At 42.4% G+C, this 72,089-nt stretch overlaps 1 protein-coding gene across 1 annotated transcript; it reads left to right on the top strand.

The window, feature by feature from the left end:
* Window positions 1-23,300: 23,300 nt before the first annotated feature.
* On the top strand, window positions 23,301-58,003 carry LOC117750337 (collagen alpha-1(XVIII) chain-like). The gene is given in 43 exon segments (XM_034561499.1): window positions 23,301-23,658; window positions 31,577-32,118; window positions 34,311-34,394; window positions 36,511-36,582; window positions 39,714-39,792; window positions 40,917-40,931; window positions 40,934-40,969; window positions 41,732-41,862; window positions 42,937-42,963; window positions 43,219-43,425; window positions 43,612-43,638; window positions 44,858-44,920; window positions 45,015-45,086; window positions 45,171-45,221; window positions 45,326-45,457; window positions 45,560-45,622; window positions 45,777-45,821; window positions 46,456-46,587; window positions 46,860-46,931; window positions 47,481-47,507; window positions 48,854-48,952; window positions 49,784-49,819; window positions 50,107-50,196; window positions 50,301-50,333; window positions 50,537-50,572; window positions 51,282-51,341; window positions 51,443-51,520; window positions 51,696-51,731; window positions 51,870-51,923; window positions 52,054-52,119; window positions 52,940-53,005; window positions 53,304-53,334; window positions 53,696-53,749; window positions 53,829-53,863; window positions 53,950-54,081; window positions 54,237-54,396; window positions 54,570-54,634; window positions 54,802-54,930; window positions 55,342-55,374; window positions 55,482-55,802; window positions 56,892-57,089; window positions 57,392-57,504; window positions 57,719-58,003. Coding segments are annotated over 43 exon segments (4,356 nt in total). The 5' UTR covers window positions 23,301-23,318; the 3' UTR covers window positions 57,933-58,003.
* Window positions 58,004-72,089: the final 14,086 nt, after the last annotated feature.

The following is a 72,089-nucleotide window of genomic DNA, read 5'->3' as shown; positions in this document are numbered from 1 at the left end:
TAATGTTGAGGAACTATAAACCTTTGATTTTCTTTGTTGAAAAACTGCATCAAGGTTGTTACATGGTCAGTCAATAAAGTGTCCTGTGTGACTGGGAGGAGAATCTTAAGAATGCTGATAGCCTGGGAAGTTTGTCAGTGGACAGTCTGCTCACCAAAGAGGTGGGCCTCTATTTTATTAGATATGAGCATGTCTTGGAATGTGACCACAATGCACCTCATAGAGCCAACAAACGACAGCAAGTTGTAGTGTTCTCAAGTTCCCAGCGTGTCGAAAATACACATTTATAGCAGTTTCATCGTTGTTTTTAAGATATAGGTCAATTCTTGACTCACAAAGTAAGATATTATTCTGAGGAGGATAAACATCTAACCACCATTTGACTTTGTCCACGTCGCTATAGGTACACTTCTCCACCAGGGTTTTTTCTTGGGCTGGAAGGAAACGATACTGCCTGAAGCAGAAAAGCATTGGCATAAAGCAGGTGCATTTATTGATATCAAACATTTTCTGCAGCTGCACAATAAAAGGCCACAAGCAAATAGGGCTGGATACTGGCAGCCTGGTCCCTAAGTTACATCAGATAAATACTATTGCACTGTCGAGCACTTCTCAGAATGTATTAATTATTCCAACAAGAGAGCCTTAAAATCGCGCGAAGTGCACATTATAGTCTTAATTACACACATCTTGCTTATAAAACTGGGAACCAAGGATCAGGTGAAGAGCGGAGAGTGTGCATACACGGTGAGTATTCATGTCACAGTTTACAGGACTGTCACGTCATAAAAACACAATTTCCTCAAGGTAGACATTTGGTTACCTCTGGATTTTAAGAATAAATTAATATTTGTATTGAGCCCCACAAGCAAATAAATTGGAGAAAGGATTCTACTGTGAAACAGAATCCTCTTGTAATGTGCCGGCATGATGTAAACTCGTTTCCACTGTGTAAGTTGTGCTTAGGGGCATCGGTGAGTCAGAGCAATGCTGCACAGTCTGGGGAAACCTGGCTTGGGTTTCTTTGATTTTAATTTGAGGTTAACAAGCTGTGAATCATCATTTTGGATGCTTCTCGGTTGCTTGATAACACTCATTATCATCTGGGAGAGAAACCTCCAACAATCATTAAACCAGCTGAAGAAATGTCTCACTAATGTCAGACTTTGGCTGGGATCCCTAACCTGCCTCAGGTATCAATTTCCACTTTCAAAAAAATACAAATAATTCTGTTCCTGGAAAACCGTTGTTACTGTTCAGACGTTTTCTTTTGTTAAATGAACACGCTTTCTAAAACTCAAAAGGGTATTATGTATTTTATATAATTACATTGTATTGTCTTTTCTAAAACCTGTATCACCAGAATCATTTTTTCCATCACTTCCTCTTAGGATGTTCTTAGTAGTTTTTCCGTTTCAGTGAAATGGGTTACGGAGATGCTGTGAAAATGGGTCAAGTGGGGAAGATTAGGGCTCAAGGACTCAATGTGGGAACCCTGGTCTGTGGTTTGGATCCATGTTTCCTGGTTCATTTTATAGTCGCTTTTTGGTTACACTGTGTAGTTTTTCCTTGTATTTCCTTTCCCTTTGTATAGGAAAAGAATATTTCTCCATTCACTTCCTATAATTCCGACTGTAGAAAAGCTTTCTGCAGCTCTTTGTTTAAAGATTGTTGTTTTAGCTGCTGAAATCTGGCATGCACTGACGTCAGATGATCAAGACTTTAAGAAAAGCATGTTTTTACTGACTGCATTCTGGCAGTTACAACTGAGTAATAGAAGCAGTGTATTATTTAAGGTGTGACCTTTAGGCACTCATTTTGTTCCGAAAAAAACAATTAGAATATTTTGAAATATGTCCGTGTGATGAAAGGTTTGGAAAGGGTGTTTTAAGCGTTGGCTTATTTATATGGTTTGCTCTCAACAGTCTTTTTATTGTTGAGAAAAAAATTTAAAAAATTATTTTTGGAAAAATAACAACCCTTATCTTGAAAAGATATATCATCCGTTATCATGGAAGAAAGTAAAGTCAATGGCAGCCCTGAGACCTGCTAACAATGGACTGTGGTCAAAAGGCTGCTCGCCGATCCTAATTGTGACTCATGATATGAAATCGACCTAGATCCGATTCTAATGTTTTGGGCCGAGCACCAGGAACAACAGGAAGTGATGCCGAGTCAGTTTAGAGTCAAACGTCCCACCTCAGTTATTTTTACAAGCTTCAAATTGTTCCCAGTTCTTCTGCTTTGCTGAGGTCTGCAACTGTATGTTTTCTAACGTCTCCCTTGAGCTGCAAGATGAATCAATGTCATTTCTTTACTTAGTGCTTGAGAGTAAAGACCAATTAAAGTTGACATATTGTGCAACAGACCACAAAGGGAGCATCAACGAAGCATTCAGGCACAGTTTCCTCAGTATCTCCTGTGAAGTTGCAGAATGTGATGAGGAGGGCCCTGCTGTAACACTGGGTTGATGGATGTTTTTATGAATTTTCTTAACCCCAACACCCCGACAGTATGCTCACTCTGAGTGCAGGTCAAACCTCTCTAAAACCCCCCAAGTCCTCAGGCTCCTGCCCGTGTGTGTCTCGGGCCAGGACAGAAATAAAGTGGTGAGGTGGTCCACGTGGGACTCGGTTTAAGATGTTGGGACACTTTCCAAAAGTTAAGAGTCTTCAATGGAAATGCACAATGGGGGTGAAAAGTACACTGGCAACAAATGACTCCTTGATACGCTCGGTGGAGAGCTGAGCCCATGGCAGACGGCTTCTCTCAGGATGCAGGACGCGGTGGACGGAAGTGTGTGTGGAACAAATTCAGTGTTGCGGTGTGCGGTGTTTGAACGGTGCCAAGACAAAGAGCCAATCGGGGCGTGTTGGCTCACATGAGGTCTGCGTTGGCCTCCACTTCCTGCTCCTTACCTTTCATACGCCTTTTTTTCTTCTTCAGGTATTTGGACACATTCCGGCCGCGCATACCGTCGCTCAGCCCATAGAGCGAGGCGGTGCTATTGGGTTACTGCGGCGTTACCTAATAGGTCTGATCTGGGCTCAAAAGCAGAGCACAGTCATAAGATCGGCTCTCTTATTACTTGTAGAAATCTGCACCTCTTACCTTTTTTGCAGGTTGAAATCGCAGCGGCGAGGATAGTTTTCTCCCCCCTTGAAACCAGAAAGCTGTATAAACCCCAAAAGATCAAAGGTTGGTCCAGTGAAGGCGTGGGCCTTCATAGAACCGAGTAGAAGCATTATTAAATGCTCGTGAACACTCATCACATACTAACAAGCCGTGACGGATAGTTTCCTGGACCTTTATGATGAAGGTGGGAGCATACTTCTGCTTTTCTTGCAGAAGGACGAGGCTGGAAATGTGAAAAGTAGTTACTTATTTTCACCAAGCACTTGGTAGTAAATATTAGGCTTGAAACAAACAAGATTTAAGGAAACAGTAAGAAGAGAAGTACATCTCAACCTGCTGCTTCATGAAGCTTCTTAGGAAAGTGGTTCATCTCTTGTGTGTGTGGCTTCATGACGTTCAGCCTCCGACTGTCCTTCCTGTAACAATTTGTAGCTTCCTTCGGCATACTTTTTGTAGTTTGTGTTGTATTTGTTCTCCAGTTGAATGGTGCATTGTTTGTCAGAGAGAAGAAAATGAGGCCACACACACACACACACACACTTGCACCTCCTCCTCCGCTGTTGCGTCAAGCTGAGCGCGTGTGTGGCTCCAAATTGTGGTGTGTGTATGTGTGCGTGTGTATATGTGTGTGTGTGTGCGTGTGTGTGTGTGTGTGTGCGTGTGCGTGTGCATGTGTGTGTGTGTTGGTGAGGTTAAGGATTTCCTCGCGCCGATAATGGTTCCTTACCCCTCCCTCCCCCTTCCCTCCCCCCACCTCCCAAGGCCTGACTTCATTTTATCTCCGCTCCCCCTCAGTGAGTCCAAATGGCCATATGCTCAGTGGCCAAAGTGGAAAGCGAGGGCCCGGCATGCTTTCTCCGTCTCACTCACACACAGCGGAGTCGCCTTGGTGAATCGTCACAGCTTGAGGGGAATGCCTCAGAGCAGACAATGGCCGTGTATTCTTACTTACTTCTCCCACCACCCAACCCGAAACACCCTCAGGACTGTGAGATCCAGTCCGTGGCCTTAGTGACACCGATCTGAGCGAGTAAGTAGGCCGACATTGTGCAGCTCTGTAACCGGCGAGGACGGCTGAATGCTGCTGACTCTGGTTCAGAAGAACCGTTTGAAGTTTCAATCTGAATTGGGAGGAAATGTGGCGCCAAAGAAAAGCAGACACAAAAGCTACAATATTGACGAAGTTAATGCCAGGCGTTATGACAGTAATGGTAATCACAACTCTTTCCTTTTGGCAGCCGGTTGGACTGAGAGCAAACTGAAACGTGATGGGAATAATTGAGAGAGGAGAGAAAAAAAATACAAATAAAGGAGCACAATTTAAATAAGGACAAAGAAGATCGGGATAGGTGGAGGTTTAAAGTGTTTGAGGCGACTTTTGTTCTCATAATCTTCTGACGGACCCATTATTATCAGATATTAGGAAACAAGATGGCTCGCACCACTGATAAATGCCAGTGTGACAGGCATTTCTCAGAAATGCCAGGCGACAGGTTGACATATTTTGAACATAATAACAATAACGAGGATTCTAACGATCGCGTGGAGCAGGCCAATACCTATGGGGAGCTGATGGGGTTGCGTTATATAGTTTTTTTTTTGGAGAAGTGAACTGAAAACGTGTCTGGAGAATTACTTTCACATATATTTAAAGTGTAATTTAAAGGTAGCGCCGGAGCCCGTCCGACCCTTTCGATCGGCTGCACACATTATCATTCTGCTATAAGGGGCTTGTTTGTATTTCTTTAAACCAATCACAATTGTCTCGGGCAGGTGCTACGCCTAGGACTCAAAAAAATAATAGAGTGCCCGATGGCTGAAGGGGAAGGAGAACGGCTGACTTCCACCCCGAGTCCTATGAAGGGTCTGTCAGACTTCAAATGACTTCAAACTGAATGACAACTACCAAAGAAAAGAAGATAAAGTTGCAGAATAGGATGACAGCATTGGAGACATTGACAGTTACACTGCGTGTACAACACACCGTTTATGTGCCATGTAAAGGGTCAGTTCAGAGCAGACCTCTTTGAAAGGGAAGAAGCTTTTCTTATCCGTAGCAGTGGTGGTAGTGTTCTTGCTGTGGTGGCCCACTGCTGATGGTGTGTGTGTGTGTGTGTGTGTGTGTGTGTGAGAGCAGTGGAATGTGTAAGTTGTTCAGCTCTCTACTTGTGGGTCTGGGTTTGCCCACTCAGCTCGGTCAAATCTTTGATGTCTTGGGATGAAAGGACGCGGCCTTCCCATCTTGTCTTTTTGGTCTCCAAGGACAGCCTCTGAACATTTAAGTGTCCTCCACACCCAATGTGTTTCTCCCAGGGACCAGGTGATACAAGTGAACATGCAAAAGGGACAGAAAGAGGGTCAAGTGAGAGAGAGCAGGTATTCGAACGGCCGGACTTGTCTACCCCGCCCAGTCTGTGAAAGGCAGCACTGTGTCTAGATGACGCGGCCCTTTAGGACTCTTCTTGTTTTCATAACTGCTGCCTTCTAAGTGTTTGGTGACGTTTGTCAGTTTCACTGTTTGCTTAGTTGTCTTTAAGGTATTAAAAAAAAAAAAAAGAAGAGAATGGCAAGGTATAAAACATGAATGTTGTTTAGGTTTCGGAAAGAAATGTGTCTTGAGTACAAAGGCAGCAAATGCTTGGTCAGAGTCTTTGATTATTTCCTCTTTTCAGGGTACACATCTCTGAATGGGCTTATAGGTCAACTTCTTATGTTTTATTTTCAAAATAAAACATAAGAAGTTGACGCGGCAGGTCGCAACTTGTTGAGTGTCTTCATCCACGTAAACGGCGTAGATCTCCGTTGACCCCATCTTCAGGGTAGAGAAAAAAATGATTGGACAGGTGAAAGGGAACTGAAACAAAGCCAGCATTTTTTATATTTCTCTTTAAATCATACAACAAGGGTTCTCTAGGGATGCTCTGCCAGGTCCAGAATGAAGTCAGCTTCACTTCTTGTGGAAGTGCGTCAGGAACTCTTTGCTCTCCATCTGGTCCTTAGTGAAATAAACACATGCTCCAGATGGATTCTGGTTATGGTAATCGTCTTCAGCCAGTTGAGGCCAGATGAGGACATTTCACAGTTTGGTCATCAAAAAAAAAAAAACATGTTTGTCATTACCTGAGGGGATAAAGCTAGCATAATCAGTAGCTTCTTTTAAATCACTTCTTAAAACCCATTTTTTTAGAACTGCTTTTAAGTGATGTCGTCCTTTTATGCAGTTCTTTGTTTCCCCTATTTTAGTTTGTCTGTTCTGCTTTATTTTGTATTTGTAATTTTCTATTCCTCTATTGTTTTCATTGCCTATATGGTCTATATATTGTCTCCTTTGCCTCATGTATTTTCTGAAATGTTTACTTGTATTGATGTTATTTTTTTACCTTGCTTCTATGTAGAGCACTTTGTAAACTCTGTTTTTAAAGGTGCTATATGAATAAATGTATTATTATTATTATTATTATTATTATTAATTGACCCAGTATGAACGTGAAAACACCCATGAAGGTCAACATCAGCACAAATCCAAAATCATACAAATTTGATAATTTCAGGAAGTATCCAAATTATATTTGAAGTGAGACTGTACACATATCACTTCCTTATGTCCATGCAATGTTAAAACACATTGCATGATGGCGGCCCTCTGTAATACAGTTGCAATGTTGTGTCTCTCTCTACTCCTACACTGTCAGCTGCATTGTGTTCTCCTTAATGAAAGTGTAACAGATGTGAAGTAAATCACGCCGTGGTTTGAAAACCTCTCCCGTCTTTTCCGTCTCCGCAAATCCCTCAGAGATCCCGTCGACATGTTTTATCAATCACTGACACTTGATGCGGCGACTCCCCCGCTCGCAGGTTCGCGCTGCAGAATAAAGATTCATTATTTGCAGCAGTTTTTCCTTCCTAAAAGGAAATGGGAGGCGTTCGCAGTGACTAATGTTGCCCCCTGATATCCCAAAGCTCACGACCTGGGGGGAGGGGGGGGGGGGGGGGGGGTCGTTAAAGAAATAAGAAAAATCTACTTTTATTTATTGCCAGGCAACCTGGCGTGCGCGTGGCTTGGCGAGGTTTTGAGGGACGTGATGCATCACTGCCGATGTGCCCCCTGTCAAAGAAACGATTGCGCAGATCTTCTGGCCAACAATGGAACTGAGTCTTGTTTCCAGGAAGCTGTAGGTGGTAGAAGAACTCCGCCCCCTCTGACTGACCACACAAAACCACAGCCCCGGGGCGATACCTTTGGTGCGCCTGCCTGCCGTTCCTCTTTCACATGCAGTATTTTGGGTTTGCAAAGCCTGAACCAACATGATTGGAATGCTTTTTCTTTTTTTTCTCTCTCTCTCTCTTTTGTCACTTTTTTTTTTTTTCTAGAGAGGCTCTTTTGTTCTAATGGGATAATTTAAGAAGGAATGTTTTCACTTTGAGGGTGAGGGGTCTGTTTAAGGCCCAAGTGAAGATTGAGAAGATGGTCATTGCAGAAAGACCTTTTGTTGGTCAGAGTCGGCCTGTTTGATTTAATCCCTGTTGCTTTATTGCTTTTTTCTTTCTTTCATTAAAATCTTAGAATTGGGCCATTACGTGGCGTTGACACAGCATCTAAACACTGCTGTTCTTTCTTTCTCACGCATCTTGGTATCATACTGTTAAAGGCACACTCCACTAATTCCACACATAAAGGTCAGGCTATTTGTCATTGTGGGTAGCACACATTAGTCTGTAATAATATAATAATATAAATATAATACATATAATAACCCCAAAAAATAATAACCCAATGTATTCTTTTCCTGTCATAACAGTAAGTCCAGACCTGGCAATGGTGGCTTTGTTTTGTCTGCTGCCTTGACTAGGGGACGATGTTGCACATTAGTTGAAAGAATAAAACACAGATGGCAACAGAAGTAAGGAACAAGTTCTGTCTTGATTTGCCATGTGTGTTCAACGTGTTACTTGAATATGAACCAAAATGTTCAGCGTGCAGTTCCCTGATATCTATATTTTACACCCGGTCTAAAGAAATTGAGCTGGAGAGCGGCTCTCGGGAATAAATATCAATGAATCACATTAGTTTTGGGCTGTTTGGACTTTAGTGGGAGTAAATAGATTACAAAAAAAGATTCTTTAATCGTACCACACGCGCACAATATCTTCCGTTATCGTGATGGTAAAATCAAGTCAGCAGGTACCAGTGCTCACAGATCTAACAGCGTTAACCTGTAGCTGCCTGGCTCTGTCACCAAAGAACGGAATAGAATCACAGAATAGTTTTTCTTAAACGTTGCTTTTGGTTGTTGTTCTCGCCTTAAAGTTGCCCAACGTCGAAGTATAAATAATATGTTAGCATTTCCCGGCAGTTGGCTGTTGTCCTCGTCTGTAACCCTGATTGTTTGCAGCATGCTGGTAATGAGTCAGCAGTATTCTGTTTTGTTTTTTATTACCACTTCCTTTGCATGCTTGTATTGTCTTGTCTCGCACAAGGGCTTTCATCTGCAAACAGTCGCTGTGCTTACAGTGGATAATGAAGATGAAGTCCCACTGAGCATGCAAAGCCTCAGAATTTCCTCTTTTTTAATCCCGGTTCTTCCTCCACAACTCGCCGTTTAGATCCGCTGAACTAGTCCCTTCGATATCCCTCTTTATGGAAAGTAGGTGTTTCATATGTTTGCAGCGCATATGAATATGTATGGTGAATGCTTTGTGCACCTCGGGGCTCGCTGTTGAACCTTTGGCCATTGCACGTGTTTCTGAAAGTGTTTTACCCAACGAGTGAGTGAGTAGCATTACATTTGAAGGGTTTTAGAAATATGTTCAAAACAGCGCTTGTTAAACCAAAGCGTTTTTATCGCTGAGAAAAAGGGGTTGCACAGTGAGTACTTTTTCATGGTAAATACTGCATAGCAATACTGTTTTGGTTTGAGTGTCAAACATTCACCCTCTGGACTTGAAAAAGATGGCAGTGAAATGTTCAAATCCTTCATTGAGAGTCATCCACTAAAAGTCATGACAGTAAGTGGGTTCTCTCTGTGACGGCCAGGTCATCCATTTCAAACCTCCCCTGGAACACAAGCTACTTCTCTGCTGTCTCAGTACAGACTTCTTTTTCTGTTGCTGAAATATGGCTTGAATTGACTAAACTCTTAATCATTACACCTGGCCGGGTAAAGGTCATTGGCAGGGGTGTGTTGTTTTGCACACATTCATATATCTGCTTTATTTTAATGCTTATTCGTGATTTGATTGATGAATGGAGTCATTTCAAATGGAGAACAGCTGATCGTGATGGCACCAGACTTTTTACTTTGTGATCATTTCATACAGTTGTACAATTTTGTGATACGCCACTGTTCCAGTTAACCCTTTTTTAACCCAATTATTATATTTAATGGATGGATTTGAATGCATCTATTCCAATGGATGGAAAATCAGAACTCAAAAACTTAACAAAACAATAAAACTATATCTAATTTTAAATGAATATTGTCCTTTTATCAACAAAAACAAACAAACATCCAGAGTAAAAGCTGTACATCTTTTCACATGATATTTTAATATGCATACAACATGTGAACATCACATGTTTACATTACACACATGATGTACATTCACAATATGACATTTTTTTCGCTTCCTCCTGGATTCTATGAGGCTATAGGATGAAATGTGGGACATGGTCTTGAGCTTTGGGGTATGACACCTGCACACTGGCGCTAGAGCTGCATGTTGGAGGGTTACAGCAGGCTAAGTAAATAAATAAAGTGACTTTTATTAATATTCATTATAATTTCAGTTTTTACCGTGCATGTTTTCCTACCCCAATGATGTAACGTCATATTTCCTTTTTTAAGCAACCTTTCTTGGCTCATGGCCATGCTTCCTGAAAAAGTGGGTGTGGCTCTACTGCGGCACACTTTAGATGATGCGGAACACTGTGATTGGTTTCTAGACACCCAATCAAAGTAGTTTGTTTGTGCATTACTAGAGAAGTAATGTCCGTTGGAATGGTTCGGGGATCTGAACGGGTTGGTTCAGCAGTATTTCAGTGATAAGCATTTCCCTGTCTATAAAAATATTTGTCATCATTTTTTTTGTGTAGAAAAATGCTTAATTAACTATAGTTACAATATAACTTTTATTTACACAAATATATATGTTGTATTCTACTATAACACCGTATACTCACACAACATAACCTATAATATAGGTTGCACATTCCTTTCCCTGTTTCTTCTCAAACACACTTATTTGGGATTTAAGTGAGCAGGTATGTGAAGCTGCCTTGCACTTAAACCAAACGTGTTTCACTTATTCTATATTCATATATATATATAAAATATTGTTTCTGAATAGAGCAATTGAGGGCACTTAATGCTTGGTTGGCTGAGTAAAGCTTCTGGAAATGACCCCCATTCATTGGCACGGCCGCAGAAGAATGCTCCCCTAACGGCCACGGTCCCAGGACCTTTTGATGTTTAAACACATGCTTCACTCATTTTGGGATTAAGAGGCTGAGGAAATGGCCTGGTTGACATTGCTGGAATTACCCAATGATTTGAAAAGTCCAAGGCTTAATTCTTGCCTCTTTAGCATCAACTGGACCTCACTGGCAGACCTAAGGAACACACACAATCTGTACCTAAGAGTGTCCAAACCACACTCTTTTTGGCTTTTAATCTTAATCTCTTTTTGCTAGAATTACCGTCTGGAAAGCCTCTTCCAGGATAAAATAATTATTTTGTGATTCCAAATCTTGTTGAAGTTGTTCTGATTGAACAATGCGCTGTCATCTTGGTGAACATGGCATGAATGTTTGCAAATCCTTCTCTCATGAAAAGGCCAGTCCCCCGGTGTTCTTGACTGGTAAAAAAGAGCCTCAGAAAATCAAAAAAAAGAGTGACCGGAGAGCGACTGGATTTCCCCTCCATCTGTTTGCAAGTGGGAGACATTTCCGATTCACCTCGGCTTGTCCTGACTCATGCCGTGACTCAAGTTTTACTCATGAGTCAGCGAGTGGAAATAAACCCTGTCTGAGACGCCGATAAATCATCTGTAATGAATCTAAAACGCTGTGTTTTGATAGTTCTGTAGTGTCTGTGACATACAGAGTGAGATTTAATTGTATTAGGAGCTTTACATATCACCCTCTGGGCAGTGGCAGGTGTCACAGTTTGGCAGCGTGTGTGTGTGTGTGTGTGTGTGTTATACATACGCCTTCTCAGATTATCACCTAAATTCAGGATACCCTTCCTCAAAGGCTGCACAATACAGGCCGAGTTTAGTTGATTCTTTGGGTTTGTCTCGGTGTTGCTTCCATTCCCCTGAGATAACACAATATTCACAGAAATTCTCATAACCTGCACTCGTTGTGCCGGATCTCATCTGGGAAAGGATAACACTAAAAATAACACAAATAAATATGTGCATGAAAGACTTCTCAGGGGATAAATAAAGTGCGCTGTATATATTAGCAAAGACATGCCAGAGTAACAGACGCATTTTGAGAGAAAACACAAAAGGTCAAAGGATTATTTGAAGGACGTCGGCTCTGTTTTCCGTTTCCCGGCAGTATCTGGATAATTTGTCACTTTCTTTTCCTGCCCATCCGGTTATGGATCCTAATCCCCAAAGTCAACACTCCTAATGCCGGACTTCCGATCTCCACGTTGTTTCATCCTTGTGGCAAGAGAATGACGCCGTTGTCATCGCCAGCTGGCCCCAAAGGCAGCACCGTATAGCCGATCAGGCCGCGGCCATCGGGAATCCTCTTTGATTGGTGATGAGCTGGTGATGCAAAACCTGACTTTTTTAAAAAAGTTTTCAGTTTTTTTGTTTCGTTGACTTTCTTAAACATGGCCTTGGTTGGATACTGACATTTTTTTTTACGAGGTGAGAAAGAAAGAAAAGAGGTTCAATATTTGGCCCCAAATTGGACGACCTTGGCCTCTTTCATGCGTGTCAGATGTCTGAAGAAGGAATAGTTCAGACATGCCGTGCACTGTCCTGCTATAGGCATTCACAGAGGAACAGCTGGTATGTGTAATTCCTTTACTAACCTCTCCACCTCCAGACTCCCCCCAACTGGTGGTTACCAATGGTAAAATGAGAAATGAACTATTTTTCTCTTTAATTTCTCCAGCGGACTGTGGTGTTGGTGGTGCTCTCCCAACAGAAACACCAACAGGCTGGATCTGATCCGCCTGAGCGTAGGCGGCATTCATGTAGCCTCTGTACAGGGTGATTTGATGGAGGGTTTATAGATTGTCAAAGAGACATTCAATACATGAAGTTAAAATCCTAAAATTGAACTAAACTGCAGCCAAGGGGTTGAGCTACTCACTCACGATGCTTCCAGACGTTTATCATTAGCGAGTCTTCCTTAAGGACATCTTCATGCCAGTTCACCAACGGAGATGACACCGTGGTGCATTTATTCCCTCAATCCAGATCGTCCCCCAAAACACCCCAATCCTCTGACCTGTAGCCACCTGGTGACCAGGAAACTATCTCTCAAAGAGGGGGAAAGCCCCGTTGAAATGACTGCAATCGGTAACAAATCGTCCCCAATGTTTGAAGAAAATAAGAAAAACTCAACTTAAATGTTCTGGTTTGAATACCGCTACTTGGTTCATCAGACTCGGGTAGTCCGTAGTAAATATGTAGCTAACCAACTCTGTGACCCTCTGACCCTGCCTATATTAGACAAGCCTCTCCCAAACCCTGGATTCCAGGTTTGGGAGAGTCCCTCTCCTTTCTTTTCAGTTCTTGAGAGCAGGTAAATGATTTGTCAGAGTGGGATGACCCTTTACCTCAAGTCCACCCAAAGCTCCGCTGGGCTGGCGTTTTGAAAAAAGAAAAAAAAAGATTTACTATTAGATGCTCATGATAAGGAAATGAACAAAAACAATATATATATTCTAGGTTCGTTAAGAATAAGTACAAATAAGTATGTCATATGGTGGCCAGCGGTTGATGGGAGGTCTCAGTTGAGTTGTGCTCTTTGATAGATTCATGTTTTCTCAGCATGATCTTTTGTTCCTTTGGGTCCAGACAGACGTTTGGAAATGACTTTATTCACTTAAACAAGCAAGTTTTGACTTGTCAGTGACTATCCTTCTGGTTTGTGAAACTAATCACTAAAAATAAAACACAAGTTCTCCATGAAAATGTCTTTCAGCACTTTAATTCAGCCAGCTATTGGAGTATGGTGTATTAATTTAGTGGAGAAGTACAGTGTTGTAAATACATACTGTAGTAAATAAACATGCTTTCAGTGGAAGTTCAGAGTCGGCCACATCATTCTATTTATATTGTTTAACTAATCAAAAAAAGGATATTGGCATTAATAATGAAGTTTAAATGGGCATTTATAAAAAAAATATAAAACAAAAAAACAAACAGTTTTTTAAAAACTGGTTGAGCAAACATCTGTGTGCAACATGTCACACAGGAGTGTTGGTGTAACACAATATTTAGGCTCCGTTTCCTATGATGACCTGAATGTGGACTTGGATGAGAGACAGGCAGGGCGGACACAAAGGATAACTGATGTGTGTGTGTGTGTGTGTGTGTGTGTGTGTGTGTGTGTGTGTGTGTGTGTGTGTGTGTGTGTGTGTGTGTGTGTGTGTGTGTGTGTGTGTGTGTCTGTGTGCTGATGACAGTCGTGACCTAAGTGCTTTGGTCTGTAATGAGGCCCTTTGAACCCCATCGTGAACCCCAGCATGTTCCCCACAGTTATTGGGTCTCCCTCTGCTGATGGAAACGGGGAACAGCGCGGGTGCTTTCACGCGTCTTTGAAGTACGAGGAGATTATGCAGATCTTCTGTCTATTCGCCTGAGTGAATGAGAGGTTCGCTTACTTTTGGCAGTGGTGGTAATTCTTTTAATCCATGCAAGTCGTCTCATGCTCGCTATTAAACGTCAAAGAACCGGCACCTTTTGAGGGCCGTAATCTTCGGGGTTGAGCAGTGCCGTCATTCACTGGGAAGGGGGTTCTGTCTTTGGGCCGGGACGTCAACAGTGCAGGTGTGTTGGGAGCTTTCGCCGGAGGCTCGGCTCCCACAAGTAATTGTCGCCTTCAGTGAGCATCACATTAAACAGTGTGCGACACAGTCATGGTTCACTCTTACCTTCCGACCACCCACAATCGTGCACGAGCAAGCAATCTTTATTTTTATTTTTATGCAGCAGCACCTTGACCACGTGCCTTATCTGCCCTGAGGCAGGCCTTATGGACGGTGTGTTTGATTTTCCGCAGGTGTGTTTTTGTTAGGGGGGGGGGGGGGCAGCTGCCTAGTGAGGTTTGCTTTTTTTTTTCCGTCATCATTTGGTGTGATCTGCGTCAGCAAGGATGTGGGACAGCGCGTCAAAGCTTCCGCTGATCTCAGCGATTGCTGTGACCTTTCTTCTGTCTGTCAACGTCTGTCTTCGTCTTCACGGCACAACGCACGCACACCTGAGAGTGAACTGTTTGTCCTGGGCCGCTCCATGGGATGAACAAAATAAAAAATAAAGATAAATAACTGCTTTCATTCTATTGCGGTTGCATTTGTTTAAATGTAGTGTGGTATCAATCAGTTCATAACAGACGGCTGAGGCGAGGCTGTGTGGTCAGCGCGGTACGTCTCTGCAACTCGTTGTGGCTCATTGTGCACAGTAGAGGGAGCTATTTCCCCACAGCTACACCCCCAGCTACATGACGTGGAGCGATACTGAATGCCGGCACAATCAGATTTTTCCGAACCTGCAACTTGGTATTTGGGATGCAGCTGTGGTCCTCTGCTCAGTGTGTGCCGGTCTGCGGTTAGGATTGTGTAACCCGAGGGCTCTGCAGAGCAGTTTGGAACACACTTCCAACCCCTAAAACCTTTTAATGCACGGCAATAATAGCCTATGCTGGTTTGCATGTAAACTCTCAAAACACTTCTTTAAAGCAGACGCAAGAATGTCACAGTGTTACAAAAAGTAGGCTTTCTGAGCCAACTCATATTGACATGTAAACATCTATTAGAGTAACGCTCTCCGCAGCTTCCGCTCGTCTCCTCTTTGACGTTTAGTTTGAGGCCGAGGAATAAATACGGTGCCTCTGTCATTAGCTGAAGACAACACCTCCGAGGCATCGCGGGGCAATTACAGTTAAGACATTTCCGGATGCTCTGACTTCACAGTGCACTAATTAGTGGAGTCATTGCAGGTAGAAGAAAGTAGTCCTTTTAGAGCGGGGATTTTTTTTATTTTTAAGGGTGACGGCAAGACTGTTGAGTTTCAATCCTCAGGTGATTTCCTCCTCCTTTATTAAAGTCTGTGTCATGTTCCATGTTATCGTCTCCCAAGATAATTCCGTTACTCTGTGTTGTATTCAGGTTGATAATAAAGCCGAATGAAACTGACATGTCCTGGTAACTGCCTTAATACAATACGACGAGTTGTTTATTGACATAAATTGATATAAAAAAAAGCCTCCTTCCCGCTGGTGCTCATTCCCAAAACAAACGTGTTTCATGTTGGACTAAATCTCAAGCCAAAGAATGAACAAAGGAACCGATCCGTCATTGGTCCCCAGGGAATTTCGTGGTGTTCCAGACTAAGTGGAGAACGCCGTTCAGGGTGCAATTCATGTGCGTAACAGCAGCGTATAGCTTTGATCTGCCCCGTTGGATAAGTGATAGCGATTACTGAGACAATCACATTTCTTCAATGCATTAAAGACGGTAAAACATGCGATCCTCCCTTCTCTCCCACATACAGTACCTCTTCCCTATATAGTAACTGTTGTTTAGGCCCCCGCGGGCTACTTACTCTGCTGTTTTTATGGAATTTGTCTTATTCGGAGAGACAGCCAAGCTGTTTTTTCTTCTGCTTGCCTGAGCAGGACTGTGAGGAACCCCGCAGGGCTCTGTCTGCCGGGCCGTCTCTTTCCACAGGATACTGGATCGCTCAGTGGAGACGGTTGAAAGATGCAGCTCTGCTTAGGGGGTTTTTTTGGAGGTGGGGGAGTTTTTTCCGAAGAGGACAGAGGGTGTCGTTTGCTGTACGGATCGTAAAGGCCCCTGAAGCAAAGTTGTGATATTACTAGGCTGTGTAAATGATATTGACTTGACTTGACAGCTCAGTGCTTTCTGCTTTAGGTTTTGGTGAGGGTTAGTGCTGGAGACTTTTGTAAGACGTGTTCTATCACTTCATTTTCTTTTCAAAGGGAATACCTTGAATACTACCTAATACTTAGTAACTGTTTAATTCAGGCCTTGATCAATACTTGTTACAGTTGACGTCGATCTCCAAACACAAAAGGAGGACTAATGGAGCTTTCTGGACCGCTAATGGCATTGTTGAAACGCATGCTGTGGGTTTCTTGATCCGTTTCAATGAGTCCGCTGCCTTGGGGTCGGATGGCTGCGGCCACTTTGAACGAATACGAAGTGACAGGTGATTCACTCATATTAATCTGAAACCCCCCACATAGTCCAAGCAGCGCTGTAGAATCAACAGAGTGCCATTCAACGACGAGGCCTCTCGGGGTGCAAGAAAGAAAGTGCACCTTCATGCACAGCTTTTTTTATTGATTGTGTTACTTCTCCTGGTTGTTTGGTGTCATGATTAGATGGATCAGCAAGGCCCGCTGATTGTCTCCATGATGCTTTAGCAAATAGAACAACAAGTGCCTAATTTACCAGTGTTGTACTTTTGAATTCAAACGGATCGTTACAGATTACTTTTGTTAAACCTTTACAGTGGACTACTTGATTCATACTTCTTCTTTTCGTGCCCGCACCAATGCAGCCCTTTGTGGAGGTCGCCCTAGTCTCTCCTAAAGTCTCTCGCCAATCTCTCTTCCACAAGACGATGCATTTAAGAAACTCCAACAGTTTGGGTTTACAATAGCTGTCAAGTCTGAATGGGAGGCATTTACACCACAGGCAAGGCTTCTCACTCACAACCTGCTCCCGCAGGCCACTCCAGGATGGCGATAAGTCTCTATTTGTGGGAAACGGGACCCCTTTCCCACCTAATCTGATAGCTGTGACCTTCTGACCTCCACTCTTGTTAGCCAACCCCCCACCTCTCATTCTCTGTGTCTCACACAGTCAGTGACACACATTCACTGGTTGGAGATCTCAGAGATGTGAGAGGAGACGCCATTTAAATTGGGGTCTTTCAGTCGCACAAATGCAGTTTTTCCTCCATTCTCAGGATCAGTATATTAGCCGTGTATTACACCACTTCCCAAGAGACTGGGAAAACTAGGCCTTGGTACCACAATTTGCTGACTGCCTTTTAAAAAAGGGATAAGATAAGTGAATGCACTCGTTTTTTAAGATTCCCAACAGGCTTTAAATTTAGCTGGAGAGCCACTGAATAGTGGCTTTACTGTACGCTGAATCCCCACTCTGTTGCGACCTGTTGCTCCGGGATACCGGGTCAGATGAGAGAAGTTGTCTTCTTTTGCTAGCGGGAGAATAAATGCGTGCGTGTAGAGAGAATGGATGCAAATGTAGAAGATAATCTAGATGATGGCATTGCAGACATTTCCTCATATATTTTTATTTCTGCAGTCGACTCAAGTTGAGATATGTTTACACTGCTGCTCAGCTGTGACATGCTGTGTGGCTGCAGCTTAAGCAGGGGAGTCCTGTGTGTCTGTGTGTGTGTGTGTGTGTGTGTGTGTGTGTGTGTGTGTGTGTGTGTGTGTGTGTGTGTGTGTGTGTTTCAGCCATATGTTCACTATAGTTTGTGTCTGTGTCTCACTGTTTTTATTGCTGCTCAGCTGTGACATGCTGTGCGACTGCAGTCCAAGTTTGTATGTGTGTGTGTGTGTGTGTGTGTGTGTGTTTCAACCATATGTGGGCTGACTGGTCCGTGCATGTCTGTGCAGACGTCCTGATTTGTCATTTAAAACTCCCAGAGCCGAGTGCTTCGGGGCCTAATGCTTGTATAACGGCGACTACACTATGACTCACAGCGAGAGGTCGCCGACCCCCACTCGCTGAAATAACATCAGTGAAGGTGAAGGGAGGGCGTCCCAAAAGGCTCTTTAGCTGCTCCGAGGGCTACGGGTTTCCTTCCAGCAGAACCTTTAATGCCTGTAAAGCCTTCAGATTAAGGTGCAACACTTAAAGGTGCATATCTTTAACATTTCTGTAACGCATCCTTTCTCTCTTTTCCAGCGGACATATGCTTTCTTATGCTTTCTTATTTTGGCGACAGATAATTGGACGCCTTTGGCCCCTCGTGGATTAAGTTCAGCTGGTTTTTGTTGGTGTCGTAATTAGCCGTAATTAGCAATTCATCCTCCCATTGATGGTCTCAGACTCATTCCTGGTCTTGGGTTGTCTGTGTATTGTGAGCACGGACACTGAATTTCAGTTCTTCCCCTGCTCAAACATCTCTGGATTTCACACACATTTACAAGGAATACCATGTGTCAACATGTGTGATAAAGGCTTTCCTTTACTTAAAGGAGGAGTAATATACAGTAGTCATAGGAAAATACATTCTGCCACCACACAAAAACTAAGGAGAATTATGTTACTGATTGCCAAATGCACTGAGACGTTCTTTTTTCTTTTTAGGGTCCGAGTGACTGACGAAGTCAGTCCGAGAGCACCCTATTGAGTTTGATAGGGTTCTTATTATTCTTATTCCGCTTTTTATTTTTGAACATTGGGCGCATTTTGGGGGTATTTGCAAGCGACGAAAACCGCTCAAATTTGGCAAGCTTGTCAGTCTTGGTGAAAATAGCCATCCGATCAAGGAGTTTAAAGTTTTTAGTGCTCTAGCGCCCCCTCAAACTTTGGCCGGCGACGCCCCTCACGCAGAATGTCTGATTGACTTGAAATTGTTCACACATGTCTATATCCACCTGCTCTACAAAAAAGCCTTCCAGACCCCTAAGGTCCGTCTACTTAGATTTTCCGCCATTTTTAATTTTGTGAAAAACAAAAAATTGACATTGTTAACTACATGCTTGGTCCAAATCAACAAAACCTGATATCAATCAAATCATTGAAGCCAGATGACCTAGAATATGTCAACCGTTTTTTTATATCTCATTGTGGTAAGGATCTATGGCCCAATGAACATCTTAGGGGCGTGTCTTGTTTTTCAATGCTCATAGTGTCAACACTATTGGGACTAATCACTTCAAAACATGTTTCCTAAGTGCACATGGCATGCCTTAACTTGCAAAAAAAATCTTGTGCGATTTGAAGACTAGGGGGCGCTACAATAATTCGCCGAAGTTGGCAATTTCTCTCGTTTTTTCTCTCGTTTTTGCCACTTTTTGCCGTTATACATTTAACGTTATCGCCCACAAAAAAAATTCGATCGACTTCAATCTTCTTTCCAGGATGATCGGAAGGTCTTGGGCATGATTATTCTGCAAAAAAAAACGTTGCTTTCACCCACTCTCACTTGTCGTTAAAATAATTCCAATAAAATCCCACTTTCTGTTTTTTGTTATGCTGGAGACTGTGGCTTTAACTAAACCAATCTTTCCAAAAATAATCATGCATGATGCCAGTCAAGCCCTGAAAACATTTCCAAGAAGAAACATTCGAAATTGTCATTGGAACACCTACTAAAAAAATAAAATGACAAGTTTTAGACACTAATATTTTCTAGCTATACGAGTTCCGATCAAATTTTTTCAGCTAACTGGTGGGATAAGTGGGATAAACACGTTGAGTGTGGGAGTCGTGTGTTCGAATCCAGGATGTGACACATAGTGCATGTATTTGTTCACATTCTCAAAGTGCCACCTACTTGCTCAACTGGACTTGCTCTAATCTGCCCCAAACTCGTCATGCTTGTTACAAGTCACGGCCTGAGGATATCGACAAGTCTAATTTCAGTTGTAGTCAGAGCGCCACCTGCTGGCTCAACTAGACTTGCTCGAATCTGCCCCAAACTCGTCGTGCTTGTTACAAGTCGCGGCCTGAGGATATCACCTACTGGCGAAAGAATATCGGGGTTATGCGACAAACGGTAAAATGCACGACCGGCGGCCCCGCGTTCTCGGCCGACCGGGTCGCCGTCCCTCCGCCGCCCCCGACAGGCGCGGGGTAGTGAGGACCCGTTCATTGCTGCTCGCAGCTTTAATTTCTTTTTTCTTTGCATTTATTTGGGTGAACTAACCCTTTACATTACGGGAGATCCCTGCTGAGATTATGGCCCTCTGTCAGCAGGCTGCAGTGACCAGAATGTGATCTTAAAGGGAGGTTTTGAAACTCTTCAAACTGATATTGGTCACAAATACATACATACTACATTTTTAACAAATGCTTTTTTTTTTTACACTTCCTTTCATTGACAACAATTGCCAACTCAATTCTTTAAACAAAATAACCCATATGTATTCAGATAAAGGTTTTTCCATCAGCTAAATACAATAGTGTCGTTCCTTTGTTCCGTCTCTTACTATCTTCGACATACAACACATACAACATTCTTACTGTAATTACCTGTTCCAATCACCAATGCCTCTCTTGAAGACCGGACACAGCCTGTACTCTATACTGGCAGCAGTACACATTAAAGGGATGTTGAAAGAAGAGACTTTTGACAAAGTTCAAGGTATGTTGTGATATCTGCAGATTACCTGTACTGAAAAAAACTGTCACTTCTAAAGCGCTAAAGTACTACCTCCATTAAGTGCAATTTTACCTTTTTCAGGTTTTCTAGTTCGAAGGTGCCAGGGGTACATGTTTGGCCACCCAAGCCTTATGGCAAGTTTCCCATATTTAAAATGTGTATGAACATTTGCAAACTCTGAACCATCTTTTGTCTCTCAGTGTCAAACAGAAACATCTTCAGGCTACTCCAAACACTGATTGGCGTCTCATTCTCTTTCAGACAGTTTGTTTCTTTCCGTCGGGATTCTGTGAGGCTTTGTGATTCGGCATCTTGTGTAGTAAAAAGAGCAGAAAGGGACGAGATAAAAGAGCTAATCATGCTGCTGGGACTCCCCACAGGAGAGGGAGAGTGTTACCACTGCCGTCTTTAAGTTACATTGATCTGGTTTGAGCCTTGTGGAAAGTCTTGCCGAAGAAAGTGTCTGCTATTTGTTTTTTTGTTCCTCCGGATTTATACAATAAGACAATGCACCATTGGGTAGAGCTGATGTTTGAGGCTACTCATTACCTATCACAGAGTTTATGGCTCTAGGGTTTATTAACCAAGCCCCGACTAGATCCATTGTGTTTACTTTGGTTTACAGGCTGACTAAAGATTACTTTGATCACTGAGTTTGTCCGACCACAGAAGTGGATGAGAATATATCTGCAGTCCACTTTTAATGTTTCCTGAAACACTTCGTGATTGTCCCCTTTCTTGGATGCCGTTGCATAAAAGTCACTCAATTTTTTTCTCAAGCAACTGCTACAATTAAAATGTCTATTGTTGACAGTTTTAGAGTGAACTATTGCTTGGTTGGAGTGTTAACAACTTTTTGCCTTTGGGGGTCAACTCATCTACATTTACTGCAACTAACCTCTTAGGATTCTGCCACTAAAATGAGGATAACAAGTATTGACCTTTAATTCCTGAAGTAATATACATATATATATATATATATATATATATATATATATATATATATATACATATTTATGTGGTTGCAAGTAGACTTTTTTACTTTCATTTTTGTTCTTTTAAGAAACAAATGTTATTGAAGATAAAAGTCTGCACCAACTATCACAAGTTCCTTAGTCATGTTTGCCCAAAAGGAAGCTGCTTTTCATATGACTACACACAATATTTTTCTTTCATTGAAATTTTCACCAGGGGAAAAAGTGCAAAATAGCTCGCCCTTGTGATACATAAGTGAGGTATACTGGGTTATTTTCTTTTTTGCGAGTCAATGTTCCCCTTCTTACTTTCCAATGTCTCTGGTGTTGCCCCTCCCCCTTTTTTAGACTAAACAAAGCTAATATTGCAGACAGGGGTCAGGTGGCTCATCGGTGACCCCAGGCCATGGTGGAGAGCTACAGGATAAAGTTGTCAAGACATTTATGCATCTCAACTAAAGCTTCTGGAACCTTTCTTGGGATGTTTGCATGCTGTGCACATATGACCCATGTTCCTTTCTATCAGCAACGGTGTTTACGTGCAAAACATGCCTGCCTTTATTTTAAAACCCAGTACTATTAGAGAGACACTTGCACAGACCGCCTGCTCCTTTTATCACTGATCTCCCATTAGCAGATGTTGAGGGTCTCTGTCAACTGATCACATAGGCAGTGTGAGAAACCAGTCTGGACAAGAAAGTAAGGCCTGGATTAACGTGTAACCACAGAACACTGAAAACAGGGGTCTTACTTGTATTGGACAATAAATGGCAGCATGTAGAGCAGGGGCAATGTAGACAGGGAAGAGTAAGAAGAAGACAAAGTAATGTCATGCGTTTGAAATGGAAAGAGGTTGTAGGAACTTCAACTGGATTGAATTTACATTTAGTGTTTTTTAATTGTGTTTCCCATTATCCCATAGCATAATACAATTGCTGTAATAACAGATTGTTGTTAGATTACATTTAAACATGTTTACATGTCACAACAACAACTTTGCTGCATATTTGGTTGCATGATTACAATGGAAGGGGACTCGTTTAATCCATAGCTGGGAATTCAGCACAGCTCCTTACATTTCAAACCTTCACCACAAAATTGCATTCAAATCCTTTGGTTGAAATCATCAAATCACATGAGCACAACTTGCTCTCACTGTATAGCTTCACAGAGTTTGCAGTTTTTAAAAACTATAATCTGTAGTTTTCCCATTATCATGTTTTAACAAAGAGAACGAGTCAAGGGGAACAAATTACCCTTCTCCGTAAAACACTGAAAGCATCAGTATTGTACACTGAAAGGCAGAGCTGCCGTAATTCTAAGGTATCAGTCAGCAGGAGAGATCGCTTTTCACTGCTGTGACAAAGGGAGAAGGAGGAGGAAGGAGGAGTTAGGAGAGGAAATATTGTCAGGGCAGCCAATACGGATGGAACCTCCTCCTGCTCTCCCCCTTTATTCTTTTGAATGGGACACTCCTCTTCACTTTTGCTCTCTGCCTAGTGGAGTGTGTGTGGAGACAGCGCTAAAAAGTGTGTGTAGTGTAGTGGCAGTGTGGACATGACACAGTTCAGTCTGGGAGCCTGATCAAGTTGGTGGACGTTGTCAAGACTTGATATTGTGCCTAAAATGAGGACCCATGTTGAAGTTTTGTTTTTGTTGACCCTGTGGGTGGTCTCCTCTGATGCCTGGTTCTGGGACTGGACTGGCACTACAACTTTTCCCCCAACAGTGGACCATGAGGGGTCTGGCAGCCCAGCAGGTAGTGGAGAACCACCATCAGACAATATTGCAAGTGTTGGAGCGGAGATCATTGACGAGGTACATGGGATCCAAACCATTGTGCAGACTTGGGATGAGAGCACTGAGGGACATCGACTGACCCCTATAATACCTACAACACAACCGGAGAATGACAGTGAATCAGAAAAGGGAACAGCAGGGATTTCATCACGAATACGCAAACCTGGTAATGGCACATCTTCTCTAAAGGGTAGGGGTTCTGGAGGATCTGATCATTTGGGGTTTGCAGGAGACGTTTCAGGACTTGGGTCGGGGCTTGAGTCTGAATTGACATCAGGCACTGGGTCAGGTCTTTGGTCTGGCTCTGGATTCATATCTGAATCTGGATCTGCAACCGGATCTGAAACTAGCTGGGGAGCTCGCTTTGAAACACCAGGGTTTTCTGAGGAAAACCATCAAGTAGAAATGCCCACTGATCATATGGGGTTAGGTAGTGGAAGCAGTGCAGTGTCCCAAACAAATGGGATGGAATTGCAGAATAGTGCCTGGGTAACTAATCACAGCGCAGATGAGGGCCATAATCTCGGTAGCACAAAATTAGAGCAACATCTTGATTTTTCTGTCAAAACCAGCAATAATACAAGAGTAAATAGAAAACTTAACAGTAGCTCTAGTTGGAATGCTAATGACTTTAATTTGACAAAGGATTCTCATGAAATATCTACCGTCGGAGATTTAATAACCCCAATAGTAGGCAACAACTCTGTAGAGACTACCCAGGTACCTAAGGACAACCAACTAGTGGACGTTAGTCAGTTACCATCTGGTGAATTCACAGCGAACCAGCAAACTTTATATAACCAAGTGTTACAGACTAGACAAGATTCATTTGCTAGCCAGGCACTTTCTACAACCCAAACACCAACTACTAGCCCACAAATATTTATTACCCAACCACAAACAGCTAGCAGGAAACCAGATACTACCTCAATACCAGTAGCTGCCCAATTTCAAGTCCCCAGTCCAGCATCAGAAACTAGCAAGAAAGTGATGAATAGCCAAATTGACTTAGAAGCTACTCAATCATCTGTAAATGAGCAAGAGCCTAGCCAAGCAACCGTAATTAGACCGACAACTGTAAGTGGGTGGGCACCAGCTGAAAGCCACACAGAAGTAGCTAAATCAGCACTTAGCGTAAAATCCCCTCAATGCTTGCTGCTTGATACTGCTCTCCCTTTCTGCTCCTCCATGGTTGGGGAAAGGTTTGTTGTGCCCAATTACCTCAACCAGAGCAGTGTGGAGGAAGTCCAGGTACTCCTAAATGAATGGGCATGGCTGTTGAAGTCACCTTGCCACCATAGTTTGGAGTGGTTTTTCTGCCTTCTCTTGGTACCAAAGTGCAGCTCTCTGGTCCCTCTGCCGGTGTTGCCTTGCCGGAGTTTCTGCAAAGTCTTGCGCGACAGTTGCTGGCCACTCCTGGATGAGGGACGCCTCCCTGTGGAGTGCCATATTCTACCAGACGAGGACGATGATGGGTATCAGTGCTTGTCAGTTAGTAACCAGAAAGGTAACCACTGGTTCAAATGAATCCTAGTTGTGGGATTCATTTTGAACCAGTTTTCAGTATCCCTACTCCCCAGTATGTCTGGTGTTTCCTCCCACTCCCCAATAACCGATACCCACCCAAAATATGTACAGTTATCCCGTCAGCACAGTCAAAGACATTAACAATATCTTGATTCCCATGCATAGCAAAACAATTCAGAAGAAACAAATAAGCATGCCTCAAGTTTGTTTGTCCTGATGTTAAAAGGTAAAAGGTTCTGGCTAAAGCCTAACAAGCATGGTGCCAGCCCTCCTTACACTGTTGCATGTATGTGTTTCCCTTGTCCTTTGGATCGCATGTGACTACTACTTGAAGGTCATTATAACACACACACACACACACACACACACACACACACAGTACAGTGGGTTTATGGGTCGTTACCATTTTGCTCAGAGGGAGTTGACATGGTTTTCTAAGTTTTGTATTCTACAATGCAATCATAGCATACCTATGCCACAAAAATTAAATGTGAATTGAAAGAATCCTTTTCAAATATAACGACATAGTTACTAAATACAGATTATACTAAATTCAGAAAACACAATGATGAAAAAAAAATCATATATATATATATATATATATATATATACATACTTTTCCATGCATAATTATTCTTAGTACTAATCAAATAGCTTTTTTCTGCCATAGGCAAGTTTTTTTTTTGTATTTATCCTTAATACATCTGAAGATTGCATAAAGCAGAGGCATGTCTTCTGTAGACAACTTGTGCATGAATCACTGCAGATAATTGTGGCATGTAGAATTGCATGTCTTCTTTGACAACGAGTTACTTGCAGGCAGCTTGATCTGCATTTGTCTTTCCAGAAATGGACAGATTAGGTTGTCATGCATGGTAAGCAGTCATGCTAACATCAACAGTTTTCAGTGGGACGTCAACTTTTTACAACTGTGCTAGGTAAAACTATTTATCACAGCTGGAAAGTTGCTTGACTCAGTTAAAACATTTTAACAGGTGAATTGAATTTGATTTATTAAATATCACAAACACCAGAACAGCGACTTTGTCGTTTGAAATGTGAGAGCTGGGAGGTTATATCAATGTCAGTTAGGTTCATATGAATTCTAGCAAACTAGTAGATTAAGCTAATCAATCAAATAATCGAGTAAGATTAAACATGTTTCTCTAAGTTTAAATTCTTAAACATTTTTAAAGCCTAATTCCTTTTACTGGGCTACAGCCCTGTCCTCCACATCCACTTCATATCACCGGGAGTTCAAGACTTTGTCTTTTTACAGCTTCACTATCTTTCTGACAGCTTGCTTCATTGACAGACATAAGTGGACAAGATATCCCTGGTTCCAGGACTAAGTGGTGCTTCTCAGCCCAAATAGATTTGGATTTGTTCGTTATTTAAATTGTTATGTGCACGGCTTTTCTACATCAGGGCTAAGGTTAAAGCAAGGATTAGGGTTTATACTTTATACTTATTTTTAATCTCATTGCATAGCTTTACACTTCAATTGTTTAATACAAGTGTTCAGTAAGGCGGAAAGGAGTTTTTAACTGAGAAAGCAAAAAAAAAGAGATCAAGATGTATATACTGGCCTCTACACATGGCGGCTCTGACTTAGCTATTTGCAACCTAAGGCAAATAAAAAGGTACGATCTTGTTGCCATCTTTACAACCCAAGGACAGCTTTTATAGGCTCTCCATGAGCTCGTTCACCACTAAGACAAGCCTGTTAGATATCACCTGTTAGAGTACCCTCAAGGTATCACTGGAGTGCTTTCTGTTACTCTAAATCATTATTGGATAGACAGAAAGCCACTGCAGTCAAGACCATCTGGTATCACTCGTTCAAATGCAGCATTCTTAAAAATCCACTAATGGACACTGCTTGTTGGAGTGATGGTTATTAAGTTGTCGTCTATCAATCTTACTTCACCTGGTTTCTGTTAACAAAATGCCTCATGTGGCGAATGCCAATGTCTTACTTCAGCAACCAGTGGTTGCACTAGTAAATGTCTGAATGTAGTTAACAGGTTGGTAGGCTTTGGCTGAATTAGGTTACACATAAACAGACAAAATAATATGTTACAAAGCTTTGTAAATGTGGGCCCTACAGGAAGAAATGCCCTATTTCCCAGTTTATTAGCCGAATAACTTTAACCTGGTACTGCATCCCCCCTCATACAAGTCCTTTGACCTTTCAGATGCACTGATTAGAGCATGCAGTGTAAGCTGCAAATGCTTTCCATTATCGGCTGCTCCATGTGCTCGATGAATGGGAGGAGGGCACTCGCATTATCTCGCATTATCCTTAATACTACCCCACTTCTACATAATTTAACTATGACCTGTCACGGAAGAATGCCTTATGATATACACTTCATTTTGAGTAGGTATTTTAGATGGAATTAAAGTCAAGGGCCCCTCGGCATGTGGCAAGAAACATAAGGCAACAGCTTATGCACAAAAATATAGCCTATGTGTGTGATCACTGTGGGAAGATCGCAGAGATATCAGTGTGTGCATGGCAACATTGTAAGAAATATGTCAGATGTGATCCTTTTACCACGGGGGGTAAGACAGGATTGTTGGTGCACAATAGCCTCTTTTAATGATGTTTTCCATGGTTACCAGTCTCCTGCTTGTAAGATGAGCAGTCATTCATATCAGGGTCTAGAGGTCAACCGCAATTTATTTTGGTCAGGTCCTGGCGATAAAACTACATCCTGTATGATAAACACCATTTGTCTCGTCAGTTGGGGCTGATTAATTTAAATTGAAGTGATTCCTGTCCCTGACCACCTCTGCGCTGGTCAAAAAACATGGAGAATAAATGTTCCTTTAAAGATACACGCTGTCTTTTAGTGGTATCGGTGTACATATTGTCGTGGTTTTGTGGTTAAGGCACCCTTTTGGTTGTTTGACACTGATTTGTAGTACCAAGGTTCAGTTGAGCAGAGATTGACATTGTATCCCATGACATGAAGGCTCAAAGCTGGCTCCATTTCTTCAGCTCGCTGCTTGCCAGGGAATCATTCTGAGTTGGCTCTCGGGAGGGTTCCAAATATGGGCACAGTGTAGACCGATTTTATTTGCACCCAGAAACTCATTGCCCCCCCCCCTCCGGTTTGTGCTGCACTGGTACAAAACGAGAACTGATAAGGCAGTGTTTCAGAACACAGTAATGAAGCATATATGTCTCTAGCTGGATAGTAGCCCAATTCTGACACTCTTAAAATGTTTTAGCAGTTTCTAAAGGAGATTGCTGCTGTGTCAGCATCTTCTAATGAGCTCCAAACTTATTTAGAAGCATTTTCACTGTGCATCTGTGAATATCATACACACTGTTTTCTCCCAGCATTCCAAAAAGACATATTTATCAAGCTAGTGGTAGGTGGCAAGGGGTTTGTTTACACCCTGCATATTGAGTAAGTGGTAGTCACTTACAGGTAGAGAACTTGAACAGTATCAAATTACTCCTTCCCCAAAGAGTAAAGTGCACAGCTTGCGGTGGGCCCATCTTCCTCTTTGTGGTTTGAGAATCACATCTTTATCTTCACGGCGAGCCAACATGAAATCTCCTTCCTGGACTGTGATGTGGTTTTGGTTTGACATCTTTTTCTGAGCATTCTGCATCATCAGGTTAAAGATACCGCACAATCTGCCCAGGGGCTCACAGAATATCCTGTGCAGAAAGAAAGGACCATTTATCCAGGGTGTTGATGTGTACCATGATATTTATTTGTATGTTGTGACATTCAAGTTCCTTGTTGTGGAATCTGGTGTTGGTTATAGAGCTGTTAAAGAGTAGTTATGTGACTATATATATATTGTTATTGTTTATGTAAAAAGTAATCATGGAACTATATCTCCTTGCAGGAGATACAATTACTAAGGTGCTGCTGAGTGTATGGTGCACCCGTGTTGGGATGTATTCTTTTACCAACAAAATGGGCAAAATGTCATATCAAAATGAATCATGTTCACTATATTATTTTGCCGGATAAAATGGATTCAACCCAGTACTGGACATTGATCTAATATCATAAGCATTGCAAATGGCTCCCTTTAGCCTGTAAGCAGACAGGCGTACATTGGAACGAAGATCAAACAGGAATCAATTAAGCAGGAAGGAAGCAAACACCACCACCACCACATTGTGTGAGCACATTTAATTGACTTCACTTTTATACCGGTTGGCTGACAGACATGAGTTCATGCTGTGAATGTGTACGAATTGTAGACATTTTTAATTAATTTGTTCAATCATGGGATAGTAATTTTCACGTCTCCAGAGTTGAACTCTCACAGACACTCTCCGAACACAGGTCAGACAACTGACTGGGTTTTTTGAAGAGATCATTGCCCTTGTCAGCAGGCCTCAAGGGATGTTTTAAATGGTGATGGAGCGTAGTCAGGGAAACCACTAAGTTTTCTGGCACTGTCCAGATGTTCAAATGTTTTCCCATGGATTACGCAGGATCCTGTACTTCCCAAAGCTGTATACACATCCTCGCACTGTATATACAGCTTTATCAACAGGGTATCACAAACTCTGGTACCCCGTCCTGGAATGTTAGGAAATGAAAAAGAGCCGCGTTCCTGGTCAGTGAGCCGCACTTCTTGACAAGACAAACTAGCGCCATAAACCCAGCACCACTCCATTCACCAGCAGACCTTTTCTCTTCCCGATTGGCCTTGAAGCTGTCATTGCTGAACAAAAGCTGAGATTGCACTTAAAATGCTAATGGTGAACCTCATTTATACCCAGTCATTTTTGATGAGAAGGAATGACTGGCTGGCCCTTTGCTGACAATGCAGGCTCATTGAACAGGCTTTATCCAAAGCATTCCTCTGCAAACCTTTTTAACTGCTTTAGATCCAGTGACCAAACTGTCTTTATTTACTCTTCCAAGCTTGTTGAATCTTCTTTCCTGGCATCTGGCACAACTACATCAGGATTATTATATATTTTTTTGTAATAAGAATTGATCATTTTTGTTTATGGTGTTTGATCACCGTCTGGTTCATGAGAATGTGTCTTCTTTGTTACATATTTAAATATTAATTTAGTGAGGCATCTTCTTCACAAATGTATGATTGGTGCGGAGAGGGAACTTCCTACTTATTATTGGAAAGTATTTTTATTGCTTTCCTATTCCAGCGTGACTGGGTTCTCTGTTTGCTCGGATTCAAATGAAAGCATCTTCAGTTCTCAGACAGCGTGCAGGAAACCCCGGGTTTATGGATGTGCAGCAGAAAGCAGGACCCTGGGTTCAGCTCAACGCCCGGTGTGTTTGAGCTCTCAACAAAGCCGACTGCAGACCCCACTGATCTCCAGTGGGGAGGCTTTGAACCGGGCGATGGAGCAGGCACATTAGTTACCAGGTGGTAAAGCAAAGCATTTCTTCAAAGCACCAGAAACGACGTTGTCTTCTCCCAAAACAGTGATTTCTCTTTTAACATGAGGAAACGTTGTTTTTGATCAAAGCCGGAAAAGGTGTAGTCCGGAGTTTGATGCGGGTGAAACATCGCCACCGTGATGTGAACACATCGCTCTTTGTGTTCCTTTTATTTCCTAAACGCCTCCAATCATTATGCAGTGACCTCGCCAGAGTCACCCAGGGTGATGGAAGAGTGAGCAAAGATATGCAGGAGGCCCAGCTTTAGCAGATGGCACATGAATCAGAAGATTATTTATTTTTTATTTGAATTTTTATTGCCCAGAATGTGATGCCTCTATATCAATCTTTAGCCTACTCTACACAGACTAGATTTATCAACACTATGACAAAATGTCAACATTTTTAAATGCGAGAGATTTATATGTGATAATCTTGCTCTGATGATGCAATGTTCTGCCATAGAGTTTTCCAGAGATCACATCTAGGAGCTATAGCTTCTCTGTCAGCTCTGTTTCATACTCCTCTATCACTACATTAAATAATAAGGTGTGTACCCTTTTCAGTTCAATACAATAGACAAGAAAAATATAGATAGTTTTTTATCGGCACGTTAGGTGTTGAGTTGTTTTGCTCAGAGCTGAACCAGTCAACTCTTAAGTCATTTCCTCATGTACGGAATGTATCTTTTAGAATATGCCTTTTGATACATCCCTTCATATTTGGAATGAAAGGTTTGCCTTGTAATGTCTGCTTTAACGATCCGCTCATAGTCTCATATGGACGATCCCGTTGGCCTTCTTGGGTCATGTCAACCATTTCCATATTTTGGTCTAGAAGTTCTCAAATGATTTTTGTTTGTTTGTGGTCCCCTGAGTAGAGTAGCTCTACATTTTATGAAATGTGTTAATACATCAAATTTACATGACTTTTGAAAGCGAAACATCTTTGACCAAATATGCTGTTTTTTTGCTCTTGCACAACAAAGACTTTGGTCCTATGCAAGTAATCGCAGTTGCTCCTGCATCCACAGGCACATTCACTTTAAGCCTTATAGAGCCTGTTCTAACATTGTACCCTGCCATGCAGCCCTCTCTTCTAACCTCCAACACATTTCATGCGTATTGTGGCCTCACATCGTTTTTCTCTCCCCCCTTCTAGAAGACACTGGAGTCTCCCTGCAACAGCTGATTGGGGATCCTCCTCCAAATACGATCACCCGGGTCTATGGGCCCGACTACAGGCCAAGCTATGTCTTTGGCCCTGACTCCAACACGGGCCAGCTGGCCCGCGCCCACCTGCCGAGCCCTTTCTACCGAGACTTCGCCCTCACCTTCAACTTGAAACCCACCTCTGAACGCGGCGGCGTCATCTTCTCCGTCACAGATGCCGCACAGAAGATCATGTATGTGGGCGTTAAACTGTCAGCCGTGCAGGCCGGCAACCAGAATGTCATCCTGTACTACACGGAGCCCGACTCGCAGACGTCGTACGAGGCGGCCAGGTTCCTCGTGCCCTCCATGATGGACACCTGGACTCGTTTCTCCCTCGCTGTCAGGGATGACACGGTGAAGTTCTACCTCAACTGTGACACAAACCCTCAGGTGATGCGCCTTGAGAGGTCCCCGGACGAGATGGAGCTGCAGACCGGCGCCGGGGTCTTTGTCGGGCAAGCTGGAGGAGCGGATCCTGACAAATTTCTGGTGTGTACACAGGCCTCATCTTTTTTCCTCAAGACAATAATAAGGCCCACGAAAATAAAGACATTAAGGGCTATATGACATTGAAAGAAACTGTATGCGTAGTGTCGAGAAAGCAATCTTTATTTGTAATAAGTCAGATTAATTATTGTATTGGAGTCAGAAGACCGCACCTCTCTCATCCACACACACTTCTTTCTAGAACCGACCTCAACTGTGAAGAGACTCCTGCGGCGTGAAGTGCAGTATCGTGTTTTGACTTTCCACCGTCGGTCACGTGAAACATCTTGGCCTGAATAACTCATCTGATTTGATTGCTCAAATTGGCCTATTCTCGACCACAACATAAATGTCTGCGCCGCTTCGCCATCTTCTCGAGAGTAGACCGTAAATAATTGGAAGACCTCACAGTTGGGCTGTAATTATCAGTCATTTGACTGCTGTAACTCCGTTGACCTTAGCTGTTAAAGGGTTAAAGTAGTTCACCCACGGCTACCTGCACGGACCAAACATGCAACTGCTGCAGGCGTTGACGCCACTCATATTTTATTACTTTAGAGCATTTCCCAATGAGTCATTTACCATTAACTTTGTTGTATGATTCATTATTCACTTACAACCTGGAGGGAGATTACTATTTGGACAATCATAATCCAAGCTATAAAGGTTCTTTTGAAGTTACACCTGAAAAGGCAATCCAGGTCCCTTGAGGGTGTGGAGATATCTTTAATAATTCATGCAAAACATGTTTTATGTATTTATCTTTAGAAATTTGACATTTAAACGATGGAAGCTTTTCACTGACTTTTTAATAGATGGATGTCTTTTATCGACATCCCGAAATGACCTTTCTCCCTTTGAGTTACCCTTTAACATTTCGATGACGCTTTTCACTGTTCAGCGTTGCCAAGTATGGAGTCTAGCTGCTTATAAGGACACATATGACCTCCCTGTTGTGTTCATAAGACCGAAGCCATGGGGGCACAGGCCCTTCACAGGCAAGCCTAAAAAGGGGCACATTCCATTCCATCCACTGAGTATATTTTAATAGATATTATCATATTTGTACATTACAAAGACATAAAGAGATATTTAAACTACTAAATATGTCAAAATTCCAAATGATTACCTCCCATTTGGTTGCGAGCCCTTGAGATAAGGTTTTTAGTGTCCTCTCAGCTGTAACATTATCTCTCGCTTCCTCTGTCAGCTGTAACACTTCCTTTTAATCATTTTTATTACAGCTGCTTATTTAACTGTAAGCCACGTTGTAAATCTGCTTCACACTGTTCAAGCTTTTCTTTTTTTATTTCACAGGCCCATTGAAAGTATTTCCTTGTAGTCTGATATTTTGTCAGGAAGATGCATTGAAAACTGCTTATTTGGAAAAAGGAACCTAACCCTTCTTTCAGGACATGTTGGCCACGTACCATGCCTTGACCCAAGCATGGCCCGAAGCTGGAGAGGTCTTGCGAATTTTAATTCTCCAATCAAATCAGGATTTATAGGGATTATTTGGCATCTAAATATTTACATTATGTATTTATAAAATTCCATTCTGAAACTGGATTTGTTTAGTAGATGTCTCATTTCTGTATTATCCATCACTAGGAAAACCATGCCGCAGTGACAGTTTAGTCCTTAGATTTATTGTGAAGATCCAAAGCAATTTGTTAGAAAAAGACCATGACACGTCGACTAAACATTGTGCAAGTTACAAAAAAAGAAGGACCATTAAAAGCCTGTGTGGGGACATGGTTTCAATGTCAAAGAGCCTTTGCTGTTTATCTTCAAAGTTCTCTCAAAGAATCCATTTGCCTTTTTTCTCAAGACATAAATGTGTCCCGAGGAGTCGACTTCAAATAGCTCAGCAGCAGAGAAGTGGCCTGTTCATTCAGACCTAATGGCCCTTTGATAGGCCGTTAGATAGCATTCATGCTATCTGTGCAACTATCCTGTGTGGGAACATGTATCAGATTGTGTGTGTGGGGAAAAGATAGTGGCACTTCACAGGCCGACGTGGAGACATCAATAGCCCCTCTGATTTTTGCGGAAATCGGGAATTCCTTGAAATATAGAAGATAAGATAAGCATATTTGAATGTTGAAAGTAAGACATTGTGTGTGTTTGTGTGTGTGTGTGTGCGCGTGTGTGTCTGAGAACAAGTGATGATCTCATTTTTTTTCTTGCGCCAGGGGGTGATCGGTGAGCTGAGGGTGGTGGGAGACCCCCGTGCTGCTCAGAGGCACTGTGAAGACGATGACGACGACTCAGATATGGTAAATGACATCTAATCACATTATGAAGATACCTAGATACATGTGATGAAACTGAAACTGTTTGTGTAGAAGTGTGTGAGAAATGTACCCTTCTTCTCACTTGGTTTTTCACCTCAGTAAACATGGTTTCAATTCTTCTTCAATACAGTAGGATGTTCATTTAATTCCTGTTGGTCCAGCTTACAGTAAAATAGACCATAAAGCAGGGTATGCTTTAGGGCGTGGCTACGTTGTGATTGACAGGTCGCTACCACGGCGCTGTCTCTCCTGGGTGTCGTCCGTGTTAAATCTTTATCCGTCAGTTCATGAAAATGAATCGTAACATTTTGATCGTCTAAGATCTTTTTTAGCGTTGAGTTCTCCTGTCACTTCTGGTTGCAAAAGAAACAAGATGTCTACGGCTAAAAACCAAGATGACGATGGCCAAAATGCCAAACTCAAGGCTCCAAAAAACGACAGTCCTCAACCCAATTTGTAACGTCACAGTGACAGTTTCCTTTATGGGTTACAGGTCACAAAAGAAAGACCTGTTTCACATCTAGCAGAACCTCTGAGTCGTGTTTCCCCAGTGTGGGGAAGCAGGTCCTGGATGCTGTCAGAGTTCGGGCTAATGTTATCAGGTTTCCAGTCATCGAGTTAAACCCCCTTTACACGATTGGCTTCTTAAAAAGAGTCAGCTGGAAACGTTTTCAACCCAGTCATGGAGCTAACATTTAGCTAAGTGGCTAACTAGCTGCGGCTGATGAAATCTGCCAGCATCTGCTAACATTGATGGTCGCCGGCTAGCAAGAAGAAGAAGAAATCAGGGACCCATCGTTTCAAACAGGCTATGACTAAGAGTCACATCAGGTGGAGGCCTGTGTGTCCGTCTGAGTACTTTGTTGATTTATTCCAGCGTTTGACATCAATCATTAGCAATCGTAAATCCGTAACAGATAAGAGCCCCAAGAGCAGCCTTTCAGCGGCGACCCTGACCACCCACACACACACACAAACATACACACACACACACACACACACACACACACACACACACACGCGCACACACACAGGTGCCTCGCTGCAGCCCACCAGCGGCATTTACTGTTAGTCAGTGAAACAGCTGCTCTGCTTGCTGAGACCACCAAACCCTCGACCTTACTGACAGAACAACGTTCAAGCTTGTACCGCTTGTTGTCATTAAATCCTTAGATGTTGTTTGGATTAGACGGGAGAATCACATTCCAAGTTGAAATGACAGGTTTCCGATTTCAGGGAGTGTCTTTTATCTGAAATGCTAACCTCACACACTGTTCTGAGGACACATTCAAGGTGTTTGCATTACCCAGACGCTCTGAATCCAAGGGCAGTAAATGAGCTAATGTGTATTTGTAAATTGTGTGATACAACAAATATACAAGCATTTGAATGAATGGCATTAGTGGAGAGACATAGAGTATTGATCATTTAGAACGAGTGCTAAATGACCTTAATTCAACCAGGTAATTGGCTCAATGAGATTAGATATATGTTTTATAAGAACATGGCATACAGAGACACATTTACAGCGATAAAGACAGCAGGCAGGTCAGTCAGAGCACAAATACGATAGAGGTTAGTGCCAGCCCGCCTCGCAATATTTGTTTTTTAATAAAGAAAGTTGCTGGGGGACAAAAAGCAAATCAGAGGCAGTGGTAGTAATTATATATAGTTTCTTTTAGGTTTTATTATATAGCAAAGGACTATGTTGTAAATGTTTGTTTATTACCTTATCTATTCAAAAGCCCTGCTCTGACACTTTCTTTTTTGCTCAGAAGGAAATATAATGAATAGTTGTCCTGTCCTTTAAAGAAATACAAATAAATCGCATTGACCTTGAAAGGCGTGATAATACGATGCCAACCCTAGTCCCTTTTTTATTGTTATGTAGTTATGTAAAATACATACATGTACTGTACACATATTCTAACTAAACAGCAACATTCGGTTTGATTTTAGAAGTAGAGTTCATGAACTGACACACGTGGTGCGAGGACGCGTGAAAGAACCTTTTCAGCTGTGGCAGGTTTCTAATTGTCAGTGCGCGACAGAACATCTTGGAGACATAACATTGAAAATGTCTGATTGGTCTCCTCAGGCTTCAGGGGAAGGAAGCGGCCATGAAGAAACCAGACCCCCACAAGCAACCGGGGAGAAGCATAGAATGACGGTATGGAACAACTTTGTATTTATTATTTCGCTCTTTTACTTGCAACAAAGGTTTGACAACATTTACCTGTTGACGTTTGTTTTCCTCCATCATGTACGCTTGGTTAAGTGATGTTTCATTAATAACACACTGTTCTTACTCTTCTTGGTACATGATATTGAAACATTATGGTCTATCCTTTTTCTCATTGGGAAGTATGTGTAAAACTATAAATCGAGATACGAGGCAGAGAGAAGAAGAATGAAGAATACTGTGTTCCCTGAAGAGGTCTCAAAGCAGCCGATCGAGCCAGACACGCGATACAGGCCGACTAAGATTATTCCTTTGCTTCTTCTTGGATACGCCACTGATGTCTCGGGTTTCTCTCTATGAGTTGGTGAACGCTCATCCCTCAAGAGAGATTAAAAAACTGCTGAGTTGGCGTCTGGAAATTGAGCCGCTTCTGACTCGTAGATGTGGGGACAAAGAATTTTTACTTTGAGAGTTTCCTCTTGTCAGACGAGTGAGGGAAATGACCTTGGGGAGTTAAAACTGGGCTTTTTCTAAAATTCAGGAGTTAATAACATTACTCTGAAACAGAACGTAAGGTCAGCGAGAAGGATGTCCGGCTTTAGCACATCTTTTTCAGCATGAACGGTATGCTCAAAGAACAAGGATTCACCTGGTGAGGCGCGTGTGCCCTGACTATATCTGTAGTATCTGACTGACGGATGCGAGTCTCTTACCCACCACGCACGTCGCTTACCCACCATGCACATCACCTTTCCATTCGCTCACACGGTCACGCTATTATTCTCCCTCATCTCCCCATTTGCCACTTTGTCTTTCTGTCTCTCACACACACACACACACACACACAGACTCACACAATCAGATTCTACAGACACCCACTCACAGCCTCCCACCCTTCAAAAGATATAGCCACGCAGGCTAAAATGGAGCACAGCTTCCATCAGCAGCCCTCCGCCGCCGCTGCCGCCGCCTCTGTTGCGTGCACGCACTCCCACTCACAATAATTACAGTGAAGAGTGAGAAAAAACAGATGTCGATTGGACTCAATCGGATCCAAGTCAGAGGCCTCAAGGCTTTTGTTATTCTGACTGGTTTCTCCATCAGCAGCATCTGACTGAGATGGAAAGAAAGCCAGAAGAGGAGACCGGGGAGGGCGGGGTCGGGCTCCGCGAGTCGGAGGCCTCTTCAACGTGACCGCTGTGTACTCAGCAACTTTATTAAGGGGCTTTTCCATCTGTTCAGCAGGCTTTTATCATGCAGCATGCGATGTCACACGCAGCAGCTGGCCTCTAATGCCTACCTGCCGATGTTTCTTTTCCAGCCGATGTCTGTTCACAGAAGGTAGATCCTACATTGTCCAAACGCTGCAATTAAGGCAAGTCCGGGCAGAGACGGCTCAGACGGGGAGAGTTGTGTAGTAAACTTTCCATTTTGTCATCCCGGAATTCGGCGCGGGAATAGATGTCGGAGCGAGTCAGTCACCCGGAGCGGTGTCACCCGTCGGTGTCTCCTTCAAGCATGAAACCCGGAGAAGGGAATGTTTCAAGAGCTTAAGTCCAGCTGCACGTGATGCGAGTGGTTGTTTCAGGTCGGAGGACAGCTGCTGAGTTCTTATTAGCAGCTTGTCTGCAACGTTCCTTTAAAACGGCTTTTCATAAACACTCAACGTGAACACATCTATGGATTTAGTGTGGTGAGATATACTCTTCACAGTCTGCTGGGAGACTCAACCGGAGACCCGAGTGTCTGAAGACTCGACCTGACTTGCGACTTGAAGGCTGAGGATGCTAGACTTGATGACCCATGAGTATAAAAACCTGCTCTCCTGACTGTAGTTCTCTTGAGTAATTAGTCAAATAAAAATCACAGACATTTTGACCAGGTTTGGTTTGAGCTAACTGGGGCTGTTAATCTGATTGTTGCTGTGAGATGTGGCAGCCACATCCATTTTGAGTGCTGATGGAGCCTTCGCCTCTCAATTCAAAATTCAAAGTAGCTCACTGATTGGCCAACAGGCATGTTTTGCCCTTAAATCAAAAGCAGCAATGTTTGGGAGAAAAAAATAAAATGTATCTATATATTTTTTTCAAACACATGAGAGGCAAACATTTTTTTCTTACACCCACTACGACAAGAACAAATTCCAGTGAGTTCTCTCTGCAGTACTTCATGCACTGAGAAAACAAAAAAAAAGGAAGAAAAGAAAACCCCATACACTGTTCCAGAGGTGGAATACCTTCATTGCCGAGGGAGCTGCATACCTGCTCTTAGATTCAGGGGTCGTGTGGTTCAAATCCATCAACACTGAAGATCGGAGCCTCCCACCCTTCAACGCCAGCTATGATGGATAAGTAAAGGAGTGAACAAGCAGGTTATTCTTTATCACATTAATACATATATCAACTTAGAGCCGTCACTCGCGGTCTGGCCAAATTCTTAGCATAGCCAGTGCCGTGCAACACCGTCGGGAGAATTCCTCTGAAAGGGAACTGGTTAATTATCAACAGCCTCACTTTGCGTCAGGAGGGCCAGGAGTCACGCACACACACGCACACACACATACACACACACATACACGCACTCATACTCACGAATGGTAATGAAGGCTGCCGTAAAGGAGCTCAACCGTTGCGCCCCGGGGGTCGTTATAATGGTGATGACATTTTGCACCTGCGGGCTGTATCAGCGGGACAGACTGGCACCTGTGTTCCCCAACAGCCGTAATATTGTTCCCATGCAGAAGAGTTTTACAACAGGGCCCGGGCTTGAGATGTCTCACAGCGATAAACACATAAACTGCAATTACCCCAAAAAACATGACGGAAGGAAAGTTTTTTTTTTTTGCTCCGTGCCTGATTCGCCGTGCACGAGTTGACTCAGTCATGTTTACCCCGTTTAAAAAAGGCTTCGTGCAGAGCTGGGAAACGGCCTCGTTCGTTGGGAAGAGAGCTTTGGCTGCACAAACTATAAACATCAGTGGGATTGAATGGGAACACAATGCCTACTTTTTTTTCCCATGCAAGTGCACGGCTGTTGCACATAGCCATGCAATCTAGAGCGGCTTTAGTGCCCCTTCCAGTAAATGTATCTCACTCTGTTGCATGATCTTTCACCTGCAGACTCCGCCTCCATCTTCCCGGCCCCTTCAGCCGCCACCGCTGAGCAGCAAAGACGACGTCTCAATTGCCGGAGAAACCGGTGAGTTTATCTGGACACAATCGAGAACACAGTTCTAAGTTCTGTGTGTCTGTATATTGATGTACTGGCCAGAAATCATAGTTTAGTGTGTTTTCTTTATGCCAGATGTCTTCAGACTATTTTCTTTTTACAGATGCTTTCAGATCTGCCCCATGCTGTATCACTCTGTCTTTCATACATTTATAATTCGAATGATAGGAAATATGTATTGTACGTACCACATGCCGACACGTGATTTGGCTCACCCTTGGGTATGGGGGAGGGGTTATGACAGCACATGGCGTTGCAGAATTCATATTGAGGCGCATAACTGAGCGGGTCAGAGCTCGCTACAAAGGTACTCACTGACACATGTCTCCATCTAGTGGACGTGAGGATTAATGCACCAGAGGTCCGAGGGCTCTCATTTGGGATGCTGCTTTCTGTGTGAATTACATTAAAATACTTAACTTGGATCAACAAAAAACATGTGTTTTCAACCATCTCGAGTTGAAGTTGACTTGAGAATAATTTACTAAGTGATGAACCCACAGAGAACGTGACACCGCTATGTAGTCCATTTATAATATGTCATACTGCACATAGTATTCCAGTGGGGCACACTGTGTGTATTGCACCATCTGGTGGTTGAGGCATGAACGACAGTGCTCTCATTTGTATCTTCTGATGGTTGCATTATCTGCAATATAAAGTATGTGAACATATTGTATTTGAAAATATGCCGTATGACTTTAATCAAGCAGCAACACTAATGCTAAATACAATGCAGGCCTCAGTCGGAGGGCAGAGACAAAGCAAGTTGTTTTGTCTGAGAGAGAAAGTTCCAACCAGCGCTGAATTTTCAGACACTTTGACTTACACTATGAAAAATTCAACTATAAACTGGGGACTATGAAAATGGGGCTGTGATGAGCTATGTTAAGATTAAGTGCAGGGCGTGAACTGTAGGTCAAAGTCACAGTATCATGTAACCAGGATCTGATCAATTTCACATTGTACAATGTTCTTTCTTTTAAATGCTTAAAAATTAAAATCCAAAGGACCAAACAAGAAAAAAAGACACTTGTGTGACTGACTTAAAAAATAATGTTACCCCAGAAAGTTCATTTAACTCTGTCTCTCAGCCAGTGACTCCCAGTACGAGTCAGTTCGGGCGCGAGCTTTCCAGGTCGAGAGAGTTTAAAACAAAAAGACAAGCATCCACATCTCCCGCGTTTTACTTCCTTTAAAAAATAATATATTCTCTGGTCGGATGCTCTACCTAGCTCACGTGCAGGACCTCACATGGACTTTAAAAGCACGCAGGCATCTATCTGTGTTATGCTTTGGACACGTTTGTGTATGAGGCAGGGGGATGGAAAATAGGGCTGTTCAGGCTGTTATCTTTCTGAAAGATAAACACAAAGAGGGAATAGAAGAGAGAGATAGAGAGAGAGGAAGGGATGCATATGTTGCATGGGAGGAAAACATTCCCTATTACCTTAAGCTACCAGTACTATGATATGAGGTATTAGTGTTGTCAGTGAACGCACCATGCCCGTGTATATCCGTTCATGGGATCCCGTGTCCCATTGCTAAACTCTAATCCCTGAACTGGAGCACACTGCACAGCTCGGGAAGTGTGTTGAAAGTAACGCCTTCCGTGAGAAGAGTTGAGGGCTCACACCAGAGTGTACATATCAGGATGCAGCGCCGTGATGGTGGTACGGCCTCAAAACACCGTGGCGTGGGCTTTAACAGCTTTTACAGCTTTTACAGCCGCGCAACGCGCACGCTGGGATTCTCACTCCAACAAGCAAAAAGTCATTTTCTTTTCCCACTTTTTTTTCTCCCCTCCTCTTCTTTCGTCTTTGTATTTTTTTGTGATGTAGGATACGGTCATTCATCCATTTTGAAAGGTCATTTCATGAGGGCATTAATGACTCTGTCCTGTTTACAGGTCCAGCTGGGGGCAGAGGAGAGAAGGGTGAGCGGGGGGATGCAGGACTGAAAGGAGACAGGGGTCCAATCGGGCCAAAGGGAGATGCTGGCTCCGGCTCCGGCTCACGGGGTCCAGCCCGTGGAGAGAAGGTTTGGACTTTCATGGAATCGACTGTGGATGCAATACTTGTACGAGACATCTTTGTCACACTGGGAGGGGGCAGGACACGCTGATGACGGCGGAGTTTTTGTCCCTGTGAAGGTTGCAGTGGGCCAGAGAGTGGGCTGGACAACCTTTATTTATAACTCAAAAATACACTCAGATAAAGAGGTCATTTGCAATAAAGCAAATTAAAAATAAAGCAAATTAAAAACCAGAGGCACCAAGAAAGATTAGTAAAATAATATAACCCTTAAGAATAATTAAAATGCATGACATTTAAAGCAAATTAATCAAGTATAACTGCAAGTGAAATGTGAAAACTCAACTGCCCTTTAGATTGTTCTGCGTGCTGTTCCAGTTTGCGGTGGCTCAATGAGAGAAACAGGCTCAGTAAAAGCAGCCGGCACCTGCAGTGCAATCCAATCATATGAGCGAGTTCCACAAGGGCCCGCCCCCATGCAATTCAATAAGCTATTGTTATGTTTCTTTGCTTGTATTTTATTCATTTAATCACATGCGGTAGTTTACATTTCTTCATTTTATAAAGACAAGATGTGTGTGTTTTATGCATGGATATTTTTCTCTTATGAGGGCCAAATGTCATTGATTTCACAATAACTGTAAAATAAGGAAAGTCCTCTAAAGTGAGGTCATTACTGTTGGCCCAACATTGATTTGCGTCCCTTCTGTCTCAGAGCAACATACACATAATGCACTTATATAGACGCAAAACAAAACACACAGAGATTCAATGCTTCAGCGGATACGGACGCATGGAGATCAAAAGATTAGAAGGAATAAAATACAAGCAACACAAACCAGTGTCATGTCTTGTTTCTATAGAAGTTCTAGTTGATTACGCTAAGGACCTTTTCATTTTCTTTAATGTGTGTCGTTGATTACATTTTCACTGTCCCCCCCCCCCTCAAAGGGAAGTGTATATCCTAAATGTGAAGTTCTCCAGCATGTGGATACATGTTAGTGCATTTTAGTGTTTAAGTGGAATGTGACAGCCATTGAAGACTGCTGCCACTGACTCTGTTTCTTCTCTTCATGCTCAGGGGGAACCAGGAGAATTAGGATTAAAGGTGAGTTAGAGATCATCTCATCCTTTTGAATCGAGTGGCCTCGGAGCAAAGCTGCAGGTGTCTTGTACAAACAGAACAAGGATAATACGCAATATTACTTCTCTATTTTAGTTTACTTCTTTTTTTATTGCATGTATCTTACTTTTCGTGTCATTCCATTAGGCACTGGTGTCAGTGTTACTTCATCTTTCTTGTGTTGTGGTACTTTTTGGAGAAGCTTTTAGTCAGCGCCTTCTTCTTCTTCTTTATCTGCAGGGCAGTGCAGGCTTTGGCTACCAAGGAAAGAAAGGAGACCCCGGCCCACCTGGGCAACCCGGTTCCCCCGGCCCTCCAGGACCCGCAACCGAGTACTCGGTCAACAGTGACGGCTCAGTTTCTTCCAGAGGCCCCGGACCCCGAGGACCGGCCGGACCGCAAGGTGCTACGGGCCCCCAGGGACCACCAGGAGCTGATGGAGAGCCAGTTAGTAGACTGCAGTTGAATTTTGTTTTTGTTTACATGTCTTTCAAAGGAATTCATTCCAAAGTTTCAAATATGATCCTTTTAATAGGTTCAATATTAAGTTAAAACGTGTTTGGAATTGGAAATAGGAATTGTCAAATCAATCTTGAAATGTGTCTCATAGGACGTATATTTCCTTATTTCCAGGGGGATCCTGGTGAGGATGGAAAAACCGTAAGTTGCTTTTTTTCCCCTGCACTAAACCGTGAGCACTGGCAACGTGGCTTGACCTCTTATCACCTGTCCAAAGGTCAAGTGATGATGGCTTGTTTAGGGAGATACTGAGGGTGCTCCGATCGACCAACCACTGATCCTTATTGGCCAATATTCATTCTTAATATTTTGATTGGTGGCTTCTGTAAAGGCTGATCAGATGAAGATTACTTCTCTGTGACTGAAATTGTAAGTTGTGTCTCTAAGATAGAGAGTCGAATATTAATGTTAAATATATAATGCAACACGTAAATAGAAGGATAAATAGACCCTGTGTTTAGGGCTGCACTGAATAACAATTATTTTTATCAATGAATATAATAATATAATTTTTGTATTAGTCAATTAGGCTACCGACATATTTATGGGTTATTTAAAAAAAAAAATATTACCTGATTATTATAACACTGAACTTATCCACTTGTCTGATTAGTATTTAAATATGTTATGCAGTCACCAACACACTTTTTATCAGATACTAATCAGAAATATTCTGGACATATTCAAAAGGATTAATAATAACAATAATAATAATAATGCATTTTATTTATAAAGCACTTTTCATTCAAAAAGAATCTCAGAGTGCTACAGAGCCAGTAGAGAGTTAAAAACAAACTATAATAGAAAATACAATAGTGATTTAAAGTAAAAAAACGCCTTCCTGAATAAAAGGGTCTTTAGGATTGCTGTTAGAGGCCATTGAAGTAAACAGAGGATATAAGATGGCAGAATAACAATGTCACACGGTGTTTCGTTACGTTACCAGTACAGCAGAAAATCCATTTGAGGTGACGACTCCTCACAGAAGCGTGCTGCGTGTGTTGATAATCTGAATTTGTCACGCTTTGTGGGGACTCAAAGTAAACAGGACGCTGTGCCGTCTTCACAAAGCGCTCGGGGATGCTTTCATAATTCATTTCCAATGTGTAAAGTTTACAGAGAACCACATGGTTGGGTCTCCCTCTGAAACACTTCCATACTTCAGAGGCTCATGTTCTCTGGGGGAATGCACGCTTTACTGACAGCTGGCGACTTCATGCAAAGTGACATATTTCTGAACCGGTGATCGTCCCCAAAGATCCTGACCGGAGCACCTTTGGTTGATACCTACTCCTCGACACTGCCATGTTCCTTGTATTAACACCATGAGGGTCCTAACAGGATTATTTCCTCCACACAGGGACCTGATGGACCACCTGGCTTCCCAGGAACCCCAGGTGACTCTGGACCAACAGGAGCAAAGGTTAGATGCCCACTTACGTTAACAGAATAAAGAATACAATGACTGTATTTGTATTATTATAAATAGATTATAATAATGAGTCCTGTGCATACAGGGAGACCGTGGAGAGGGTCAACCTGGCCCCAGGGGACTCCCTGGACCTCCGGGACTCCCAGGAACCGGATCTGTGAGTTGATCTAGGCCTCACACGCTGCATAATGCTTTGTGACTCACTTGTTGAACACATCTGATTCCAGTCCATGTTTTTCAGACCTTTGTGGACATGGAAGGCTCTGGGTTCCCTGATCTGGACTCCATTCGGGTGAGAAGAATTAGGATAAACAAACGATGTAGTGGAGGGCCTCAGCTTTGTTCTGTGAGACTGTAACCAGCATCCGTAAATGACAATACATGTTGTTGTTTAAGGGATCGCCTGGCCTACCAGGTCCCCCTGGTCCCCCCGGTCCCGCCGGTCCTGCGAGTCCCTCGACAGCAGGAGCAGCATCGAGTTCTGGGGCATTCGGACCACCAGGAAAGGACGGGGCGCCCGGTCAACCTGTAGGTGTCCATGTGTTGGCCTCTCAGCATCACTCGCCAAATAAATCATAATTCATAATGACTGTAGAATCTAACCCAATCGACTGAACCAAATCCCTCTAGGGCTTGCCTGGTTTGCCGGGTACTGATGGACGCCCAGGAGCTCTTGGTACCAATGGAGAAAAGGTTACTGTTTGATGACGTTTCCTTAAATATTTTAAACTCTTTTCAATCCTTTTTTGAAAAAAAATGATAGAAACATGCACAATAGCCACAGTATCACTATAGTTCAGAGCGTTTCTTATGAATATATTTTGTCCTCCTCTCGTTCCTCCACCAGGGGGTTTCAGGAGATCTGGGTCTTCCAGGAGCAGTCGGAGAGAAGGTGGGGATTTCACTGTCTTGATTCAGATGATGCCTTAAAGTAGTGGTTACACGTTACAGTTAGAGCTCCACTCAAAAGCACAACTGAATGCAAATTGCCTTTTGTTGTTGTCACCAGTCACGGAGAACACATAGTCCTGAAAACAAGGTCCATGAATTGGTGGCGTGCTTTTGAGATACCAGATATGCTCCCTCATCCCTTTCATTTCTCCAGCCAAGCTCCTACTTCTCTGCCGCCCCACTATTTACCCTCCTCCCACTTCCTTAAGCCTTCCCATCCGCAGGTAACTGGGCTCCAGCACGTCAGCCGTCAGAGGGGATTTGTGTCTTCTCACAATATGCAAATGTTTGTCAAATATTGTCAGCTAGCCTTGACTTCCAGTTTAATCTGAGCGCTGGCTATGGTTTGGTTTAACATTTGGTGACGTCTGAATTTGGCCCCAGAACAATGAGCATGTGTGTTCGTGCAGTTACGTTAATCTTCGTACTATTAAAGCACACTTACTTACCTTTACTTAGTTTGTGAGACAATGAATTACACTATCTTGCCATGGTAAGAATGCACTTTAATGAAGATGAAATCGTTGTATTTGCTTTTATTACATTTTTTCATTTTTTTATTCTGTCACCTACAGGGATCTCAAGGAGATATTGGTTTACCGGGAACCACAGGACAGACTGGACTGGCTGGTCTGCCCGGGCCTATCGGACCAGTTGGGCAACCAGGGCCTGCGGGGCCTCCTGGACCAAGCTACCGTGTTGGATTTGTATGTTTATGTGACGATACCTTTTGGTAGAGTTGACTATGTATGAATGTAAAAGATGCCCAAAAACAATAAGCAACATTTCATGTGTGTAATGTGGTTGTCTGGGACAGTTATTTATAAAGTAACTGGTGATGCTCAATGATAGACAGCTGTACTGCAGACTCATTGTTGTCGTCCATCACTATGTAAATTATTTGAGGTGAAAGCATTCAATCCCAAAAGAAAAACCCGAGTTTGGCTAACTGTCATAAAATCTCTGTTGTTGTTTGAAGGATGACATGGAGGCCTCTGGTGGAGGGTTCAGCAATGGACTGCCTGGCATCACAGGACCAGAGGGAAGACAGGTCAGTACTGCAATTGAAAGGAAATACTTCAGGTTTTGCGGAAGATGATATACAATATCTCACATTCGATATACGATATACAATATCTCACATTCTTCACAATACAGACAAGGTTTAAAATGAGATATAGTTGCTCCTAATTCTTAAAATCTTTTTTTTAAGTCCCCATATTACAAGCCAGAGTAAGTCTTTGTACCAGGATTTGATCAGCAGTTTTAAAGTGATGTTGGTAATTTAGTGACCGATTCATACTCAAGATTACTATTGAGTGTACCTTTGCATCCTTGTGCCCTAGTGTGCCCTTGCGTCCTTTTGCCATAGTGTGCCCTTGCATCCTTGTGCCCTAGTGCGCCCTTGCGTCCTTGTGCCCTAGTGTGCCCTTGCGTCCTTGTGCCCTAGTGTACCCTTGCGTCCTTGTGCCCTAGTGTGCCCTTGCGTCCTTGTGCCCTAGTGTGCCCTTGCATCCTTGTGCCCTAGTGTGCCCTTGCATCCTTGCATGAGGAAAAGAGACAAGAACTTGCTAATAACCACATGTGTGTGTGCTTTCAGGGTTCTTCTGGCTTGCCTGGACTTCCGGTAAGTAATGTTTCTAATCTGTGATGAGCTGGTCCTCTTGGCCCCTTCTCCAACTCAAATGTTTTGTCTTCTTTTAAAGCAGACTATTGGATCAAGAAGGGGTCTAGCTTTGAGTACATTGAGTACAAGGTGGTTCCAGCCTCTGCACAGCCTTAAGCATCTTAAAGAAGTGTATTTAAACATTCATTTTGGTTATTGGTGGTCGTCTTGTCCTTGCTGCTCTCCTCTGATGTCATTTCACGCGTGGGTTTTCTAAACCTTTGTCGTTGAGAAAAATACGCTGCACCTAAATAGATTTCTGAGAGTGAAAAACAAGGGAAAAGAAACAATACAAGCACACAAACAGATCTGGTAATAACAATAAATACATTAAATCAGGGGAGGACTAACTTTTTTGATAGTGGGCCACAAAGAGAAAAGGTCAAAGTCATTGGCCAGTAAACGCATAGTTTTCAACCAGCTACGCTGGAAGAAAAGCTGTGTTTCTAGCCCGGAAAAAAAGTGCCATAGAAAATAGTTTTCTATCAAAATAACTATGCAACACTACGACTTAATTAACAACCGTTTACTGATTTTTTCACATGTTGCTGCTCTTAAATTTGATTGAAACCTTCTAAACTCTAATAAAGTTTATCGCATACACTTACAATATTATGTTGCTAAAGTTAAAACAGGAGAAAATTCCTGTGCCTAAGGGTTCACTGAAAAGATTACGGAACAATTGAAGATGTGTGATGTGAGATTACAAATGTGAATCTCTATAAGTCTAATATTACAATGGAACAAACACAATAGTCAGAAATGGTCAATTATCGTTTTTTGTGCCAAGAGGTTACGATGGAATTTTTTTAATAAAATGTAGCCTGCTTTGCATCTAGTGTTTACATTTTTATGTGCAATGTACATACTGTGCAACTTATTCTAAATATCCTCAATCTATATTGTTTTTCTTTTTTTATCCACCACGGGCCATTTAAAGACAGGCAGTTGTTTGGCTACCCAAGCATATAAATGAACGCATAGATAGAAGGAACAGTGGAATTTAATGTAACAAGCGTAGCTGTTCCATGAAGTAGAAGGTGTGAATGTGAAGTGGGCTGAAGGCCAAACTCTGAGCAAACACAGCACAAGCGTGCCCAAGTTACTGAGTCAGCACACACGTGTTGACGCGACCGGCATAAAGCAAAACAATGAGCAGAGAGTAGCTGAAAGCTGCGTAGAGTTGCGGCATGATTTTAAGTGCGTTAGGAAATACAAGCAAACTCTTCCACATGATGGGCAGTAATGAAGCAGTAACGTCCCTGAAGTGTGATTCTCATCGTCGTACCTTGATTGTACCTCTGCAGGGCAAAGCTGGGTTGCCTGGTATGCCAGGTCAAAAGGGCAGTGAAGGTCTCACAGGAAGAGATGGACGTCCAGGGTTGGACGGCTTCCCTGGACCTCAGGTAAAATACATCTAGATGACAAATGAGAATATTTCACGCTCCGGTTGGACATTTCTTTTTCTTTTTTGAGAAAAAACAGTCGAGTATGCAGCCTGAAGTCATGCAAAATGCTGGCAAGATGCAGTAACAGAAGGAATTTTATTTATTTTTTTACCCGGCCTGCAGTTAAAAAAAAGCAGTGACGCTTTATAAATGTTGTTAAGAGTGCACAATACATCAGGCTGCCTGTCAGTCAACAACTGCTTTAAAATGTATCATATCGGGATCTATAACAAGTAATACCCAATATAAGCATGAAAGTTAATTTTGACCTTGGAAATAGTTGTTTAACAAGGTCCATTTACTCGCTTTTCCAAAGCTTTCATTTGCATGTCATGGTCTTCATCATCGTGTTTGTTGAATTGTCATAGAGACGGCTCAGTTGTTATTCATACTTATTCAGACGTCACATGCTCTCGTATTAACTGTTACACCACCAAACAGCATGCTGGGTAAAGCTTGCTTTCTGTCAATGTACGCGCGAGCTTTGCACCCAAAGGACGCTATGCTTTAACATTGCCGGGGCGTGACACTGTCATGGCAGGCGCATTGTGAATTAAATTTTACATATGAATGGAATCTTAAATTACTTTAAATCATCATGTTATTGAACAGGTTTATCAGGTAATTATACTGTATGATATGAAAGAAGCAGTGCGTTTATTGTCTTCAGTTTTCAATGAATAAGAAGGTTGTTCCTCTCATCTGCAGTTGGATCTTTGTGAATCAGATATTTGGACCTTTCACCTTTTGTTAACGTATATTTTGTCTCATTCCTATTTAATTTTACAGGGACCAAAGGGTGACAGTGGCAACAAAGGAGAAAGGGTGATTTGTATCTTCATTTCAATAATTTTAACCCTAAAATATCTGTTCATTGTAACACACATCTCCCGTCTTATGTATGTTTCTTTGTAGTTATTTACATATGTCCTTAAAAGACAAAAAACTGTCCATAAAAGACAAAACACAAACCAAACAATACTTTTATTCTTTATCTTTATACAGATATAAAAAAACGTAAGCTGTGTTACAATCAACATGTGATTAATGCCTTACCAGGTGGGACAGTTACTCATCTTTTTGCTGTGTGTGTGTGTGTGTTGTGGTTTTAGGGTGAAAACGGTCGAGATGGAACAGGTCTCCAAGGGCCACCCGGACCACCTGGACCAGCAGGACAAATCATCTCCCAGACATCTGGCAATGTAAGCAACACAAAGCGTTCTGTAGACGGTCATTCTAAACCAAGAGCACTTTATATCAGTGATGCCATTCACCTTAACTTTATTATATGTGTGTGTCACTACAGGTTAATGGTGCTGTTGGCAATGATGGTCCCCAGGTTTGTATTTTACTGTACACAACGCTGCACTGATTGCACAGTTTATATTTTAGAATGAGTCAGACCAAGCAGGGCAAGATTAAGTTATCTGTAGATTTGCTTGTCCAATTTAAGATTGAAACAATAAATTGATGCATGATAGTCATTTAGCAAAACACAAAACCCCCGACTAATGAATTTATATGTATATTTTTTCTGTACAGGGAGGACCTGGTTTACCTGGCCAAGCTGGATTCCCTGTAAGTCTCCCTGGGATACATAATGAATGTACCTTGCCCTTATTACAGCCATAAATGTGAAGTGTATTTACTTCACTCTAATGGTAAACACACTTCATATTAATGGTGCTGTCTCATTGTCTGTGTCGCTTTTTTTTAACCTGTTAATTTACATGCTATAAATGATCAGGTCCTATATGGATGCGTTATGTTCTGCCAACGTTTTGGTTATTTCCTATGAAACATGCCTTTGTTTTTTGTTTTGTCTGAGCTATTCTCACTGGTTTGGAGTGGGTGGTGCTCGGTTTAAAAAAAGGTGTGGCTATAATACCGACTTATAGGATCAATTCATTGTTGGAATGGGTCTTTTAATTTAACTTCCAATGATGGGTGCTGAATAAGGCGGTGGGTGGTGACCCTCACATTTGGATTATGGACTGTGTCTTTAACCAGTTCTAACTCTAGACAATTTTAACAGTAAAGTTTGGCTTCCACCAAAGTAAGCAAGCATCTGCACTACAGTTAGCAGATGACGTATTGGCACTGCATCTACTCGCAGAAGCCCACAACATCTCATCACTTAATTCTAAACTGAATGTGTAAACAGTGGTCAACTCAAAACAAGCTGCGCTGTATAGACGGAGACTAATGGAATGGCTTGAATTGATCCGTGGAAACACTCTCCTGCTGCCAAAGAGAGCTGATAAAACACACTTTCTTTATCCTTCAGGGTCCTATTGGACCAAAGGGTGACAGAGGGGACCCCGGCCTTCCAGGCTACGGGGGCAAGGTAAAGTCTTGGTTATTTGATCGTTCATCAATTCCTTTTGCCACTCGTCGTCATTGAGACACTGCTGTTAATTGAGTCTGCGTTGTCTCGTCTGTGTTCAGGGTGAGAAAGGTGAACCAGGCCTGGTAATCGGACCTGATGGAAACCTTCTGCATCTGGAAGGGCTGACGGGTTCGAAGGTGAGTCTCACTGCTTTTGACTGCATCATTTCACTGTATGTCTATTTTGTCTCTTTCATATGAAGAGATACGAACTTCTCCTCTAAAGTATAAGACTTGTTGCTACTTTTCATTTCTAAATGTTTTGCCTGGTTTTGGTGACACAACAAATCTATTTCCTCTACCCTGCATGTAGGGAGAGAGAGGAACACCTGGACCTGTTGGACCCTCTGTAAGTGTTTGAGCATCTCTATCTTATATATCTAAACTGATAGATAACTGAACAGTTTTAAACCAAAAATGTATTTTTTCCCCCACTTCATTCTCCTGTCAGCTCACAATGTCTTTCATTTCATGATTTATTGTACAGGGCCAGTATGGGCCTTCTGGAATAAAGGGTGAAATCGGAATGCCTGGAAGACCTGTAAGTACCTCTTCCTAGGTTGGATGTTGCTTTACTGTTATGTGTGTTATGTGTGTTATGTGTTTATACCAACTTCCACAATATTGCATATTGCTCTAGTTACATTTAAAGGATGACTTTCTCCCCTCAGGGTCGCCCTGGTATAAATGGTTACAAGGGTGAGAAAGGAGAGACAGGAGTCGGCTATGGCTACCCAGTAAGTGTTAATATTATTACCAATACCTTAGAGAGATCATTTCTGTCAGTGGCAGAAGTTAATGCACATTGTTTGACATCATTGTGTTTACTTTCCAACACCCAAGCCATGGCTTGTTGTCACAAAAGACACTGAATGTGACGTGTCTGCCTTTAATCAGGTTGCACATGTCACAAACTCATTGAAAAGGAAGAGAGTCTTGCATTAAGCATCAAAATAAACGATAATTGGAATTTCTTTTTAACCTCTTTTCGAGTAACCAATTAGCTAGCCTGAATTAGCTAGCCTGAATTAGCTAGCGGGGGTGTCACGGTGTTGTTTCTAAGTCGGTCGAAACGAGCCTTTGATTTCAACCTTTGAAATCATGGAGAAACAACAGAACTGGAAAGACCTCCAGCTTCCTAGAAGTCACCGATGTGGCAACATTTTGCCTTCCATGTGAGTTTTGTGAACAATGAACAAAAACTACAGTTTGCAGGCCATGCTACTCGCGATAGCCTACCGTACCACACCTTTGAAAATGAAACTGACCATAAAACCAATGATCTGTTGTAGATCTATAAATAGATATATATATATATATATATATATATGTATACCATGTACATACATATGTTCTCATCAGTGAGCTTTGGTAATCCTTTTACATTTTATTTTTTGCTGTGAGAATGTGAAAATGAAATCCACGCTAGCAATCATTGTGTCACAGGTGTTGTCAAAAATAATGAAATACTGTCGAAGCTCTTAATAGTATGTCAGTAATAAATATCTACATGCCCACCAAATGGTAATAAATAGTAAAACACTTTGTTTTCATCAGGGAGTCCCTGGCCAACCAGGACCACCTGGACCTCCTGGGCCAACCATGCCCTTAGATCGCTTCAATGTAAGTACACTGGATGCAAAACCTTGTACCCTGAAATAAAACTTTGGACAGGTACATGTACTATTTAGCACAACGCTAATGTCGCTCATGTACCCCCTGGTGGCGGACAGCTTAACCATATCATATTATATCTATATCCAGTCATTATCTGCTGCTTTTGTTCTGTTTGCCTTGTTGTCTGGTGGAACTACTGAGTCAGTCGCTAATTGCATAATTTAGCATAAATCTGAGATGAATCTTTTCCTCTATTGTTGCCGGGAATTTCTTCATTGAACATTTCTCTTTGCCCCGTTCATAGCGCTATGATGAAACTTCAAGGAATTACCCAGGTATGACCTCTCTCACACATCGCACCGATACATAATACTGTCGGATAGAGAGGGATCAGAATGAAGAAGTAAAAAGTGCCAGTCAAGGAAGAGAGATTTAATAAGGGCTTTTATTAAGTGTCTGCAGAGATAAACAGTTCTATCTTAATTTTAGTTCGATGAAGCTGCCTCAGCCCGGAGGGGATATAGACTCTATTGTCAAGAGATTAGGCTGTCGAGTCTGACTAGATTTGAAGAATGTATGGATAAAACACAGAAGAGGGTTAGGGTTAGGATCAACGACACAGTTTTACATAGCAAGATACACCTGTGGCATATTGTTTCGAACTAACCAATGTTCAAAATTATTATTTTGTTGTAGCAACTAAAGGGGAAAAAGGAGAGGGTGGGGACCGAGGAATTCCAGGAATCCCAGGTAAATCCTAGTTAGCGTAAAATATACACACTGTACTTGTGAAACTTAGTTTCTAAAACATATTTTTTCTTTCTTTCAGGAACCGCCTCTAATTTCGATATTTACACATTCAAGGTAAGCTAGCTCACCGCCACCCCACCAATCCGCTTCCCGGTATGCTGGATGTACTGTACTTCATAATGTTAAACTGTTTCCAACAGAATGAACTGAAGGGAGAGCGCGGAGACCTAGGTGTGAAGGGAGAAAAGGGAGAGCCTAGTGGCGGATATTATGACCCACGTTTTGGAGGAGTACAAGGCCCGTCAGGGCCCCCTGGCAAACCAGGCTTAGAGGTGAGAATCTATCCTTGTATATTTAAACGGTATTAACGGTCCAGATCTTGTCAGAAGGTTTGTGGTTATTACACATGACTGTTTCTCATGACCTAGATGATGTTACATTTTAAAATGCATTCCAGTCATTTAGATTTTTTTCTTTTTCATGTTAGGGTCCAAAGGGAGAACCTGTAGTGGGCCCTCCTGGACCCCAGGGACCACCAGGAACACCAGGGATTGGTTATGATGGGCGTCCGGGTCCTCCAGGATTACCTGGACCTCCAGGACCCCAAGGATCTCCTTCACTTCCCGGAGCATATAGGCCCAATCACTGTAAGCGACTCTGTTTAAATATTCTGGCTCATTCTAAACTATGCACTGCTACATCGAGTGTGGAGCGGACCTTTAAGCTACTGTCTGCGCACAGCTTGTTGGCTACTGGAGACAAACTCCACTTGATTTGTTCTTAAGCCAAATCATTAACAAGCTTTTGTTTACATTTGAAGCCCTCAATGTTCCTGGACCTCCTGGTCCTCCTGGTACTCCTGGAAGTCCCGGTCACTCTTCTGGGGTAAGTGCACAATCCAAGTTAGGCTGGCTTTAATGATAAGTTAAGTTATTTGTAATTATCAGTGTGCGTACTACAGCAGTTGTATTCTTTTTCATATGAGGAGCCATCTATTCGTTATTTCATTCATTTAGCAAAAGCCAAATGCCTTGTATATTTGTTTTCCACAGGTTACTGTTTTAAGGTCATATGACACGATGGTAGCTACTGCGAGACGCCAGACAGAGGGCAGCCTCATCTACATCGTTGACAAAGCAGACCTCTACTTGAGAGTACGCGACGGACTGCGGCAAGTCATGGTACAGTACTTTGCACCACAGAAAACACAATGCTTTGAGAGACATTTCAACTGTAGCTCTTCAATACTATTAGACTTTAAAGCTGCTGTGGTCAATCCTTGGCCACTAGGGTCAAAAGAAAATCAAAAGGGACCCAAAATGTTTTTTTTACATAAATAATGGTATTTTTGGTTGACATGCAAACATATATAGTTTTGTTTCATACATTTGTGTTTGTAGTTATGTGAATTAACATTTCAACATTTTATTGTGGGGGTGAAAAGGTGTGTTTGTTTAAAATAGTCATTTGAGTCTGAGTTAATGCAGAGAAAATATACTCTGTCTACATTATGATGTAATTCAGTTCAGGTCATTCATTCATTGTGAGGTGAGATGTCAGTAGTCACTAAACAGCTATTTTCCCCCTCTCAGCTTGGAGACTACAGTCCCTTCTTCAGAGATCTGGTACGTTCCACAGAAGAAAAACAGAATACAGAGAACACGTATTTGGCCTTTTTCATTCACTGACTGGTTTGGATTTTCCTTTAAATCTCTCTCATTTTCATTTAAAGGAGAACGAGGTGGCAGAGGTTCAGCCTCCACCTGTGATCCTGTACCCCCAGTCCCAGGACCAGTCCCACAACAACGGAGCCGGCCATTACTCCCAGGGGGGTTCTGCCATACGACCCATTGAGCCTCCACCACACCCACCCGTTGACCCCAGATACCCCCCACAGTATGATCCCAGATTCCCAGACCCGAGACGCACGGGCCAGACGGATGGGCGATTAGCCACACAACAGACTGAGAACAGATACCCTGTAACTCCACAGCGACGACCCAGCCCACCTGTAGCGCAGCCTGTCAGCCATGTGGAGCCCTCAGAATCAGGAGTGAGTAGAGTTCATAAATGTCAACAATGTCAGTTAGCTATGGAGGGAATCATCTTGCGGCACACTCAAAGGCACCGATAGGTATGTGGTGTGTTTATATATTTGACATGGAGGTTAAAAAAGAAAGGCAATAAACTGATCAGGGTTTTATTCCCTCTGCTGCTACACACAGACAGGACAGTGAAGCAGCTTATCGGTTCCCTCTTTTGTTGTCATTATTGACCTTTATATAAGAAGCACATGCTTTGTTTTCTTCTCCCGTCACATCCAATTAGAGCTTCTGTTGTCCTATTTTCAGATCAGATAAATTTTTTGAGGACTCTATGCGGGTTGAAATAATGTTGTATGCAGATTGGATATAATATAATAATAATAATCTAATGCAAAAAATACGGTATGCAAACGGTAATAAAAGACTGCATGTTGGCATACGTGGGATTTATTGTTTTGTTTTAGTATTTTGTGGTATCGGGAATCGGGAAATTTCTCTGGTATCGAGTTAATATCTGGGGATGTCAAGGTTAATACCTTGACATCAAGGTTAATACCTTGACATCCCCATTGACCGATACTGGAATGTTTAGGCTGATACCAATGTCAATGTTTGAGAGGATCCAATATCCATATCCATGGGACTTCTCTTTCTTTCTTTTTTACCGTGATCATAAGTGGGCCGCACACTTGAAGATCAACTCGGCAGTGCTCCTTGTTGGTCAAAGTGATGGAGACGATGTTTCTTCTAAGAAAAAACTCAAATATATAATTTTGCAATCATTTATTACTTATCAGCGGACATGTATACATCTGCAATGAGCCTTGATTGGCTGATACTTTGGCCCCGCCTATTTAGTGGTCTAACTTTATTACATACAGTACTTTCAGAGTAAGAACACACTGCCAGACAATGGAACTTATTGAAAAACACATTCAATGTGCAATATTTTATCTGCTCACAACAATACTTTTTTTTTTAACAATGTGTTAAACTCAGTATATAAATTAGTTTTATATCCTTAACCGATGTGTACCAAGAGCAGGTCATACAGAATAAATCATTTGAATCACAGAAACCTGTGTCTTCCTCACCAGCTCCATATCATCGCCTTGAACGCCCCTCAAACCGGTAACATGCGGGGGATCCGCGGGGCAGACTTCCTGTGCTTCCAGCAGGCCCGCGCTGTGGGCCTGAAGGGGACCTTCAGAGCGTTCCTGTCCTCCAAGCTTCAGGACCTCTACACCATCGTCCGCAGGTCGGACCGAGACAGCACACCCATCGTGAACCTCAAGGTGAGCGACTAATGATGACTAATGAAGTGGGAAGTGTAAAAGGGCTTCTCTTTATAGTACAGTGGGCGTCGGCATAGGCTGACCCTCTCAGATGTGGACAGATCTTGAGTTTGAGGCTGCTAAGCGTGAGTTTCACTGAAGTCCAACTGTAGCTCTGGCACCTTGTATTTAAAGGTTTCTTAAAAGGATTCTGTGTTAATAACTGTGGTCTACTACTCTGTTTAACTAAACCAAGTCTTTGTTCTATGTATTTAGCTGCTTAATGAAATTAAATATAAGGCAATATATTCTCCTCCTTGCAGCACCAAGTGTTGTTCAGCAGTTGGGAGTCTCTCTTTGGTGATCTGAGCAAAATGAGGGAGAACGTACCGATCTACTCCTTCGATGGCAGAGACATCGTCAGGGACAGCGCATGGTGAGTCTTTGTTCCTGTCATTTGTTCAGTTATCTTCCATTTAATAACGCATCCTATGCACTTTCATGTCGCAGCAGCATTTGCTTCCTTAGCTGTTACATTTTGTATAATTTGCGGATTTTTCTATCCATGGGCACATACTGAATAATGTATCTATATATATTTATTTATGTATTTATTTTTCTGATACATGCGTGTTTTTGCTTTCCTACAGGCCAGAGAAAATGGTCTGGCACGGATCGAGCAACAAAGGCCACCGGCAAACAGACCACTACTGCGAAACATGGCGGGCGGGCGACCACGCTGTGACTGGTCTGGCATCATCACTACAGAGCGGCCACCTCCTGCAGCAAACCTCCAGCAGCTGCTCCGGCTCCTACATCGTCCTGTGCATCGAGAACGCCTTCACATCACACTCCAAAAAATAATATCCCGTCCATCCCTCCTATATATATATTTTTTTTTTGTTGTTTTATTTTTTTGTTCTGGGCCCTGGTTAAACACCATTTAAATTTCCCTGAGAACACGCCACGTGGCGCCCAATGAACTGGCCCTGTGGCTCTTTGCCTGGCAGAGACCCTTTGCATCGTCTGCTCCTCCCCTCCACAAACGCCAAAGAGATGGGTCGAACCGAGCGGTGTTGGTCCTTTTTCTCGGGGGCGTTGACACATTTTTTTCTCCAAGGTGCGGAACGAGAGCAGAGAAGCTAAATGTGTTCTCAAATTGTATCCTTTTTTTTCTGTATATTACATGTTTGTTGTTTGTGATTTCTTTTTTGACGTTATCATTGTGTTACCTTTTGAACTGTGTATAAAAAAATGCTATATCCATCCTGTTATTTTTTATTTTTATATTAAGTATTGATCATTTCCACTTTTTTTTCCAATTTCATTTTTAAATTGTGGGTAATGACGGGGAACAGCAAACGCTTAAAGACTATTTTAAAGAAGATAATAGATATTTATTTTTAAATGAAGTTATGTTAGGAAAAAATATGATTTGAAAAAAATTTAAAAAGAAGCTTAATACCCTCATTTATATTCTACACAACTTAGAACATTTCATTCTTTTCAAAAGAGCTTCTGATCATAAACTGTGCCTTTTAAACGCAACCAGGACTGCTTTACAAAATAAGCACATGTGGTGCACCACTCCTTTGGAAAGTATTATTCTACAAATATGTAAATGTTACAGCAGCTTTTGCTCAAGTGCATTCAGATGCGTTTACTTCTCCTACATGTAAATGACCTTGTTGGACACAGACACTACTGTAATAAATAATCCCACATCCACAGGGCAAGATTCATTCTAGCTAAAATTGAGCCTTGTGAATCTAAAATGATTAGTTTTCCTTTTACCACTTCATGAAAACCTATCAGTGAGTAAGCTGGACGTGATTAGTATGCTGCTAATCTTTGTTGGAGGGATTGCTGTCACGGGTGTGAGGGCCGGATAAAACAGCATGTTAAGGAGAGAGACACTCTTGCAGTAAGTCTTGTATGAAGTCCAGACACTAACCTGGCCTTGATGCTACTGACATCTTGAATATCTTGACTGAACCTGTGGATATCCATGTTTATAACTATTTGTGCTGTACTGTTTCTCCCAGGCACTGAATAAAAGTCTTTTTTTCAACTACAACAGTAATGTGATGTGCTGTTTATATAGCTGGACAGTGTGTTGAATGGCTTTCATTTGCTGAAACAAATGGCCCCATGTCATGGCTCCGATGGCACTGTGGCCTTGATGGGTTTCCCTCAGCAGCCTTGACCGGCGGTTTGATGTCCCATTCAATGAGCTGTTGCTGGTGGTATTGACTCCACCACAAATCAGTGTCTCCGGTGGTAAAGCGAGGCACTCAACACACCTTGGTCATACATCATGACTGTTAATCTGCAAATGGAAATCCATTTAATTTAACCATGGCATCATAACTACTGAAATAATAACATTGGCCATAATAATGGTAACTGCCAATGGTGTGCGTACGTTAAAAGAATGAAAAATACCGGCAGAAGCCGTTATTGTACTGTATTGTATTTATCAATGTGTCCTGATTAGGAGTTGAGTAAACATGTTTGTTGCATTATAAACTAATTAGGACATGATTACAGCAGAACATGTCAAGATTTACATATAAAAAAAAAAAATGCAAATACATCTGCTGTAGTAAGTCGATTTAAAAAGAGAACTAAATTGGGTCACCAGTCATTGGCGATAGCTCATGAAATCCCCTTAAATCTCTTCTTTAAAGTTAAGAGGCGTTTTAAGATAATATTTGATTAAGAAGATTAATTTTAATTATTCAGAGTTGGCCTAATTTAGAAGTTACTTTAAAATGATATGCCCACCAGAAGAGGGATTATTACATGCAGGTGGTTATAGGGGACAGTATGTATCCCTCTCTGTGTAATCATAAAAATACCCTATACTAGTATCGTATCTCATTAAAATAGTATAATAGTATAGTATGCCACACAATTTCATAAAAAGTCATAGTTTGTCATAGCAATATCCCCAAAAACAGCACAGTGTTGTACAACATTGAGTTATAAAAATAGCATAGTATAGTATGTCATAAAAAAGTCATACAAATTATCATACAACCACAAAAGAGTCTCAATAATCAACACTCAGTTGTTAAATTTATTCATGAAAATGAAGCATAAAATCCCTGTCATGAACTGGTTTTAAGTGAACAGTTGTTCTACGTACAGCAGGAAGCTGGTTGCCAGACAACCAGCTGGCAAACAAACGAGCTATTATGTGTTAATTAGTGAGTTTCCGAAGCTTCCACTTCCGTGCTGGACAGAATCATTGGTGGTGCGGTGATGTCTGGGAGTGTGTAGCAAGCTTCATCATATCTGAGCGATGGACCTGGATATGAGTTTATGTAAAATATAGCATGTATGTATAATGTAGTGGCGTGTCAGAGTGGACAGAAAGTGCCGACAAGGAAAGCAAAGGACAATTATTTCTGGATTGATTAAACATGTTTGCGTTATAGCACAGGCACAACAACTGTGGAGGATGTGTCCATGTTGTGTACGTTCACTTTGAGAATAATAAATATATGATCCAGCATATGCACAGCATGGTTTCTTATTTTAACACATCCAAATGCTGAAAATAGAGTTAGGTAGACACTGAATATCAAATGCCAAAAAAAAGAGAGCTGTAGTTTGGGTTTGAGAACTCTCAAGAAAAGTTGTTCCAAAGATAAAAATAGCAAGTATGGAAAGCAGCAGTCTTAGTTACAAGTCAGGTCTAAATGTAACAGGAAGACACACATATAAAAATAAACATATGAAATTGCTTTTAAACATACTGCTGAATAGGCAGTTGTCATTTTCACAAAAGGTCCTAAACGATCAAACACACACACATAACATAGATAGATTTAGTAAAACTCTCTTATGAGGTCAAATCTTCATAATTTTCCCAATGTAATGTTGGGGTATTATCATGCTGACAATCACTAATTAACACTCAACAGATCTCAGCCTGATAGGTAAGTCATTATTTTTAAGGTATTGGACAAAATAATGTCAAAGATGAAGGTGAGATGAAAAGTCAAAGTATTGCCACGGTCATTATGTTTCTTCTTGTGGGCGACAACAATATCTGAATCAAATTTAATTGCAATCTATCCAATAGTTGTTTTGGGGTGACCCCAAATAGTCGACTGTTGACTGACGATTTGATCTAAGGAGCTATGTGGGAACATGTGGCTATGAAACAACAAATAATTTCATTCTGGCAACATGGAGGGTGCTGAATGTCTAATTTGACATAGATATTTCATGATATATAGTCTACTGTAGTTTAAATGCGAGCCTATTTATAATACTGTTAATACAAATTATAAAATAACTATTAATCAGTCTCTTTACTGCACGTGAATAAATCACCATGTTTGCACAGATTTACTGAATTGAAATATATTGAAATACAAATTAGCTACATTTATATACAAAAATATTCTAATTAGAAATCAAGTAAATGTATCCTGATGAGAGATGACATCGAGGCAAAGTACAGCAAGAGTAAAGGTTGTATTCTATAACAGAACACCTAAACGTGCGGTATTGCGCTTATGCCATGTCCACCAGACTATTTGATTATGATAATCAAGCAAATGTCTTTGGACTGCAAGGTGTCACTAGACAAGTCTGTACAGTGGATCCTCGTCGTAGAGCTAGGGTTACAATGTGTACGACATATAGTATAGGGTTTTATGTGTTCAGTATATTGATATTTATTATTATCATATCATATAAGTACAATCACAGAAAATACAGTCACACATGTTTTTAGTCTGACCAGATGCTTTGAGCCGGTAAACATAACTCAGCCAATAGATTAATGTTGTGACATTGTATAGTTGCCTATAGTTCTTGCCTGTACTTCAATACAAAGAGTAGAGAACATTGTAAAAACTTGCTCAGTTTCATTAAAGTTCCACATTTCAATAAACTCTTGCCGAATTTGGTATTAAGTTGTTATGCGATGGGAGCCTGAAGGCATCATCTTTAGTGGCAGGTCATTTGTGAATCAGGCGCAGCTGACGTTATCCACGAGCCCACCCGAAATAACAAGCGAGCGTTCCTTCAAAAATAATCAGCGAATACAGTCACTTCTCACTCAATTCCATCAGATCTGCCTCCTAAGCATCTCAGCCGGCTGAGCGGCCTCACAAGAGCCGTAAGACTTATATTAATTGGCTTTGGGGGAGGGGCCACAGCCCCCACCCCCACGTTGAAAGAAAAATAGACTAACATCCATAACTCCTGTCCGTTTCGTCAATCTCCTTGGTTGAGTAAATCTTCAGGGAGAAAAAAAACACACACACACAACTGACTGAGAGGCGTGTTATCCATTTAAGTCTTCTTGACTGAGTGAGGCGAGAGTGGGTGGGGGGTGGTTGGGATGTAATAACCCGCAGCTGGCTTTGCCACGAGGTGCTATCACACTGTCTGCCCGAGGAAAGCTATATTTAGTGGGTGCCAAGTAATAACTAAGTACAGTGAAATGATCCAGCTACGGTAATGACACAACAAGGCGACAACCAGATATTGGGGGACTTAATTACGCTCGGGGCGGAAGCGAAAAGCCACAGTTGCCAGATCCCCGGTCTGTGTTTATTCGTTGCTGGAGACTCGCTGTCACATTAACCCAGATCTAACAGTATCTTAACGCTAGGACTCGGTTACAGGGCCACTATATTTTGAGAGAAGAGCGAGCTTATTTGAATAAATTACCAACCTTAGCGTATAGACAGGAAGATAAGTGTGTGTAAAAAAAAAAGAAGACTACTTGCCATAAATGATGAGTAAATGTCTTCACATATCACCATTTTAATGCATTCTGCCTCTAACTATACCAACATGTTCCCCATCAAATTAAAGGGTAATAAGGAGGCCTATAGCAACATTTGTGTAGCGTCTGAAGTACTTGAGGCCCACCGTAAGGCTTTCACATTTCACTGACATTTAGATAGATAATGAGTAACAATCTCCCAGTCTTTAAATCCCCCTGTGAATCTCATGGCATTTAAGTCTATTTTTTCCCCTCCTTTCCCTTAAATAATTGATGAAGAGTATGCTATGTGAGTGGATATTCCTGGCATTGGTGTTGACCACTCCATCCTTCATACCTTTACACCGACCCAGGTTGCCCTGAGAACTTCACATTTGAACGGCATAATTCAAAGTCATGCAGGTGAAGCTGACAAACAGGCTTCGGGGACAGAGGGGAAAAGATCACGACTCGCCACACTGACCAATACGGATTTTTCCGATCACTGATCGCCTTTCCCATAACTGATGCAAATCAATTAATGGAACCGTTTTCATCCATATTTGATGTATTTATCTGAATGGCGATGGCACTTAGCAGCACCAACTCCTTGGACATATATCTACTGTTTGTTACTTTTCATTAATGGAGACCCTTTGCCATGAACTACCAGATAACCACAATGATATGTTTATATTCATCATGCTTTTTTGTGTGCGCATCTTTTCTCGATGAGACCTTTGTGATGGTGTAACTCAGAATCCCCCCCAGGTCTGGTCTACAGTACAGTGGGAGTTCACAGCTACCTCACCCAACGTACACAGCTCACTGCCCGTGGTCATCACTGCAGCCGATTACATATTCGATGTGACATCTCCTTCCATCTTCTAATGAATTTTTGATGTCCCTTCCTCTCCCACCAACACGCAGACTGGGCTTGCATCAGCCCTGTATTGTGAAAGTATGCAACTGTAAATGGCAAGTGTTGCCTTTGGAATCCGGGACCCTTTTGTCTCACTATGATGTAGATCGCACTGCACTGTAAGTATTAATCTCGCTGATTGCTCTGTCCGGAGACATTTCGATGTCCAGTGCTGGCCGCATCCGCCACATCATTTACAATCATTGCATTGTCGAGAGCCCAACTCGGGCGTGCAGGAAAGGAGGAAATCGTGTCAAACATTATAAATATCAATGACATTATTTTTCCTCATGCATTCATATTTTGTTCTCATGTCTGGCGATATTGATTTCACAGAACGAGGAACTTCTGTATTTTCCTCTCCGCTAAGCAGGCAGCTTGATGCCATACTTGAGCTGTGCATATCTGACCATGTTATAATGCACTCAGGTATTGACAGCCTCATTGATTTTTTTTAGGCCCTCAAAGCAAATCTAAGATCTTTCAAAGGGGAGTAATGTGATAATGTGCAGGCCCTATACACGCAACTGTTTTACCTGGAGGGAGAAATGACACTCAATTTCTTCTGAGCTCCTTATTTATTTAGTTATTTCGTCTAACTTCTTTACACAGCTGATGGTGATTATGAACTATGTATCGCATAAAGATGATTTGAATCCAATATTATTACATTTAAGATGGCGGAATGGAGCTGGATAGGCGACATCTATTGCATACAAGGAATCTAAATCTAAAGAGGAATTTAAAATAACGCAAATTTAATTCATCAGATTTATTTAAAGGCTGCTGCAGCACAAAGTTAAGTACACATATGCCTCATTTCCATTGCATGGTGTGTCTCAATTGTACTCACTTTTGATAGCAGGTGCTTTTTTCAATTTATTTTTAAACTGCCGATAGTATCCCGTCACTCCCTGCGTTTACATGCACACTAATATTCCACTATTATACGATTATACAAAAATTAGGCCTTATTCCCAACGAAGCCAGATTATATTGGTTTCAGAAGCATTATTTGGACATGCATGCAGTGGGATGGTAAAAAATGCTGTGAATATTGTGAAAGTATCAATATGTTACATTCAGGGAGAAATGCACACCGCCTCCGAAAGATCGTGTTATCGCAACAAACCAGTCACAGCTAGCAGGGGGGCAAATAGAGGGAGTGTCCAACGTTTGGTCATACAGACACTATGAGGAAAATAAGGAGTTTCTTTGTACATCAAAGCATGTAAACATGTAGAAACCCACAAATAAAAGTATGAACCTGACATTGAGTATAATATCTGTGCTTCTCTAGCTTAAGGATGTGGGGGGTGTTCTGTTATGTTATGCATTGCATGCAAGCTCCTCTTTTATGGAACCAGCTTCCACTTTCAGTCCGGGGGGCAGACACAGTCACCACATTTAAGAGTAGACTTAAGACTTTCCTCTTTAATAGTGCTTATAGTTAGGGCTTAATAAGGTTTGCCCTGGTCCAGCCCCTTGATATACTGCTATAGGCTTATAAGCTGCTGGGGGACGTTTTAGGATACACTGAGCACCTATCTCCTCTTCTCTCTCTCCCTATAGATGAATGTATGGCTCTTCATTGCACATTACTAACTCTACTTCTTCCCCGGAGTCTTTGTGCATTCTCGCCTCATAGGGTCCATTGGACCTGGCTGTGTCTGAAGCTGGTCCTGGGTCCTGACTCCTTGCCCCTGCTTCCTGCATCAAGCCCCTGGCCTGGGCCTGGCCTCCTTCCTCACTGGCCCTGCCTCCTTCTTTGTGCCTCCTGCCTCAAGGGCCGGCCTCATTTCGCGATGCCTCCTGCCATATTCAGACATTTCTGTCATATTTATTGAATGTGTTTATGTAACTCTGTAACGCTGTTCATCTGAACACATGACATCTATTGCTTCTGTCCATCCGGGGAGAGGGATCCTCCTCTGTTGCTCTGCTGAAGGTTTCTTCCCTTTTTTCCTCTGAAAGGTTTTTTCAGTTTTTTTTCCTGAGTTTTTCCTGATCCGATGTGAGGTCCTGGGACAGGGATATCGTATGTGTACAGATTGTATAGCCCAAAATAAACTGAATTAAATTGAATTGACGCCCAAAACTCAATTAGTAGTTCTTATAAAGAACATAGAAGTTAGAAGAAAAAGACCCAACAAAATGCCTCCCATACACAGCTAATGACCAAACAGGAATTCTGATCTCACGTGCCATTGTTGCCTCTCTCCCTGCACCAGGTCACATTTGTATTGTGTGTCAAAGTCATTGGTTATTTCTGGAATGGTCCTGTCACGTGTAAATAAAGCTGTGACGAACTCAATTTATGAAGACATGTTTCCATGTCTTCATAAATTGAGAAAAACAGTTAGACCTAAGCATTGGTTGACATTTTCAAGCCGATCCAGATTAAAGTTGACAAGGGATCTTTTAAACTGAATGAGAAGAGATGGCAAAAAAAAATGGACCTATACTCTAGTATTAACTGTTAGTTTTTCCTGGAAACCCACTGTCTTATTGCTGCCATGTGTACGCCTTGTGTCTCCGTGGGTTTTCCTCTCAAAACACATGGAAGTTAAGGGAAACAAACACGCCTCAAGTGCCCACAGGCTTCAGCGGGAGAGTGATCTTGTTCGTCTCTGCGTGTTATAGACTGCCAACCTGTGGCATACTCCGGACTCATGTCCAAAATGGCCAAACATCACAAAGACGCGATATATATATATATATATATATGTATATATATATATACTGTAAATAAACCCCCACACTCCTTCACAGCTGGTGTTCTGGCTGTGTATGACAATTCCCTCACAAAATATACCTTTTCAGCAACGTCTCTCGGTGTAACAGTATAACTGCTGGTTCCTTCACTCCCCTGAGCGGAATAAGGAGTGGAATGGTGATGTGCCTCTCATTCCTCAACCTGACAGTTCACCATTGATCATTTATCAAGCTGGGTGCTTGCCAGAGCCATCGATTGGGAGGGGAAAGGGAGGGAGGCAAATAAAATAAGACTTGTGGAAGTGAAGTATGCTCCTCAGTGAACATAGACGGGCCAACAGCGCCTGATGAAATGTCACACTTTTCTCCCGGCTCAGTGTGGTTGATGGGCGCCGTTGGAGAATGCAGAGTGTAAATGTACTGTACTGGCAGAAGGGAATTGTGTGTGTGTGTGTGTGTGCGTGTGTGTGAGAGAGAGAGAGCACATGAACGTGAACACGTGCCATGCATGTCATCATGTGCTCCTGCCTGCCTCTGTGCACGTGAGGCTCGTTTGACCGGACATGAGTAATTATCAAACTGTGGCTGGCTGAAGACTCTTTTTTAGTTTCCCCCCCCCCTCTGTGTGGCAACAGAAGGGTTTCTGCCAGGTCTGCAGAGGACCGTGCGGGGATATTGTGCCGGATTAAGTGGCCCGGAAACTAATCACTGTAATGTCTGTTACAGCCCTCAATCACACTCCCCTGGCTGGACCGCAGCGCTCCGTCTGTCCTTCAAAGGGGAAGCTTTCCACGACTCCTTCCACACTGTAATTATTCCAACTGGATATGAGCGATTGCACTTATTGGCTGGGGCAAGGCACCGGCTGCCTCCCCTATCATTGGCTGCCTGGACACCTCTGTGCCGCCTCCCATTGGCTGCCTCGAGGAGAGTGGGCGGGGAGCTCACCCCACCCTCCCCCTGTGGCAGAGCGTGTAAATGTAAAGACTCCTTCTCTGCCTATTATCTGAGTGACTCTGGGTTTTTGGTGTCTGCCTCCGAGCGCGCGCGCGTGTGTGTGTGTGTGTGCGTGGGTATATTGGGAGGGAGAAAAGAGATAAAGAGAGAGAGAGAGAGTAAGGGAGGGAGAGGCAAGCAGCGTTTTCTTCTCCCCCCTTTAGCCTCCCCGTCTCCCTGCTCCCTGTCACTCCATCCTTCCTCCCCTCTCCTGGACCACCATACAGCCCTGCTTTCAGCCGGACGGAGACCCCCCCACCCCCCACCCCTTACCACTCAGACCACCCCCGGGACCCTTTGACTCTCCTCATTTCTCCGTCCCACCAACCAGAAACCTCTGAGCAGGTAAGACTCTGCTTCTTTCAGCCGAGGCTTTAAAAAAGTACTTCCCGCCTCTCCTTCTGCTCTTGTTTTTGTTTTCTTCGCACGCGCTTGTGCCGGTCTCGGTTCTCTCGGTTCTCTCGGTGCTCTCGGTGCTCTCGGTCCTCTCGGTTCTCTCGGTGCTCTCGGTCCTCTCGGTGCTCTCGGTCCTCCCTCTCGTTCCTGTCGGTCCTGTCGGTCTCTCGGTCCTCTCCGTCCTCCCTCTCGGTCCTCTCCGTCCTCCCTCTCGGTCCTCTCGGTCCTCTCCGTCCTCCCTCTCGGTCCTCTCGGGCCTCCCTCTCGGTCCTCTCCGTCTTTCCTGTATGCATATTTCAAGTTGTCCCTGCGGCGCCTCTGTAGCTCTCAGAAAAGTGACACAGTTACAGGAGATAATATCAGCGAGGTCACTGTATTTTTCTTCATCCTGATATCCTGCCCTGATATCAGCACCACCCCCCACCTCTCCCCCCCTCTCTCTTTCTCTCACACACAATCTCTTCATCTTCTCCCCCCTCTTGTCTTTTGCAATCTCATACCCTCCGGCTTTGAGCGTGTGCAAATTCGGTGGGAAAGTGAGTCGAGCCTTTTTTTTCTGTCTGCCCAGAGCACAAGTCGACAAGGAGAACACACTGGTTATTTTGTTTGGGGGGGGGGGGGGGGGGGGGGGTACGAAAAATGCATCTCTAATTAATTTATGAAAAAGTGTTTATGTTAGTTGGTGACGGCTATTTATAGGTTGCTGACGCGCCATGGCACACGTGCTTTCGCTCGGCCACTTCCCTGACGCCGGGTCGGGCCGCAGGGCCGTCGGCTGGCTCCAGAACGCATGACACCGCACAACGTGTAACGACTTTAAGGCTGGGACTGCTTGATTGAATCAAGAGAACTACAATATTAACATGGCCCATAAAGAATTCCTGGCAATGGAAGAGGACAGACACACACACACACACACACACACACAAACACACGCACACACAGACACACACACACACACGCACACAACTGCTTAGTTCTCCATCCGCACATCCTGTACTTTACCAGGAAGTGGAGTGTGTGTGTGTGTGTGTGTGTGTGTGTGTGCGCGTGTGTGTGCGTGTGTGTTTGTAAGGGAGACAGAGATACTGCTAAAGTGCTTCAGACATCAATACTGTCAGCCTGGAGTTTTTAAAGCCACTTTATCATATCTGAAAATTGGACCTTACGACAATGTCATCAACCGAGGAAATGCTTCTGCTGGTGTGGCTTTTTTTTTTTTTTATTCTTCTGAAAAGTTTATATGTTTAAACTTTTTTTTTAAATTCCTATATTTATTACATCACCATATTGTTTGAATTTCTATATGACACCTACATAAAAAAAAAGAATACTTACATTTACAAACACGACATTAATATAATCCACTCACACTTCAGGTCTCCTGCCTTCGACAAAGCATTTTAATTTGTTGAACAATTTTCATGAATGCAATCATATTAGGTTTGCCTGTGACTTTCAACTCTAAAAACAAACGGGCCTTCTCTATCAGACAGAGTGACCTTTCTTTCTGTGATAATCATTTTCTAATTTACTCAAAAAGAGCATCTGTGACAAAGCATCTTGGGAATACGGGTTGTCTCATCAAGGCTGTCTCCAGGGAGAGCAGCTTTCACCAGGAGGCTTTTATTGTGATAGTTTTCTGGGCAAACATCATATTTGTGATGTTTTTGACCATAATTATGTTGTTGGAGGCGGTCACATATTCATGCATTCAGGCTCTCGGTTTATTATGACGTGTAAATTGGGTGTCTCTTTTTCATGAAGAAACATGCAGGTGTTGGTCTGCGCTAAGCCCCAGACACTCAGCTGGCTCTGGGCCAGATGCTAACGCAAAGTATTAGACTCTGATTTCCATGTATCATCACTTGCATGGTGATGGGAGGCCTCTGAACCTCTGCAGTGTTCAGGCTGGATGCAATGTTATATTGCCTAATGAACAAAAGCACAAATTAGGGCGAAGAATGTGCGTCACCAATGAAAGCAAACTCGGCAGATTGACTTTATTGTCAAGCCCTCGGCTGCATTTTGTGAATTATGTATTTTCATGAATGAACAGATGATGTTTAGACTCGGAGGAAAGTGATTTCTTGGTCATGGAAAAAAGGCTCTTTTTTTTCCCTTTACTAACGCTTTAAAAAAATGAATCGCTCAGGTCTGTGACAGCTAATCTAATGTCACCAACTTTAAACAACCTCTGAAAATAACATATCTAAATCAATATCTAAATCTAAGTCACAGAGAACCAAAAGAAGTATGAATGAAAAGGAAATGGCTTTTGCTGGCCAGTATAACTCGTGTGTGTTTTTTTTTCCTCCCCACATGAGCCCAGCAGTTCTCCTGCAGCCATATTTAATGCACTTACTGCACGTCATCTTTTTCGGGCGTAAGCTCTCTTATAAGAATGCATGCATAAAACTCCTTGTAGAATGACATATTTATGAGCCTCCTGCTTGTGCACTTGCGTGCCTCCCTCCGTAAAACCACCGCTTCAAGCTTTAATCTGAGCTGCATGCAGTGGACGCAGACAACGTACATGTGGGCTCGCCACGTCGCACCGGTTTTACACCTGCGCGTCACACGACGCCACGGATGTCATGCAGGGGCGCGAGGTGTCGTGAGGGTTTGGGGAATCGAGCTGAGCGGCAGCGTGTGAAATGTAAGTGGACAGGCTTTTTGTTTCTCAAATGATGTCATCGAGGAAAAGACGGATCTGGTCGACTTGCTTGTAATTATTCAACGACTCCTCAATAATTATACACGCGTATATATTCTCGACGAACGTCTTCTTTTTCGGGGTCTTCCAATTGGCCGTTTGGAATGACCACACTGTAAAAAGATGGATCACATGTCTCCAGCATATTCAGTGAGCCCTGCTTCCTTTAAGACCAATGCTCTGCAAGCAGCTGGCCCTTTGTGCCTTGGCCCTTTGGAGCCTTTCCGGATCTCCCGCTGGCCTGGCTCAGGGCACAGAGTGCGCCGGGAGTTTCCCGGGTAGGGACTGGCTCGGTGTGAAAAAAGGCCACTGACGTTGACTGGCTGCCGTCTTGGTCGCTGCCACAGAGCGATGGAGGGCAAATGGACGCAGACAAAGGAAGGAATTAGTGCGTTCGCTGACTTTATAGTTCATATATTGGAAATCTAACTGTGCGCTGGATATTACTTCTTCTCAAAAGGAATTGAATGGGCTGAATTAAAGTTTCATGCTGTGTGTGAATTACAATTGGGTGAAGTGAAATTTGTAATACTTAGTGTTCAATTCATTGATCAAACCTAAATCGTGAACACACGACACATATCCAGAGAGTGTGATGCTGCACAATGAGTACAAATGAAGCGTCATTTGGACCAAGACGTGGTCGTCAATGATCCTCGACAACGAGAAGCCGCAACATGTTTTTAATGTGAACACAGTAACTGTATGGAAACCCTGTTATTTCTATTGTGGTAAACAGAGAACATCATATCCAGTGTTCATAAGTGTTGATTATTGTTATGTAATTGAGGTATACCAATCTGGGAATGTTTCAGCTATTTATTTGAACAACATTTGAGAAAAAAAAAGAAAACACTTTAACTTTTTATTGGCTTTTAATTGCGTCATTAATCGTTCCATTTGCCTTCCCAGTGAGTCATACAGCAGAGACTGACTTATTTATTTCTAGATCATATTCTGTATATTAATATCTCATATCAGGCACTGAACTTTTAAAATATTTTTTCAGAATTCTTTAATTTAATCCTATTTTGTGAATTGTGATGTATACGTATATTTGCATAGTTTGTCAAATAACTGTTGATATCTTCTTTTTAAACACTTAAAGCCAGAATCTCTATGATCTGAACATTTGTGAAGGAATGAATGGGGCCATAAATGTCTTGATCAGTGGCGACTGAATCTTTTAGACACATTGCTTAGCGTGTACGTTTATTTACTATATTCTTAAAGGTAATCACTTGATTAATTACACAGACCCTCCGACTCAGCACAGCATGCACAGGCGATTCAATTAAAATACCAATAAAAAGGCCACCCCATCCCACCCACCCTCAACAATCACACCATCAGGAGCACAGCAGCTTATTAGTTATTATGGTTTAAAGAAAAAAAAAAAGAAGGTAGATTTCAACATGAACAAGACAATTATTTTTGAATTAGAGTTTTTCTGAAATGTTATGTTGCAATATGCAAATGTGGTATTCTCTTAATGAATTTCTATGAATACGCGTACATTTCTATAACAGAAATCTGAACATT

Source organism: Cyclopterus lumpus, chromosome 21, assembly GCF_009769545.1.
Source record: "Cyclopterus lumpus isolate fCycLum1 chromosome 21, fCycLum1.pri, whole genome shotgun sequence".
In the NCBI taxonomy this organism is placed as follows: Eukaryota; Metazoa; Chordata; class Actinopteri; order Perciformes; family Cyclopteridae; genus Cyclopterus; species Cyclopterus lumpus.
This window is presented reverse-complemented; position numbering and strand designations above follow the sequence as displayed.